This window comes from Polyodon spathula, chromosome 8, assembly GCF_017654505.1.
Source record: "Polyodon spathula isolate WHYD16114869_AA chromosome 8, ASM1765450v1, whole genome shotgun sequence".
Lineage (NCBI taxonomy): Eukaryota > Metazoa > Chordata > Actinopteri > Acipenseriformes > Polyodontidae > Polyodon > Polyodon spathula.
Window position 1 is genome coordinate 22,691,750 of NC_054541.1, and position 72,089 is coordinate 22,763,838.

General features: G+C 37.1%; 1 protein-coding gene across 2 annotated transcripts; it reads right to left on the reverse strand.

The window, feature by feature from the left end:
- Positions 1–41,301: 41,301 nt before the first annotated feature.
- On the reverse strand, positions 41,302–59,498 carry LOC121319604 (kit ligand-like). Of its 2 annotated transcripts, XM_041257201.1 has the most exons (11): positions 59,266–59,498; positions 54,869–54,927; positions 53,920–54,033; positions 52,803–52,865; positions 52,443–52,595; positions 51,781–51,958; positions 50,320–50,394; positions 47,471–47,592; positions 46,747–46,844; positions 42,769–42,834; positions 41,302–42,557 (listed from the first exon to the last, which is right to left on the reverse strand). In XM_041257201.1, exons 2-10 carry the CDS (start codon positions 54,884–54,886, stop codon positions 42,804–42,806), a joined length of 852 nt encoding a protein of 283 aa, XP_041113135.1. In that variant the 5' UTR covers positions 54,887–54,927; positions 59,266–59,498; the 3' UTR covers positions 41,302–42,557; positions 42,769–42,803. The 2 variants fall into 2 exon arrangements, with proteins under 2 accessions (XP_041113135.1, XP_041113136.1); XM_041257202.1 differs by lacking the exon at positions 54,869–54,927.
- Between the last annotated feature and the right edge of the window lie 12,591 nt (positions 59,499–72,089).

Genomic DNA, 72,089 nt, shown 5'->3' on the forward strand with positions numbered 1-72,089 from the left:
CGCCAATTGCAGGGACACAGCAGCACAATTTTTGCAGCATCTGACAGCCAATATAGCCAGCTTGTTACCTGTCAAGTCAGAACCTGATCAGGCACACAGCTTCCAAGCAGCAGCAGTTTAAAGTTTTGGGAAGAAAAAAAAACAACAACTTTAACAATAACAATAAGCTTCCCAGCCTTGCTTGGAAGCCTAATAATAATTTCAGAAACTTTGCACTGGGTTATTTGGGCAGATAGCATCTTTATTTAAAAGTTCTAGTTTTCGGGTTTTCTACTGGTGGAAAAGCAGCCAAGCCAAGTTTTTCTGACTCATGCAGGCTGTACAGCGTTCCCAAAGAATGTGCAGCATCAGGTGCTGTAGCCTGGTGACCCCAAGATGAATACAACTCGAAGAGGAAATCTGGGTGTACCGGAGAAGACACCTGAGAAGGAACTTAACAAAGCACTTCTGGACATCGGGTGTCCTTTTTATGCCACTGTGAAACTGTACCGCAAATCTGGCATGGATACCTCCTGTCGCTGCTCTCAGATCAAAGGATAATTAAAAAATAATAATAATAATCCTCCCCAACACCGTCACCTGACACTGCCGCAGGTCTTGTAAGAAAGGTTTGTTTTGATGTGCAACTAAACTGGCCAGACGTGGCAAAGAAAGTCTGCGTGATTGTCCTGCTGCACTTCCTCAGACAACAAGGACAGCAATGATAAACACCATGTTGCTCGAAATCGCTTGCTGCAGCTCCACCTACTGTTCAGAATGAACATCTAAAAAAAGGGCCTGTAAATCTTCAAAGCTGCAATTTAAATGGCAGTGCTGCTTGTTAATCAGTTCAGTGTTTATTATAAAAACAAATATATATTTGTAAATAATGCACTTTTGATTTTATTTTTTTTATTTAAGTTTTAATGGACTATTTTTGGGGTCAGAGGCAGAAGGATATTTAATAAAAATTACTTTGTTAATTAACACATGTTTTGACTTTTTATTATTATTATTAACACATGTTTTGACTTATTATTATTATTATTATTATTATTATTATTATTATTATTATTATTATTAGTTAGTTGACCCATTTTATAAGCGCAATAAGGCACTTCAGGGTGTGGGATTGTGACAGAAATATGAGTTCTGGTGATAAATCTTCCTCCCGACCTGTGAGGGCGCTATAGAACGAGAGGAGATGTATCTGGAAGGGCTGGCCTGACAGTTCGTTTCCGGGACCGGGAAGTGGGTCAGCCTGGAAAGAAGCGAGACTCTGTTGTAAGACCGTATTGATTTGAAAGGTAAACGAGAGGCAGCTGCAAGTAATAAGGCAGCTGCAACCGTTTACCTAGATATCATGCGGAATTACATATAGGGGCCAGGGTAACGCTGATCTTTTCCATCGTTTGGGTAACGTGAGGAGAGAAGGACTGAGAGAGGAGCTCTCAGAGTGAAATGTGTGTTGTCTTTGTTTATAATTGTCTGTCTTTTTCGCACCACTAGTTAAAGCACACCTCCAGAGCTGTCGCGACGTAAAGCACTATCCGGAGCACCACTGCACAGAGCACCTGCACGTTTGGATTCACCCAGGACTGGTGACCGTGCCTTTGTTTCTGTTCGAGACTGTACTGTGTTATTCGCCATCCCCGCGCTTTACACATTGTTGTGTACTGCCGGGGATTTATTATTTGACAGTCGCCAGACCTGGAAACAGCACAAATAAACACTTGTTCATTGAATTACCGTTGTCTGTTCATCACTCCTGCACCGCATCACCGCTGCACCTGTTCCCCTTACCAACCACTTTGCCACAGGGATATACTCTAATATTCACACGCCCCATGTGTGTTATTAGTCACGGTAATGGTAATACAATGCTTAAAAGACATATTCTAGATTTCATATTCATACTTAGGTAGTTAAAAAAATCCATTACTTTAAAGTGTAGCTAACAAAATAATTCCATAAATCTTACCCTTTTTGCAATCACAATGTTTTCTGGGCTGAGAGGATATCAGTCAACAGGGGAAGCTGCTGATTGGCTACTGACAGGAAAGAAGCCATTGAAGGTGTGCAAAATGTACTGCTTCAATATGGTTGTGCTCAATAAACATTTAAAAATCCATTACTTTAAAGTGTAGCTAACAAAATAATTCCATAAATCTTACCCTTTTTGCAATCACAATGTTTTCTGGGCTGAGAGGATATCAGTCAACAGGGGAAGCTGCTGATTGGCTACTGACAGGAAAGAAGCCATTGAAGGTGTGCAAAATGCACTGCTTCAATATGGTTGTGCTCAATAAACATTTAAAAATCCATTACTTTAAAGTGTAGCTAACAAAATAATTCCATAAATCTTACCCTTTTTGCAATCACAATGTTTTCTGGGCTGAGAGGATATCAGTCAACAGGGGAAGCTGCTGATTGGCTACTGACAGGAAAGAAACCATTGAAGGTGTGCAAAATACACCGCTTCAATATGGTTGTGCTCAATAAACATTTATCTTGTTTAGAAATGCTAAAATAAGCTAAATACATTCAATAACACATGTTTTGACTATAAGCCTTTTTTAATGCTGTCACTGCTCTATTTTGTGTTGATGCATATGCTTCTATCAATTAGTGCTGTGCAGTTTACCCCTTAGTGGCAAAGTGCAAATGATATCTTTTATGGTCCCATTATAATGAAAATGCTGATAGCAGGTAATTTACCCTATTGAGGGGTGAGCAGTGCAAGTTACTGTGGGTCAAAAAGCAAATGCTAAAACAAAAAAAAAAGATAGAAGAGTTCAACCAGACTGCAAAAGACATTGCTTCAGTATGTTTTTGCTCATTAAGTGTCAGTTCGCCAGGATAATCCATGAGCTATTCCATCATGTCTCTATGCAGTTATTTCTTAAGCATCTTAATTTGTTCTTAAGTTGAAGTTTAAAATCTAGTGGGTTATCCTTAAAAGAGGGACACAATCTGAGTTTTTCTCTTGCTAGCTGCCCTTTTTTTTTGCTGTCTGATAAAACCGGTAAATCAACAACTGTTGCTTTGAGTGCTGTGAATGATAAAAAAATAGCTCAGATTGCTCCAACAAAGCCTATTGCCCCCCTTTCAACTATATTCTAGCAGTTACATTGTATTAAAAGTGTTGCACAATGCTGTAACATTTCCAGATCAAACTGATCTGACTCTACTGGACACACGTCTCCAAATTCTCTTTCAGAGGTATGATTAATGTGAGAACTGGGGAGGAATGTAACATTTCAGATGTTGCGGCACCAATACTTAAAAAGGCAAATTAAAAATAAGAAAATAAAGGAAGTGGAAGAAGCCAGAAGAAAACAATAATAGCATTATGCTGAGGTCACTTTTCTTTTTAGTACCATTACTGCTACAAAGAAGAACATTTATTTATAAATGTTTGCATACTAGTGTTTTTGCTTTATAACGCATCACTGTGAGTGGAGCTTATTCATGATATTCCAATGTCATATATTCAGAGTCATAGAAACCCCTTTACACAACTGCTTCTGGCTCACTATGAAGCCTTATAGCCCAGAAACCATTTAATGCACTGACCTTGTATTTTCTGTGTTATGTAAACACTGTATGCTAAATGTTGGTGATCATAACATTGCCGAACCAGACAGGAACCAGACAAAATGGATTTCAGGCATTTGTAGGGCAGCAAAAACAAATCCACATAACCCAAAGTCAAAGAAGACAGACTGGATGTTCATAAACTATTAGTATTAGCAACATATTGGTAGTTAGTTCTGGTCTTACATAATAATAATAATAATAATTATTATTAAATGTAACATGCTTAATTGTATAACTGATTTTTGTCAAATATTTATATACACTTAAACGAAGATTACACTTAACGGGTTGGCAATTCGCATTCCTTACATAAAATATGGCTTTACTGTTAGCAGAACGCATTATGCTACATTAATTATTTTACTGAACTTCAATATGAAATCATGAAACCATCAGTTTATAACATTTAAAATTTACAATAATGAAAACTGTTCATCTACATGTAATTCTAGGCTACTTGAAAACTGAACAGAAATCTTTATGTACATACCTTAACATATTGTTAATGCTGTGCTCATTTTTGCACAGAATAGTCCTTTAGTACAGTCTCTTAGCTTAACTAGTTAGCTGTCACTGTCTGAAGTTTATTTTACAGAAATTAAAAACCTACAGATTCTTGTTACTGATGCTTCGTAGAACAAAAGATAGGGTTTTTTTTTTTTTTTTTTTTTTTAATTACCATACAAAGTTTACAAAGTTAGGATACTCCAGTCCAGGGGTCGGCAACATATGGAAGAGATTTCATCCGGCTCACCAAGAAAAGAGATTTATTAAAGGCTTAGCCGATCCACTTGTGACAGCTGTCATCACTGTAATATTTCTGTGAAGGAGCCACCCTCCGCCATATCACTGTTGAAGCCATCGAAGAAAAGGAAAGTTGATAGCGAGTGCCAAGTGTTCAGCGATCAGTGGACCAATGATTACTTTTTGGTGCAATGCAGATGTCACAGGTGGGGTGAACAGGGGTAACTGTAGTAAACCTGCTTTTAGAATTTGTAACAACTACGCCACACTGGGTTTGGCAAGGACAAGGACTGAGTAGATAATAATTTCCCTTATGCAGGTTATTTTTATCCCCGGGTTCCAATATACACACACTGGATGCTTGAATAGGTAAAAACAATTTTTATTGTTTCTCAACAGGGTTATAATAGAATATTAAAAAACAACACAAGTTTAAAAAAAAAAAAAAAAGATAGGGAAAGCAACAAAAAAATAAAAACCACACCAGGCAGTCCCGTGTTGATAGTTCTCTAAAAAAAAAAAAAAAGGAAAGGTTACTGACCAAGATTGTGGATAAGCCAAAAAGAAGGAATCCATCTCTGATAGCTCTGGGGAGTCCCAAGAGACCACTCTTCCCGACGTCCAATTCCCTCGCAGCCCGAACTCGCTGCAGACCTCACCACAACCACCGTCGGGACCTCCAACCGCCGACCAGCCAACACCTTCGATGAATCTAGAAAAGGAGTGGAGCCTTCTCCCAGGACCACGACTTTGAATCTACTGGGGAATGGATTGTCCAAGGAGTGCCAACCAGACACAGCAAGGCAGTTACCTAAAATACAAATCGAAACCAAAAAATGTCTTCAGTGTCAATAATTCTCTACACCAACACGTTATCACAAAAAAGTAGCTTGTACACAGTTCAACAATGGCAGGTGATAAAGTAAAATCCCCAAAAAACCACAAAATCCAAAAAAATTAAAATCCATGCAAAAATATCCCAGCCAAGTCCCGCTGCAACAAAGTCCCAAATAGAAAAAAAAACAGAAACTCCAAACCCGTTCCTTTGTTCCTGCAGACTGCAGAGACTGCTCCCAAGAGTGGCCTCCCTGCTGCTGTTCCTTTCCAATACTGCTGACTCCTCACTATTCTTCCAGATGCATTGTGTGCTTTTTCCCAAAACACTCCTCTCCCATCCTGCTCCCTGTTTTTATAGTCAGCCCATGATTATTATTGGCTGAAGTGGCAGGTAAGGCGGGACTTCCTATCGACTGTGGGGAAATTGCTTAACCCAAATGTCAGTCACAGAGCACAAGAGAATTAACAGCAATTTAAAAAATAACAGATTTACTAAAAAAACACAAAACAAAAATACAAGCAGATAAAAACCGTCACTTTTGACACAAAGACAAGGTAATATGACTTATTTGCGAAGAATTTCAGTGTTCAAAGAATACAATATCAGGTGTCACTTTGACACACATCATAAAGACAAGTGTGACTGCCTGGAAGGGCAACTTAGGTGTGACAAAAACTAAGCTCTGAGAAAAGGCTAGTCTAATCAGCAGTATATTTTTAACCCTTTGCAGTCCTATGTCGGACCAGGTCCGACATTACAATTTTCCCTTTCCATTCCGGAGTCGGACCCTGTCCAATATCATCAAAAAGACATCAAGCACAGGCCTCTAGTCAGTTTTCTCCCGAAAAAGCTGAGAAAACCATTCAACGGCCGAGTGAGACCGATAGGAGAAGCCGAACAAAAAATGCCGGTCAGACAAAGAAGATAGCTGCTTCTGCATCCAGAACAAAAAATGTGGCGTATCTGAACAATACACATAGCCCCTGCACCAGAGATAACACAGACACAAGCAAAGAAGATCACTGCTTCTGCATCCAGAGCTCAAACAATATCACAGACATAACATTTTGAGATGTTATATGTATAAAATAATGACTTGGATTGCATTATTGAGGAGTTTGTTGATTAAATGAATGATCAGGAGAGGATTTATCAGTATGCACGACTATGAAGAGGTATGTAAACAATACAGCGAACAAGGGGTGGGGCTTAGCTGGAGATGCAGTACTGAAGTCCTTTTGCGATGCAGTGCCTTTTAAACCTGTTTTACTCTGAAGGAAATCTCTTAAACAGCGCGTGTAAAATAAACAGCATGTGTGAATAATAAAATAAATTAGACCTGATGCGCCTGACAAGCGCTGAATAAATTGACCCCTAAGGGTTAACAGGCTCATTGAGTAAAATCCAGCAACTGTTCGAGCTAGTTATCATGTGGGTAAGTTGATTGCTGATGGTGGAAGATCTTTTAAAGATGGAAAAAAACATGCAAAAAACACATGCAAAACATGACAGGAAGCAAGTCTTGTGTAATAGCATCAACAGTGAAATGCAAAAATTGAATGCTAAGCTTCCCATGCAACTTCGTTGCATACACCAGCAATCTTTGAACAGCAAAGTGTTACGATGGGAATCCATCATGAACGTGGCTTGAACCATTGCCAGTTGCAACAGTTTTGTGACGAAATTGAAGCAGAATATGGAGATATGTATTACACTGAAGTGAGGTGGTTCAGTCGGGTAACGTTCTCAAGCGATTCTTCAAACTGCAGAATGAGATTGATATTTTCCTCACAGAAAAGGAAAAGCAGAAAGTGGAACTCATCGAACCTCCATGGACTTGGGATTTAGCATTTTAGAGGACGTAAAGGAACTTCTGAATGATCTGAATATGATACTTCAGGGGAACAGAAAACTAGGGCCTGAAATGTTTGCTGACGTGAAAGCATTTGAGACAAAACTGAAGATACATCTGCGAAAAGACTTTCTCAAGAATGAAAATAATCAAGTCTAAATTCCGGTCAAGACTAAATGGTGATCACTTGCATCAGGCTTAAAGGGTAGCTGTGAATAACATAAATATCGATGTCAATAATCTTGCGAGCAAGATGCAACCTTGGTGTTCACATTGATTGTAGTAAACATCAGAATGCTTATTGAACAAATATATGTATGTATGTGTGTATTTAGTACTTTTGTCTCTCATCCTCTGTTTACTTAAACTGAGCAATATTTGTAAGTTCATCTGCTGCATTTGTGTCAGATACATGATTATATTTGTAATACTGAAGGGAGTACACAATTATGTTTCATGCCTTTGTTCTTTTCAAAACCTTTTACAACCCAATCCTCCGGGCAGATCAGCACCACAATAAATTATACAGCCATGTTAATTCAGACCGCTATTAGATCACTGCTCTAGTCTATACTCAGAATGTCACAATGTTTTAACTGTGAGTCTATTTAACAAACGATTTTAAACATTTACATACAAATAACATAGAAATACTGTATATAATTAATATTAGTACAGGATTTTTAAACAGACTATGGAAAATGTATATTTTCTTAATTGGTAACATATAAGTAACATTTTCTTAAAAGAAAAAAAGAAATTAGTTTACCGCTGTCTTTCAGGGTAGTAAAAAGAACCGGGGGTGCCCAGTAGGTGTCTCAAATTCCAAGTATCTGCCACTTATCATTACATCTTTCTAATTCTTGTGACTGGAGGTGAGAAATGTTACAGTATAATTTTGCTTCACAGTGTTTACCTGTTCACCATGGGGTGATTTATTGGTGATTTTACAAAACTACAAACAAAAACATGAACAGTTGAACTCCCCGTTTTCCTTTTTTCCTCTCTCTCTCCATTCCCTTCCTCTCCTGTGCAGCTACTCCCCTCCCTCCCAGAACCCCCCACAATGACCTCAGGGACCTAAATTAATTCGGATTTAACAATGGCTTAATAAGGCACCATGGATCCGAGTGGTAGAAAGTTTGAAGTAAATAATATCAAGAAACATTAGGATCCACTGATGACAGGGAAGAGGGCGCAGCAGCTGCCAATGCAGAGCCACCATCTTTTTCACTGCAGTAAGGCCAGCTAACCAAATGCGTATTTGTTGTGCTGTTAAGTCAAGGGATGTATTGTCATTTAATAAGAAAAGTAAGGGATTATCTTCCCAAGTATAGTACAAAAAGTAGATGATACCTGCTCCCAAAATGAAGCTATGACCGAGCACTCCCAAAACACGTGCAAAAAGGTGCCAAAGGCGCCCTGGGGGCAAGCCGTGAAGATAGGGATAGGGGCAAGCTTCATTTCAAAGTGTCTACGAGGGGTTAAGTATGTCCTATACAGAAATTAAAATGAATCAACTGATGGTTAGGGTTCTTAGAAGCGGAGCCTAAATTATTCCAGATAGTTTCCCAGCTAATCTCCATATCTAGGGAAGCTAAGTCGTTATTCCAGATAGTTTAAGCTGCTAAAGGTTTGTATGTGGCTTTTAAAAGATAAACATATATGAGGAAACCAACCCTTTTGTTTTTCCCTGTGTCCAAAATATCATTGAGTTGATGTAATGTATTCCCTCAGTGAATCCCATAAGGATGCATTGCTGATCTGAGTCGAAGACAGAAAAAAAAAGCCTGTGTGTGGGAATGTCATTTTAGTTCATGTTTTATGTGTCTTTCAACAGAACGCCAAATAATAATTAACTATGTGACCATAGGGCCGACGAGTAATCTAAAGTGCTTGAGAGGAATGTTTGAGTGAATCAAGTCTTGTAATCTATGTGGAGAAACAAATTTTTCTTCTAGTAATCGCCACGAGACAGGAGCACCAGGGTCAATCCAGACTGTAAGTGGATGTACTATAAATGACCAACAATATAGTTTAAAGTTTGGCAATGATAAACCTCCCAAAATCTTTTCACTCTGTAGAGTAGAAGATTTAATACGTGGACATTTACCTTTCCATATGAATTTAGATATTAAAGTGTGCAATTTGTCCCAGTATCCGGGAGGGGGAGAGAGCACCAAGCTAAAAGAATTGATGGGAGAGAGTATATTCATTTTGATAATAGAAATGTGGGTTTGAAACGAGTTAGGAAGTTGTGCCCATCTATCTAAATCTGACTTCATCTGAACAAAGATTTTGTTAAAATTAGTTGATACAGCAGACTGTAAGGATGAATGGATATCAATACCCAAATATTTTAAATGTTTGACCAGAAGTATGTTAGAAGGCAGGGTTACCACCTCATTGCAGAGGCGTAAGAGCAGATTTAGACCAATGTTGTAATGTTTTATGGTAAGCATGTTGTAAATATTGCAGCAATGACTGGTTAAATTATATTTTTTATGAAAATATGAATATGAATAAAAGCAACAGACAGCAAAGTCTAGGGCCTTGGACATTCTAAAACCCACAACCTCATATTACAAAGGTATTTGTGCATTTTATCACAGCTAAACACAGTTTTTCAAAAGACTAAATGTGTTACTGAAACCGTTTAGTTTTTACGGACTGCTCTACGTTACTTACATGATCCCCTGGGGACATTATAAAGATGTCTGGGTAGCTGGGTCTCACTGATTTTTCCCTCTGGAAGGCAAAATATTCTCAAAAGTTCCTGGTCTTTGCTGTTTGTATGTGTGCAAAACCATTAATACCTAAAATTTTGGAATCCCCCCTGCTGGCTGCAGCATAGTGGGGAAATCCCCCCAGCACACAAAAATAAAATTCAAGCCCTGTGCTAATAGCAGTAAGAGCTGCCCTTGTGTTTGCAACATAAAACATTAAGGGCCTTTATGCACAGGTCTGCTGGTCCAACATTAGTCTAGTGGCACCCCCACTTTTTTTTCTGTGACAGCACCCCTGTATGGGGTGTTCTACTCTGTTGACCTAGTGGGACAAGACTGTCCCCAGACCAACGTCAGTGTGGAGGATGAATTATTTATCAAAATCTGGTATGATAAGGGTGGGGGCTTTGTTTTTTGCTTAATAGTATTAAACACCCCCTCGCATTCTACTGTCTATTTAATTGAATTTTGTGCACTCTTTTTAGTGAGGTTCACTAGAGGGTTGACCACTGTGGCATACTCAGGGACAAATCGGCAGTAATAACTGGCCAATCGCAAGAGAGACCTCACCTGGGGCTTGGTTTTTGGGATCGTCGTGTCCATCAAAGCCTGGACTTTGGTGGCGACGGGTTTCATCTGTCCATGCCCCATAATAAATCCCAAATACTGAGTCTCTACTTTGGCAAACATTTAGCTGTAAATAACCACATCAGTATACGCTGCCCCACTTACTCACAATGTGGGCATAAGACATTGTCCATTAGTCTCTGAAAGGTAGCGGGCGCACCATGTAGCCCAAACAGCATGGTTGTGAAATGAAATAGATCATCAGGGATAGAAAATGTTCGAGATGAACTTTGCCATTCCCGGTTTATTGAGAAGCTTGTCGACCTGAGGCATGGGGTAGGCATTGAACTTGGCAATATGGAAATCAACGCAGAGGCGGTTTGTGCCGTCCTTTTTGGTGACTATCATAATTGGACTGCACCACACACTTCAGGAAGGCTCAATCACCTCAAGCTCGAGCATCGCCCACACCTCTTTGCTAATGCCACTTTGTTGACTTTCCAGGATCCGGTAACGTCTCTCTCAAACCGTGGTACCTGGGGGAGTGATAATGTCATATTCAACAAGATTAGTTCTGCTGGGCTCATCAGAAAAAACATCCTTGAACTCCCCAATTAACATACACAGGTATTTCTGCTGATCTGGGAGTAACTGTGCCCCCATCGGAATGCTCTGTGCTAGGGGCCTCTATAAAGGGTCCAAAATCTTCCTCTACCTCACCTGGTACAATAAATAAGGCCTTTCTTGCTTGCCAGGGCTTCAATAAATTGACATGGTAAATTATCCTTTCATTACAGCGATCGGGCTGCCGGATTTAATAATTCACTTTCCCTATAGCCCGAATCACCTCATATGGCCACTGCCATTTAGCATACAGTTTGGATTCTGAAGTGGGAAGAAGCAGCATTACCTTGTCTCCTGATCAAAAAGTCAGAATCCGTGCATTTTGGCAGCAATGCTGCTGTTGCCGGTGCTGAGCCGATTTTAGATTGTCCTGGGTGAAAATGACCGACCAAATCCAGGTGATCACAAAGTAGGAGCATATGCTGCACTACATTTTTCGATGAGCCTTTGTGATCCTCCCACCCCTCTCTCAACAGATTGAGTATGCTACTAGTCTGACAGCCATACAAGAGCTTGAAGGGAGGGAACCCTGCTGAACTCTGTGGCAACTCTATCACTGGAAAAAGGAGGTAGGGAAGAAGCATTGCCCAATGTTTCTGCTCTTGTTTCACAAACCAACTTAGCATCTGCTTTAATGTTTGATTAAAACGTTCCACCAAACCTTTAGTCTGTGGATGATAAACAGTTGTCCGGACGGGGCGTATTTTTTATATTTTGTACACCTGCTGTAGTGTTTGAGTGGTCTGTGTCCCGTGCCTGATGTGTACATCAAACTTGTGAGTGCCTGGTCATCTGTTCTGAGGGTGAACACCCAGTCATACAGGTACATGCTAACACCTCTCTCTCTCCCACAGAGAATTTTTGCTCTGTGAGTCTCAAAGCATGAGAAGCAAAAGCTATTTGCTTCTCCACACCATACTGCATCTGGGACAGAATAGCCCTGAATGCCATGGTTGATGCAACACAGGTGACCAAAGTGGCGCTGTTGAGGTCAAAATGAGTCAGGAGGTGCTGTGGTGAGTTGCATTTTAAGTGTGTGCACAGCCGCAATGTACCCAGTACATCAATTTTGGCATGTACGTAGCCATTGAAGGCTGTAAAGGAGTGTTGCAATTGTGTTTTCTATATAATTTCTATAGAATCTCTTGTAATTAGAATTGTAGATCTAATAACAATATCTTTTTAACTTAATTTAAACTTATAATGAATGTTTCATATGTTCCAATCTCATTTTAAAATTGATACAGGGTAACGTGAGAAACTGGAAATGGTATGTCACTTTTTTTTTTTTTTTTTTTTTTTTTTTGCTGTTTTGTTTATATGAGGACACATCTGTGTAGATACACATTAAAGGGCTACCAGAAATCTTTTTGTCCAAACAGACGTGGGTTTGTTGGTTGCTCATTTTAAAGTAGTTATTGTTAGTTGCTAATTGTTCAGAATCCTTAAAGGGGAAGCTGTTAACCACTACCATTTAAAGACACTTTGGCAGCTATTGTATTTCGCACCAGGCTGCAACAGGGGGCTTTATTTCGAATACATTATGAATGCAGTTTTAGTGTGAAGCGCTTCCCCATGTTCTATTCTGCCACAGTGGTTCACATTTGCAGGGTGCAGTTTAAACCCTCACCTCACAAACAATCCCTGTACAAACACACAGTTGTTTTCTGGATTCCTACCAGACAGCAGTTAAGTATGTTGATATTTGATACTGCAAGGATATATTGAAGTAATTGTTGGATTGGTCATGTTTTTTTAAGGACATTCCTCATTTTATTTGACCCATTAATACTGTCAAGAAGCCAACATTTAAAATGCATCAATAGAGGTCAGGTGAAGCAGAACATATTCATCATAAATTAGAACCTGTAATACAACTTGCATGAATTGGAGTTTGAGGATTTACTTAGTTTCTGACCCCAAGAGTATTCTGAGATCTGTTGAAATCACAGCAGGAAGAGTGATTTAAAAAAAAAAAAAAAAAAAAAACATAACAAGTGCTCTGGCTTTTCTGTTCCATACCACATCATGGATCGTTATTCCTGTGTTACCTGTTTGACAATGTGGGCAATAGTAATCCTTACACTATCGGTGCACTAGAGCAGCCATTTTGAAAAGAGCTTTGAAACAGACTTTAAAGTTATAAGTGTAAAAAGTTGTCATGTTAATGATGAAAAGAAAAATTACAGGTATGTTACTTAAACAGTTGTAGCAACACATGGGGATGTACAACGCTATATTTTTTCAGAACCCCGCTACTTACTCTAAGACTACCTATAAGATCATTAATTACATTAATATCTGGTTTGGTAACTTCACTGGGCGTGTTTCTTCTTTCTGAAAAAAAATAGTGCAAATAAAGTTTTGGAGTAAATGGCTTTGAGAATTTAGTCCAATGTATTCTCTTTTAAAGATTTTTTTATTTATTTTTTTTTGCTTTGGCTCTGGATCTGCTCCGGTGCACCTCTGCACTGCTGCTCCAGCTTTGGCTGCTTTTACCTGGCTCTGGGCTCCGAAGCCACAACAAATACTGCAAACTAGGATGGTATCATTATTTATAAAGTTTGTTTTAATTGATGTTGCTTGGCTATAAATATGCCAAGATGATGAAAGGTGTTTTTGAGTAAAAGAGATAATATATATATATATCTGGTATTAAAGTTTTACTGTTTTATTTTCTTGTGCAACTTTTTTAGGTACCTGTTTGACAAAATCAACATAGAAACATCTGTTTAACTGTTCAAACATAACAAAAGTGGAAAACAGTATAATTGTGGCAAAGTGGCTTGTAGTGAGCAGGTGTAGCAGTGCTCTGTGGCGATACCCATTGTTGGGTAGAGCCAGCCTTATTACCGCCAATTCATCCCAGAGTACGCCACCGTGGTCAACACCCTAGTGAATCTCACTAAAAAGAGTGCACCAAATTTAATTAAATGGACAGGAGAGTGTCAGGGGGCCTTTGATACGATTAAGCAACGACTCTACCAAGCCCCCGCCGTAATCACACCAGATTTTGATGAAGAATTCCTCCTCCAAACCGACACTTCAGATGTTGGTATGGGGGCGGTCTTGTCCGAGAGGGTCAACGGAGTAGAACACCCCATCCTATATATAAGCAAAAAAGGCGACAGTTGCCTCTCCCCTTCTGGCTGCAAAGGCGGCAGTGGTTCCTCCCCTTCTGGCCACAAAGGCATCAGTGGTCCCTCCCCTTGTGGCTGCAAAGGCGGCAATGTTCCCTCCCTTTCTGGCTGCGAAGGCGGCAATGGCCCCTCCCCTTCTGGCTGCGGAGGCAGCAGTGGCCCCTCCCCTTCTGGCTGCGGAGGCGGCAGTGGCCCCTCCCCTTCTGGCTGCGAAGGCGGCAGTGGCCCCTCCCCTTCTCTCTGCAGCACTTCTAGTGGCTGCTGAGGTTCATCCACTACTTGCCCTCGTCACCCCCAAAAAAATTTCGTGGGGGTGAGGCCTAAGCTCCTCCAACCAGGGGAACATCCCCCCCTGTAAATTGCCGTGCCGATGGTTCTGGGCATGGCCGTAGCTCTTCTGCCTCGCTCAGGACCTCAAGCTCCTCCCACTCTAGGATTTATACTTAGCACTATAATGAATAACAAAAAGTAAAAACAAAACACAGTTCAAAAACAGCTAAGAAATGGTGGCCAAGCTCGGGCCGTGCGCTACTGCTGCTACACAGGGAGGTCCTGCACCAGGGACCTTCTTAACATAAACTAAATAAACTGTGGTAGGGTTAAAAATCCCCTAAAATAATCACCGTAAAGTCCACATTCCTAATTTTGTTCAGTGTGATTGGAAACCATTTTATTTGACAGTACAACACATATATTGACTTTAGTACTATATAGGAGTTATGAAGTGTGCCAAATAGCATTATACCGGTTGTACATACTTGTGGTGGTCTGTATATAAGACAACCTGCTGGAGTATCGCTAGAAAAATTAAAATTAAGATACAATACGTTGCAACGGAACTCCACTGACGGATGCAGTTAGATGGATGTTGTATTTATAGTTTTAGTTGGGATTGTATTTTATTGTGTAAATTGTTATTCTGAGAGTATTGTGGCCATTCCTTATAATAAAAATTGAAGCTTACTTACCTGTGTTGTGGTCCTTGGACGTTCATCTGGGGGGGTTGCGGTTGGTGTCACAGAATCCCAAAAGAACCTGCAGAGAGAGAGTGGAAAACAGAAGAGTTAACTTTTGTACACATAGTTAACAGTGTTTGGTTTATTGTCACCTGGTCAGCTCTCTATCAGTTTGACGCGTTAAAGCACACAATATTTATTGTACAGAATTCCTAATGTACATTAATGATTTAGATTCTGGTATAGTAAGCACACTTGTTAAATTTGCAGATGACACAAAAATAGGAGGAGTGGCAAACACTGTTGCAGCAGCAAAGGTCATTCAAAATGATCTAGACAAGATTCAAAACTGGGCAGACACATGGCAAATTACATTTAATAGAGAAAAGAGTAAGGTACTGCACACAGGAAATACAAATGTACATTATAAATATCATATGGGAGATACTGAAATTGGAGAAGGAATCTATGAAAAAGACCTTTTTTTGTTGACTCAGAAATGTCTTCATCTAGACAATGTGGAGAAGCTATAAAAAAGGCTAACAAGATGCTCGGATACATTGTGAAAAGTGTTGAATTTAAATCAAGGGAAGTGATGTTAAAACTGTACAATGCACTAGTAAGACCTCATCTTGAATATTGTGTGCAGTTCTGGTCACCTCGCTGTAAAAAAGATATTGCTGCTCTAGAAAGAGTGCAAAGATTATTCCGGGCTTAAAAGGCATGTCATATGCAGACAGGCTAAAAGAATTGAATCTGTTCAGTCTTCAACAAAGAAGACTACGCGGTGACCTAATTCAAGCATTCAAAATTCTAAAAGGTATTGACAATGTCGACCCAAGGGACTTTTTTGACCTGAAAAAAGAAACAAGGACCAGGGGTCACAAATGGAGATTAGACAAAGGGGCATTCAGAACAGGAAATAGGAGGCACTTTTTTACACAGAGAATTGTGAGGGTCTGGAATCAACTCCCCAGTAATGTTGTTGAAGCTGACACCCTGGGATCCTTCAAGAAGCTGCTTGATGAGATTTTGGGATCAATAAGCTACTAACAACCAAACGAGCAAGATGGGCCGAATGGCTTCCTCTCGTTTGTAAACTTTCTTATGTTCTTATGTTCTTAAGTAATACAGACAGTCTGCAGTTAGTTATTTGACACCTAATCACAAGTTACAACCTTTATACCAGTGCACAGACAAGATGATAATCAAAGAAGCAGACTTATTTTGTGTACGTACAAGATAACTATCCAAGGAGTAGAATGATCAAATAAATAGACCTGTTAGCTTGTACTTGCAGTAGATCATTTACTCATGTTCCAAGGGAACCATAAATCACAAGTTTTGTCTCTGTTAAATTTAGAGAGACGGATGTTACCTTATACATAAAACTGACTCACCTATCCTACTTCCACCCTCTGCTAAACGCACATATTAGAGAAATATTTCATTATAATTAGGGCTTCTGTTTGTCGGGTTTTATTAATTGTATTTTTTGGTGCTTATTTTTAGCTATTTTTGAGTTTTATGTAAATCGTTTTTGGGGGGGCTTTTGTTTTTGATATACTGTATGAAATTAGTGTTTTCAGTTACTTTCCGAAATGCTTGAGCGTTATTTGTTTTTTTTCTGTCAAAATATGTATAGTAGTAACTCGACAGTACTTGGACACTTAAGTTTCCTTCTTTCCTTTGCTGTCTTCCACAACGAAATCCCTGTGGTCACAGGCACATTCTTCTGGGATTTATGTGTGTAGGCATACTTGTACATTTTGCCACAATTCTGTTTTAAATCCTCCCTCTCTTCACTGTAATAGAGTTTTAAATCCCACTAATAAGCCTCCATCTTGATTGTAATCAGATTTTAAATCTTGCAAGCAGAGTCTCCAATAGAAATGTAGGAATGTGCTGTCACTCAGTAGTTGAAGCGGGTTTAAAGTATTTAGAACGAATCAATGGTAGATGCAAGTCAAGAAGGCGTTGCATTGCCCAGCAGCACTGGAAAATGTATTTATTATTATTATTGTAGTAGGTTATAGTTTTATTTTTTAATGGGAAATGGGTAAAGTCAATATGAATTGTTAACCATTTCCACAGTTTTTCCAGTGTTTATTGGCTATCCACCAATTTCATGTTTTATCGGTTAAAACTGAAAATCAGAAGCCCTAATTATAATTCATTCAACCCCTTCAGTTGCGACAATTCGCAAAGCGTACATTTTGTCCTATGTACTTAGACAAAATATGTTAATAAAAAGAGCCGCAATATATACTCATTTAAATATTTTCTTTGCGTCTTCTTAGCGAGTTCTCTCGCATACAATGCAACAGTCATGTGACATTGTTCAAATAAATAGTGGAGTTGAATTGTGCGGTTTGCTGCAGCAGAGGGTGCCCGAAGGATAACGTTTATACATGCAAGGGTGCAAGAATCAAAATAACATTATTTTTGTAAGTGTCATCTGTACAGTGCATTCTGTTCCGTCTTCATTTTACCTATTTTATATAATATATATATAATATATAATAATATATATATATAATATATATATTAATACGGTTCTTTCGGTCGGACTCACGAGAAGGGTAGCCGTGTTTCATCAACAGATCCCTTCATTAAAAACTTTTATGTTACTACGGTGACTAACTACGATAAGTAAGATGTCGACCAAAGTGTCTGGGCTATTCGTGTAGAAACTGACGAGGCACATCTTTGACTGATCCAGGATTATATATATATATATATATATATATATATATATATATATATATATATATATATATATATATATATATATATATATATATATATTTGTAGCTGGTATTATCCATTATAATACCAGCCCCCAACAATTTATAAACCTCATTTAACTATATTGTTATTTTATGTAGTACTGTGTTGTAGAGCTATAAATAAGACCTGGGAGAAAATTCCAGATGGAGTTCGTGTTGCAGTATTTAGATCCACCGCTCTTTAAAATTAAACTAGACCCAATGATGTCAGACCATTCTAATGCCATGGTCATAGTTATTCCATATAATAGCGTAATTTTTTTTCATGACCATGGTTTGGTGCTGCTTTCAAGTATTTTTTTTTTTTAAAAAACATGCAAATTACAGTAAATGAACAGATATTTACAGAATACAGAATATAAATAGGGCATTTGTTTGTCGGATCTGTAACTCTCAAGTTGGGGTTGTGAAACGTGTGAATTTGATAAACGTGTTTCTTATTTATTTTAATCAAGCACTTTTTCCTAGATTCTCAAAGCTTTTTTTTTTTCAGAAAGGAAAAACACCCAATATGCCAACTGTCCTTTCTCAAAGTCAGAGTGCAATTCTTCACGCCAGTTCTGCAAGCCAAAATAAAACTCAGCAGGGTCATGTGAATGGTCAAACATTGCTCAATGAGCTACTAAATTATGGATTTAAAATACATAAATATATAAATTTTGGAACTATTGAACTGTCAAGAAAACAAATGAAAGCTACTCCAAAGTTTACTTTTAAAATTGGTCCACCCAGAGGACTGCCCTGATTTAATATCTTGGGAGATATGATTGGATGAACCTCTACAGAACTTGTGGGTATAGTCCATCAGAAGGGGTACTGAGTTTCACGTTTTAGAGGATGTCAATATCTTTATATTTTAGGGGGACTGAAACAATGTAAGTTTTAATGTATAAAATACTGTACATATAAAATGCCCCCATTTTTCCATTCATATTTTATTTTATTTTTTTCTCTGATGCTTTTTTCACTGATTCTTTTGTACCAGTGATTTAGGTTTATTTCGTATTAAGGTAACGGCTGTTTATCAAGTGAATCTTGACAAAAGAACAGCATGTAGCTCTGGGGTTAAGTCACATCGCTTTTCAAGTGACAGACACATACATCTTAACTTCAGTACTGACCTTTAATAAATACTTTCTGTCCATAGATTTGGATTTTGGTTGTGAAATGCATACATTTTATAGGGTTATAGGACAGTGAATGTCTGTGTATAGTGGAACATCTACACGAGAAGACAGACCAAGGATTTACGCACTATGAGTGGTGATGTAGCCCATACCAGATACTTGTATAACAGAGAAAGGGGGGTATGATTTGATTGACCAGCCACGACATCTCAACAAAGAGCACTACAATTTAAAGTAGTCTATTTGTATCTAAATATCACCAACGCAGATTATTTTATTTTGTACACTTGAACCAAGACCAGTGCAAAGCATCAAGAATAGACAGGGTAACAATTTAAAAGCAATCAGAATATTTATTTTTAAACAAGGTAACAACCAATTCACAGTACTCGTTAAACCCTTCAACAGTATGCGATTTCAGGCATCGAAAGGGGTCCACATAGCCCCATGGTTCAGTACAGCACTAGTTGCCTACATGAGCACCACCTGTCTCCCCAAGCTAACACAAACAGACGCCTACTAAACTATGCTTTTAACCTGAAGATATTTCTGCCAAAGCGGGGTTGTGCTACCTTTTTACAAGAGACAAATTAATCTCATTGCAATCTAAACATAAAACAAAAACAGTAACAGCTGTTTTATGCAATGTAAATTAATATAATTAAATGTATTTAACAAATTAGTTAAAAGAATAGACAGCTGTACAATACGCAGTTTAAAAGAAAATTAAAAGCTACACAATACAGAGTTTAAACAAATTGGTTGTCTTCAAATAAACCTTGCCTTTACAATAAAAACCCCATTGAAACATTACATATTATCTTTGCTGTATCGCTAATCACACAAGTCTTTGTCTGGGCAACTCAGTTAAAAGACCTTCAAGGATTCAAGGGAAATCCCCATGTGGAATTCTAGCTAATTGTCTAATAGGTGCATCTGCCATATCCCCATTTAAAGCATGCAAAACATGTAAACAAACTAAATGAAAGTGCTGAAAGAAACATGCTATGAATATTCATACAAATAATTCAAACAAACTCAGAATCAAATAGTGAAACAACTCCACATCAAACAAACAAGTGAATACAAAATCAAATAAATAATAAAATCAATGAAAATATGAAAATATACAAAAACACCAGTGTTACACTTGCAACCCTATAAATCTATTATATACTGCTTTATTATTAATATACAAGTTGTCATTATTTGTATTATTATTAGTATTTGTTTATTTAGTAGATGCCTTCATCTTATCCAAGGTGACTCACAGAGTCTAGGGTGTGTGAACTATCCATCAGCTGCAGAGTCACTTACAACTATGTCTCCCAATAGACGGAGCACAAGGAGGTTAAGTGACTTGCTCAGGGTCACACAGTGAGTCAGTGGCTGAGCTGGAATTTAAACTGGGGACCTCCTGGTTACAAACAAATTTCGTTATCTACTGACCCACACAGCCAGCGTATTCGTCAATTCATCAATTAATTAATTGATTTGTGCATAAATCAATAGATTTCCTCCTGGTCACTGGTAATTATATGTGAAATGTAGGAAATGTGGCAAATTAATCTATTTCCCACATTTCCTACGTTTCACATATGTAACTGAGATGGAAGGAGGATAATGGGAAATGTAGTTCTGAGGGAAGGCAGGGAATGCAATGTAAAAATTTTTAAAAAGTGGTCAAAATGTAAAAAAAATAATAATTGAAACAATACACACACCTTACATAAACAGTTGTAGAAACACATGGGAAAATTTAACACAATAAAATAAAATGATCCTTAGGTACCCTTTAAACTAGAACCGCCCCGTTTATACTCCTACCTAAAACCGCCGTCGGCAGTCATTATGACGGTTACATTAAACAACATCAATATTAAAATGAAAGACAAACTATCACATACAACTCAAAAGTTTTATTGAAGCACGTCATATCAAACATCTGCACGGCCTAAACACTTAATTTAAATGAACAATTAAACATAAAAGGGTTTATTTTCTAACTTACCACATATGAAGCACCACTTCAAAAAAATGAAAAACTATAATAAAATAAACATTTCAAACAAAACTAGTGTATAAACGGGTATATTTAAATACAAAACTATAAAAACTATAATTTTTTTTTTAAATAAAAACAAAAGTAACATATGTTTTATCTTGCGTGTGTCACTCGGTGTAGCACTGAATCCAGGTTGAGCTGCAGCAGTCTGCTGCTTTGCAGTTTTCTGATCAAAATGTTTCTGCCGAAGAGCTGCAGCTAGCTTCAAGATAACATCTCTCCTACTGATATTTTCCCCGGTGCATTCCTTGTACAAGACGAAGGAATTGATGGCTGCCAGGTCCAGTAGAGATAACAGCAGGCTTGCATATATAAAAAAATTTAATATTGCATGTTATATGAAAAATAAAAACATGTATTGTAAAAGTCAATCAAAATGACCACTTTGGAGGTTTAAGGTGGGCGAAATTTAAACTTCCTTATTTTTTGTGATCCTGCCTTTCAATTGGCATCAGGGTATTTAATACATGTTTTTAAGAAATGTCATAAATGGACAACCATATAACTTTCTGGCACGTAGAGTACTTTAAATTTGAAAAACTCAAACTGTCAAAATAACTTCCATGGCAGTTTTAGTGTTAAACAACCCAAAATTGTGCCCCTTTGTCATCTCTTTTATTATCCTTAAAAGAGATGACAAAGTTAACCCTTGTCAATATTTAAAGTACAGAGAGCAGAATCAGATGACACTGCTGGAAATTGAGTCAAACACTTTTTTTTTTCACAGATAGCGATGAGTGTATGAAATTGGTTAATAAGCCAAGTTGTTGCTGTTCATTCATTGCGGCCTTTAAAGAACTGACTAGATGAAGTGTTGCGATCAGTCAGCTAATGTGAACTGGATGAGCATTGATTCGCAGTGTTTTTTGGTATTAATATACAATATTCAGTGCCTATAGAAAGTCTACACCCTTACACATTCTAACCCACAACTTCAAGTGAAAAAACAATATTCTAGAAATTTGTAGAAAATTAATTAAAAATAAAAATTGAAATGGCTTGTAATAGCAATCCTAAATTAGCTCAGGTGTAACCAATTGCCTTCAAAAAATCACACACTAAGTGACTGCCAACTGTGTTAAATTGTAGTGATTCACATGATTTCAGGATAAATTCAGCAGTTCCTTTAGGTTCCCTCTTCTGGGTAGTGCATGTCAAATCAAAGACTCAACCATGAGCACCAAGGTGCTTTCAAAAGCTCTGGCACAAAGTTGTTGAAAGGCACAGATCAGGGGATGGGTATAAAAAAAATATCAAACCACAAAGACCCTGCCTAGATCAGGCCGTCCCTCCAAACTGGATGACTAAGCAAGAAGGAGACTGATCAAAGAGGCTACCAAGAGGCCAATGGCAACTTTACAAGAGCTACAGGCTTTTATGGCCAAGATAATCAAAGTGTGCATGTGACAACACTATCCCAAGCACTCCACAAATCTGGCCTGTATGGTAGGGTGGCAAGAAGGAAGCCATTACTCAAGAAAGCCCACCTTGAATCTCATTTGAAATATGCAAAAAAAAAAACACTCAGGAGATTCTGTAGCCATGTGGCAAAAAGTTTTGTGGTCTGATGAAACTAAAATGGAATTTTTTGGCCTAAATGCAAAGTGTTATGTTTAGCGCAAACCTAACACAGCACATCACCCAAAGAACACCATCCCTACTGTGAAGCATGGTGATGGCAGCATCACGTTATGAGGATGTTTCTCATCAGCAGGGATTGGGGCACTTGTCAGGATAGAAGGGAAAATGAATGGAGCAAAGTACAGAGAAGTCCTTGAGGAAAACCTGTTGCCCTCTTCAAGAAAGCTGAAACTGTGACTAAAGTTCACCTTTAGGCATGACAACGACCCAAAGCACATAGCCAAAGCTACACTGGAGTGGCTAAGGAACAAAAAGGTAAATGTCCTTGAGTGGCCCAGTTAGAGCCACGACCTAAATCTAATCAAAAATTTGTGGCATGACTTGAAGATTGCTGTCCATCAGCGCTTCCCAAGGAACTTGACAGTTCTGGAACAGTTTTGGAAAGAAGAATGGACCAAATATTGCCAAATCTAGGTGTGCAAAGTTGGTAGAGACCTATCCCAACAGACTCACAGCTGTAATTGCTGCCAAAGGTGCTTCCACCAAGTATTATATTAACTCAGGGGGGTGGAGACTTATCCAATTATGATCTTTCAGTTTTGTATTTTTAGTATATAATTTTTTTAATCAATAAAAACTTTTTCCCCTTAACAGTGTGGAGTATCACAAATTGTGAAAAAAAGTTCAAGGGGTTGTAGACTTTCTATAGGCACTGTATGTTGCCTTATAGTGTATCTTATAAGTTATTGCTGAGTGTTTTTTAAGTTACATGCAACAAGCTTGGCAAATATTTTACTATGCTATAATTAATTTCTACTTTGTAACGTATAGATCTTAATCAGATGCCTGCCCCTTTCCAGTTTGAAACTTTTGAGTCACTTATAATTTTATAAAGGTTCATAACCCTGATAACTTACTGCTTAAATGCAGCTCTGTCATGTTAGGGCAATGTTATCAATTAAATCAGTCCTTAGAGATTTAAAAAATATTGGCTCCATATGTGCTGACCAAGGAGTGCAAACAAAGCAGTAATGAAATGTCCCTCAGCTAGATCCGTACCAATCATGTCAGTTTGCTGTAAAGAGTTTGGTGTTCTGGACCTCCAGTTTATTTTCAAGGCCTTTAGTTAAGTATATTCCATCTGCAGTGTTGGAATAAAAAATATATATTTTTGTGTTTATTTGCTTCACAGCCATATTGTTTGTGGTCAATAAAGCAAATAAGAATAATTGTTGTTTTTGTTTTTCTTGTAAGACCACATTTTTGTACAGTAGTTCAAAATAACATTATAGTTAAAATGTAAGGCTGTAGTTAATGCATACCACATATCTTAGCATTAATGTAGGGACCGTATTTATTGAAACTAGTGTCTAAAGTGGAGAGTAAATACAAATTTAAGTAAACCAGTGACAACTCTTGATTCTAAAGTGAAATAAAGGAATAAAATCAATGAATCATTCATATACTAGTGCAAATATAGCCACCCCAAGTACAATGTAAAACTAAGTTTTTTGGGGTTTTTTGGGGGGTGATTTGCACAATTATAATGAATTATGTGTACTGGCTCCATAATATGTATTTACATTTTACAGTGTTCCAATATACTTCATATTTTAAATTCACGTTTCATAAGATATTAAATTTTTTAATACAATGCATTATATTTAAGGATTTCAAATTCTACTATTCTAATTCTAATTTCTAATTCAACAAGTGCTGCATGGAATAACCTACTTTGAAAAACACCACAATCGGGACACTTTTAAAACCCAAATGAAATGCTATCATGCAAGAGCCCTTACCCAATCAAATGGTGTGTTGTTCATACCAGAATCATAAAAGCATGTGTCCTTGCTGCCATCTTCTAAAAGTAAAATACTGCGTTTTCCCATCCTGTTATATTAGGAGATGTTCCTGCAATCCAACTTCTGATTTCAGCATCTCTGCAGCAGACCATTGTCCTAATAATACTAATGAAGACTAGCCCTAGTGACATTATCGAACCCTGAGAACCTGTTTCTTAATGGGGTACTTCAGTCCTGAAGCCACATTAGTTTAAAGATTCACTTACTTAATGGGGAAGTATGCAGCTGCTCCCTGTAGCTCCAGCTTGCTGAGAAGCAAACTATTAGCTTGAAAAAGAAAAGGATCATCAAATCAGGTAAGACCATTTGAGAATTTCAAACAAATAAGGATGCAAGGGCCCTGAAGAATCATGCCAGGGAATCATGATTACAGTTAATATTTAACAGAGTTGACAAGCTATCTAGCCACCCACCCAGGAATACTACTAAAGGAGTAAATAAGTTAAGAATTGTTTACACAGATTCCATGCTGGACATTACATATGTAGTTTTCTAATTAAATTTAGTTTTACATAATTTCCTGTTCATGACCAACTACAGTACAGCTTTACTTCGCTGTTACATTGCTATGGTGAATTATCATTTCTTAGGACACATTGGGGTCTATTCTATTAATCTAAATACCATCACTGTTCAAATAGTGAATAAAGGGTCCAAGAATAAGAAAATTAAACTTCCAACAGTACATGTCGGCTCCTTTAGTTTATTTATGTAGGTAGGAAATATGACATTTTTTAATGATTTACGTGAGTGATGTATATAGATCTACTTCAGTTTTGATCAACTAATTAGACACCATTGGGAGAGATTCATCAAGTATAATAAAATTTACTTCCATAAAATGTGGTGCAGTTTGGCCGTGATAAATGGGGTCAGTTGTTTAGAATTTGTGCTTAAGTTGGCAGACCATTCATTAAAATGAATAAAGCAAAACAGAAGACCAACCGCTGCTTGTTTGATTTAAGTATTCATGTCTTTACAAATGATGAAAATTAAGGAACAGAAAATCTGTACTACTAAAAAACACTAATCAATTTATCCAGTTTTAAGAAGCTTTTCATGTGATCTAGGGAATTCAATAGAAAACATACTGAACTGTATTAAAATAAAATAATCATCACTGATTTATTCGCCAACTCCAGGGACAGTTGTTGGAATAGTAATAATAATTATTATTATTTCAGTGGCTTATGTTTTATTTTTTGTTGCCTTCTATCGTTTTGGCTGCAGGAACATATATAACACAGGGTTAATTATTCTTATTGCATTCAGCAGCTTATTTTTTTTTACCTCCCTATGAACTTGTACATAGTTCAATATACACCACTACAAAATGTACTGCAACTTTACAACACTATTTATTGCTGTAAATTGGAGATAGTATAAATGTAGTATAAATTACAATTTACTTCAGTACATAATTCAATACCAACAAAACATGACATTTGGGCCTTTATCGCATCCACGATTTCACTTTGTAGTGTACAAACGGTACACATTACAGAATGATTATTAGAAGCAGTGGAGCAAATTAATTGGTTGTGAAAGGAACATTGCTTGTGAAATGACTGGCTCTGTAATCAACTGCCATGCATTATAATGACTCGCTATCTAATGACGTGCCATTGCATTTTCACAAGTTAAACATTGTAATTATGTTTGGCTGTTTATCTGCTTGACACAGTAGCTGGCAACGTAATGTTACTTTGCTACAGCAACAGCTAAGGAAGATGAATTTGTGGGACTGCAAGGAGTTATTTAAAGGCAGCAATACACTTATGGATTCTCAACAAAAAATAGCTGAGAATGTAACAAACACCAGTCATAGGCTGATGTGCTTGATTTAAATTTTAAAAAACTAGATATTGGGTCAGTATACTACCCAAGCTTTGATGCATACAATAGCAAGTATTTTTCTTTTAATCGAGCATGTGGTACAAAATAAACGTCAATAATTTTTAAAGGGCTTCCAGTACATTTTGTTTCTTATGCAGCTAAATAGCTCTTTTTACCTCATTGAATCTACAAGCATATTTGCTCTTAATATACTGACTTTTAACTTTTTGGAATTTTGGAACAAAAGGCAGATGAATTCCAAAAGATACATTTAATTTTAATTTTCTGAGAGCTATAAAAAACAAACAAACAAACAAAAAAAACTGTTTAGATTTTTTAACAATAAAACTTAAAGGAAACAGCTTAATGAGTTGCAACTTATACAGTATATACAGTATGTATATTCATACATAATAATAAAAAAAAAAGTTTAAACCATTTAAAAGCAGTTTGGCCTATATAGAACTCCCCAAATTTACACAGTTTTAAAGACATTTGGATTAAATGTCCTGGATAACATATCTTTAGAACCACCTGTTAACTCAACAAAGTGGCAGCACCCCAGTTTACTGCAAACTCCAACAAAAAACCTAACACAATCATATACATGACCTTCTAACAACTGTCTAAACACTGTGTCAGTCGTGCCCCCCCCCCACACACACACACACACACACACACACACACACACACGCACACACACACACACACACACACGCACGCACACACCCCACACACACAGTAATAGGTATAAGCAAGTATATATTATAGCCATTTGTTACTGACACTACCACTGTTGGCAAAAATAAACATTAATTCACATACACTGATTAGAACTAATCTTGGATTACCTTACCTAAAATAACATTAGGAGGTTCAGGATTACTGCTAATCAGTGTATGTAAAACCAGTCATAGAACTCTGAAAATTGCCAAAATGACTCAGATACCTTAAAGCACTATTCAATCACCACGGAGTGCCAGAAATTAGTTTTTTTAAAGATAATTTTGTCAAATTACATAAATTCACAATATGAACACTTTGTTGCATAGCACATAGGATCATGGGCAACCTGTAACTGAGAAGAACAAGGTAATTAAACGCTGGGGGGGGGGGGGGGGGGGGGGGGCTGTTATGAATGTGGGGAGAGACCAGAGGGATATTTTGCTTGTGTAAATATGGGGGGACACTGGGTGGCATTGGTTTGGGTGACAAAAGCCAGTGGTCACCAGAGGGGAGCTGCTCCTCTGTTGTGACCCTCCATGCTTTTACAGTGTTTACACAGTCACTCTTTGGGCTCTGCAATAATAAACTGCCTGAGCATTAATTGAATGTATCTTCTTTCTCTGCTGCCAACCACATCAATGTAATTGCTTCTGGGCAATCCTTGTAAGGGCTATCCAGTGCTCCAAACCATATTCACTTCAAGACGTCCCTCCAGTCTCAGGCTAGATGACAAATAAACCCACAAGCTAGGTGTTACATTCCTGGAGCCCATTATGCACTTTTAACACTTTTTCTAAGATCCTCTTCCATGGTCTTATCCATAACTATTAAATACTCAATAGCAGGGTTCATTTCACGTACTAACATGCACCAGGGGCTCACTCTTTTCTCTTATGTATGAGAATGGTAGATCTGCACTGCCTGCAATAATGTCGCAAATCAACTATTTTGACCAATTAGCATTGCCATGTGGCATTTAGAGTTTCAAACAATCAGGACTAAGCATTGCCACGCAAGCACAGGTGTTTGTTTCAACCTTTCTGCACCAAGCATTGTCTTGCAAGAGTGTTTACTTATTTGTGCTCAACAATGTCTGCTGAGTAAACATGAAAAACATTCTCTGTAGCATCCAGCATAACAGAGGCTCCTTAGCCCCTGAGGGAAGAACTATAGTTATCGACAGGGGATTATAATGCTTGAAGTCACAGGCCTCTGTTTTAAATCTATATCTGTTTTAAAACACAATGCTAGCAATGGCAGATGATGTAGTCTGATCCCTGGTTTCAATTGGAGGAGCAACTCAAACACTCCCATTTCCTGCTGAAGCACTGCTTTACACCATATGAGTGAAGTGGAAGATTTTAAAACGTGACCAGAAAAAAAAAAAAAAACGGTAGGACATTTAAAAAAAAACACCTGGGATTATAGACAAAAAATAAACTGGGAATCCAGCGTTGTTGACATGCATGGATGATTGGAGTTGTAGTTTTCCTCTGCATTTCTGCTGATTGCAAACACCTTTCAGCGTGTACCAGATAAACTAATATTCCCAGAAGACACTGTGCCCAAGGCATTGTGCCACTGGTAGTGTCAGTAAAGTAAGATATATTTTTAAAGTTTCATATTATGATACCAGTTTGTTTCTCTGGGAACAGATCTAGTTTCTGATGTTGTTTTTTTGCTCTGTTCATGTTTGTTGGAAGTCATATTCTCTCTCTTCACCTCACGTCATTCTTGCAGCTCTTATATCCTAGCCTGCCCCCTCTCGCTTCTCTGATTGGAGAAGACATCTTGGCAGCCTTGGCAGCCTTTGCTCTTTGCCCTCTGCCCAAACAGGGCCTCTCCACCTGTCCATCACGGAGGTCCTCCAAGTTTCCCGCCACCTCTCAAGGTCGTTTCAATATTATAATAGATTATGATGGCAACTGCTTTCTTTTTTTGTCTGTTGGCTAGTGGAGCAAATGTGTTTAACAGACAAACTGGGATAAAACCTATTTAGACTGCACTTGTAGATCTCTTGATCTACCCCTCCTACTATGTACTGGACTTGCCTGACCTACACAACATGTTATTAGATACTCAGCTGATGCTCTGTCCTTGCACTATTGCACTACTAATATGTCATTTTAAATATAACTCTGCCCTTTTTCCACCTGCCCATTTATTTTGGCCACCAGACACCACTGATCCAGCACCACATTTAAAACAATCATGAGTAAAGAATATTGTAACATTTGTCAATCTATCAATCAATAAACCATATTATAAGAGTGCAGTGTTTCACTTTTAAATACCAATCCAAGAGGGAGTTTAAAAGCCTCAACATGCTGATTGACATGAAAAGAAGATGCACGCTTAGGGACAAAGGCCGGGTTAGTTCTCAGTGTTGCCCTGCACCTAGACTACCCTAAAAAGAGACATTGTAATGATGCCAACAATGCCTGTATCTCCTGGCTGATGTCAAGGCCAGAATAAGAGCAGTCTTCACTAAAATATACCCATGCGAGTTTAGCCATAGGAGCAAAAGGAATCTTAGGGTCCTTCCTCAGGGAGCACGACCTCATTGCATCCTTGAGAAACGCAGTGAAAAGCTGGTGCGCTCCTACACCAAACCACTCAACATTATATGGAAGGCTGAAAGGACAGCCATGTAGACTTTAATGGTAGCAGGGGCTTCACCCTGCTCAAAAATATCCTGTAAAAACTCCAAGATTATGAGAAGAGGACAGGAAACAGGGTCCTCGCTTCAACCACTGCAGCACTTGTCAAAAATACTGGGAAGTCTGTATGCTTCTTGAAAAAGATATAAAGACCTTGTGTCACTCCTGAAACACTATCTGGTTTCAGTAGGACTGCCTTCCTTCACAGAGGCTGAAGGAAAAGTCTCAGTGTAGGATGTACCCCATGCAGGTCCAAAATATTTATGTGAAGCGTGGTCATTTTATATATATATATATATATATATATATATATATATATAATATATTATCGATATAGATATATATATATATATATATATAGTGATAAACCTTAGGGCATGGTCCTGAAGGGAATATATGTGAGAGCAGAGATTTTGTTAGCAGCTCAAAGGGTGTCTGCGCCACAGCTCGTGGCAACTGAACTGCCATGCTACACAGAGGGGTGCTTTGTTTATATACAGGAGGAGATTGTCCACTCTGCAGGATTAGTACTACGGAACTCTTCAACTGCAACAGCATAGAGAGGGTTGTAGTAGGCTCCTGGAGTGGGGCGTCTCTTTTAGTGAAACTAGCGCTCGCCTTGTGTGGCAAACTTGTATTTTGAGTTTTGTTTTGTTTTCTTTATTAAATCGGACACTAGGGCTACCCCTGTTGGTACCCTAGTGGCTGCACTTCTGTTGCATAAATTCTGCGCCCCTGTGCAGCGTGTCAACACCCAATGCTCTGTGTCTGTCTCATTATTATTCAGTGACAACCCACACACGTAACACTTATCACAAATAAAATGGTGCTAATTTTCTTACTTTTATAATGAGGTAAAGCAGTTACATAATTGCTTAATTAAAATATATGTTATAACATTGTATTTATTTATTTATTTATTTACAATATATTCTTTACATTTTCACACAGCATAGAAAACATTTGTTTATTGTCTGATTCTTAGAATGACGTTGTATGCTAAACATACTGTCTTTTGCTTTAAGACTGGTTTAAATATTGTGTTCCATTAAAACTGTCTATGTTTAAAAGGTCAATGCTTTTCAAAACTAAACACATATCTACACAAAAAATGCTATTTACTTATAATGGAATACCATCTGCTAATGCAGGTAAATACATTATATACCATAAAGAGAAAATATGAAGAATAACGCAAAAAATATGTTCATTCAATTCAAAATAATCTCTAAAATTTAAAAAGTATTATGTCATGTTTTCTTTCTTTGTATAATCAATTAAAATGCACACCAGTTTCCGGTTCAATATAGTTAACTGTTTGTGTAAGGCCGTGGGTGTTTCACATTGTCTAGTAGTGGCGGGTTGAATAATGGAGACCAACACAGAAGTACAGAATCTGGTTTATCTTTTGTTCTTTCACTTACGAATGTTACAGAATATGCTTCTTACAATACAGGTCAAAAATAAAATATCAACAATATAAATAGTTTAGAGACTGCTATTTGACTGAGCAACCTCTGGCCATGTGAATTCTCCATCTCTACGGTTATGTCCTTCTCTAATATGGAAATGAATAACTTGAATAAGCAATATAAATCAACTAAATTCAACCTTATGTTTTCTTAAACATTAACTGCATACATAGTTATAGTAAGTAGGTGTTATCTATTAGTATTTTAACTTTATCAGTACTATGGTTGAAGAGATACAAATCAGGTATTGTTGTTTTTATGTTTTTTTTTTCCTTTGTCATTACTGTCCCAGATTTACTCAAAATACTTGACTTTAATTTCATTTGAGAAACAAATAACTTTTTAAAGTCACAAATACAAAATTTTAATTGAATTTTAAAGAACAAGCTTTTGATTTCAAACGCAGACAGGTATTTTTAGTTACATTTACATGAGATAATTGCCTGTAAACTCATGTTATTATGTTATTTGAAGATACCTTCAAATGATTTAAAGATATCTCTAAATATTACAAGATATCTTAAAATGCAATTTTAGATACCTCTAAATGATAATTTGACTTGCCATATGCCTTAAAGATACAGCATGTACACGACACAGCGACTGCTAATAATAATAATAATAATAATAATAATAATATAATAATAATAATAATGTGCACTATGATTAATTTCATCATCTTTTCCTAAGGCTTGGGTGGAGACACTAAGGCAATGCTTACAGATGCAACTATTTTATTAGGACTACATCAGTAGCAAATAACAAGTGAAACATGTTTTATTTGTTTAAGGCTTCAATTTGTGTGGCTTGTTAAAGGAGAAGTGAATATATTCACCATTCATAAATATGGTTTACAGTGGTACAAGTAGCTTTCTTTTTCAAGTTTGTTTTCTAAGTAAATGAATACAACTGATTAACCTGACAATAACAATAGTAGCAAGATGTGAAAAGTTAGCTCATGCGTGGCTATTTCTGCTTGTTAAGAAAAAAAAAAAAAAAAAAAAAAAAAGTTACATTCTAATCATATATTTACCTTGCATTGAAAATGCTTAGGGTCAATTGAAGTCATCACAATTCTTCATTAAGTTATTGTCAAGTTATTGTCAAATTACAAGATTTATAAATGCCAAAGGTGAAAATAGGTGAGTTCAATGTGCAGTTCAATAATAAATTTCAGAGCTACTTTTTTCACCTAATATATTTGCGGTTCTGCAGGATTTTGCTGCAACTGTAAGATCCCTATACAAATATATCCCTAAACAGCTAGCATGGCAAAGGGAAACTGTATACATTGTCTGAATCTTTATGAAGCATTATCATTTTCCAAGACAAGGCTTTCATAAAATATTTGAGCCTGAATGGTCTCCTTAATGCAAAAGTGGTCTTAAACGATATTCAGTTCATGGAATGACAAATACTTGATGATATAATCTCTGTGCAACCAAAAAAAAAAAAAAAAAGCACCCCACCAAAGTTTCCATATTGAAGTCCACCTTTGAATTTATCATCAGTGCAATTTCTTTCTTGTGAATCAAACAAGCATGTGTCTTTTTTTGTAGATAAATACATATAAGCTTTACTGTTCTCTCTGAAAGCAGGACACTGTGTCTGCTAAACAGTAGTCATGCTTCAGTAAACATTCAGAGCACTACAGTGATTCTAGACTAAAATGTTTCTTAGGGGTTGTTACAGGTTTAGGGGAGAGATCGTGACTTTATTGCCCAGGCTAAACAACAAAACCTAGCTGTTGTATTGGCTGCTGTCTTTCTCAACAGCAAAACTTATTTAGAGTGGATAAAAAGCAGGACTGATCTCTGCTCTTCGGGATCAATAGCCCACCCACTCTGCTCTGGATTGCTCTGTGTAAAAGCAAGTCTCTTTTTGGCTTGTGAGATCAGAGGATGCTCACGCAACCTCAGAATGTCTGTGCTGTTTGGGGATTTGCTGCAATGAGAAGAAAAGCCATTATTGGACATTCCAAATTGGAGGAAAAATCAATACAAATAATAACTGGTTACTCTAAATTTATAAAAAGAAATAAATAAAAGTTTTTTTTTCTAGCAGTGCAAGATTTATGTATTGTTTTTAACATGGAAACTATCAGATTCACTTTTAATCCGTCTTCTTTTTGATTCTGAAAATTGGGTCTTGAGAATGCTTTAAACAATCATGTATAGCACACGAAAATAAAAATAGTGACAAAACCGAGCTTCTGCTACTACAGGGTTCTTTAAAACACAGTACAGTACATTCCCACAAACACCCAGTGACCTGATTATGCAACACAAGAACTTCAAAATTTTACCTGGTTAGGAAAAAACACAGAAAAGCTTGGCTGTTGGCCTGGGCCAGCCATGGCCCAGACCTGTAGTTGAAATGAGGCATTAAGCGGTTCAGGCAGAAATAATTAGCTGAAGGTTTTATTCACAGAATTTCGAAAGTATTGAAGCATCTACAGTAACTGAATAATTAAATATTAATTTAACAATATGTATCAGGCTATGCAGATCCAAATCCGTGTCAAAGATGGAGGAGTCCTGCAAATTACCTTGTTGAGTACAGATGGGAACCAGATGGCTTGGCAAATAATTGCTGCTTTACTGTTCCTGTCAACATTGTGCTTGAGAGATAGAAGCTACTGCCAGCCCAAAAGTAAACTGCTGAAATATTTAAAATAAATGCATTAAATTCAATTGAGACACAAGCCTTGTCTTACAAAAAAAAATATGCATATGGATTTACCATAAACAACATAAAAAATAAACACTTGTAACTTTTATTTGTTTTTGTTTTAGACTCAGTGTGGTCCAGGAAGCATTTCAAGAGCTCCTGCCAGCTACTTCACATGGAAAACTATTTATATTCAGTCTGAGAATTCATATTTTGGCTGTGTTTATTGCTACTTCCATTCTCCCCCTAACACTCCTAAAACAATATGTCCCATGAAGCTTGCCTCGCCTTGGAGGTCTGGCTGTCGGTACAGATGTGGACTCAAATATACTCCAGACCCCCGTCTAGTGACTGTTTATATAAAATAAAATCAAAATAAAGGTAGTTTGGTTACAAAAACCTTTCTATGATTTGCATGGAATTTGACATTTTGACCATGACTGCCTTAGGTATGACCATGTGAAGGAATCACAGGAGAACACAGTGTGCAGTGATTCCAAAAGTGATCTTTAATATGCAGTAGGGCAGGATTATTAAAGATTGGCATCCTTACAGCTTCAAAATACATGCTGTCCATTAGTTTATTCTTTGGTATTTGTAACGTTGCACAGTGCTTGAGTTTGAACATGCATATTAGCTGATTATCACTAGCACGGTACTGCATAGGAACTGTTCCAAGAATGGTACAATTAGTGTCTCCTTTGATTTACAAACCACACTAAGATGTTGTGGCAAAGTGGTTTGCAGTGCGCAGGTGTAGTGATGATGTGATTGTGAAACAGAAGACAGACAACAAAGTTCATGATCCAAACAGGTTTTATTTTTATAATCCTGGTCTATTGACCACAAAGACTAATCTGTTCCTAAACAACGGGTGGCAGTCCCAAAATAATAATCAGTTAGTACACACACAAAGACACATGTTTACAAGTCCAGAGTGATTGTTATTGTGCTCATGGTGAATTGCAATTTATTCGTGATTAAAGGTGCAGTGTTGTGCGGGTTATTCGTGATTAAAGGTGCAGTGCTGTGCGGGTTATTCGTGATTAAAGGTGCAGTGCTGTGCGGGTTATTCGTGATTAAAGGTGCAGTGCTGTGCGGGTTATTCGTGATTAAAGGTGCAGTGCTGTGCGGGTTATTCGTGATTAAAGGTGCAGTGTTGTGCGGGTTATTCGTGATTAAAGGTGCAGTGCTGTGCGGGTTATTCGTGATTAAAGGTGCAGTGCTGTGCGGGTTATTCGTGATTAAAGGTGCAGTGTTGTGCGGGTTATTCGTGATTAAAGGTGCAGTGTTGTGCGGGTTATTCGTGATTAAAGGTGCAGTGTTGTGCGGGTTATTCGTGATTAAAGGTGCAGTGTTGTGCGGGTTATTCGTGATTAAAGGTGCAGTGTTGTGCGGGTTATTCGTGATTAAAGGTGCAGTGTTGTGCGGGTTATTCGTGATTAAAGGTGCAGTGTTGTGCGGGTTATTCGTGATTAAAGGTGCAGTGTTGTGCGGGTTATTCGTGATTAAAGGTGCAGTGTTGTGCGGGTTATTCGTGATTAAAGGTGCAGTGTTGTGCGGGTTATTCGTGATTAAAGGTGCAGTGTTGTGCGGGTTATTCGTGATTAAAGGTGCAGTGCTGTGCGGGTTATTCGTGATTAAAGGTGCAGTGTTGTGCGGGTTATTCGTGATTAAAGGTGCAGTGTTGTGCGGGTTATTCGTGATTAAAGGTGCAGTGCTGTGCGGGTTATTCGTGATTAAAGGTGCAGTGTTGTGCGGGTTATTCGTGATTAAAGGTGCAGTGTTGTGCGGGTTATTCGTGATTAAAGGTGCAGTGCTGTGCGGGTTATTCGTGATTAAAGGTGCAGTGTTGTGCGGGTTATTCGTGATTAAAGGTGCAGTGTTGTGCTGGCCTGTAGCAACGGCTCTGGATTGTGTTAGCTGTCTTAATAATAACAAACAAGTAGATTTTTAGACACGACAAAACAAACTCACAATCACAATAAGTTCACAGTACTCCTTCCAGTTCAGCTTAACCATAACAATGGAACAGATCACCTCGCTATGTCCCCGTTTGTATCGTCAGTGACGCCCCCTTAGTTAGCGAGTGCAACCGTTTCTCCACCAATCCGCGACTGCCACATCGCTTCCCTTCCACCCACATGCACCACTCAAGCCACCTGATCACAGGCAGAAATAGGTAATGACAGACATCAAACACAGGCATAGGATAATTTTTACTTTCCTCAAAGTAAGAGAGATCAGATATGGATACAATTTTGTACAACTATAGTATATACTGTCAGGTAGGAAGATTTATTTTCGTTTTCAAATAAATTTGTTAAATGGAAGTACCACTACGGCCACAAGTTTTGCATCACCTAGAATTTTTGGATTGACAAAATAAATTAACATAATTTAGACATTTTATTTAACATCATGTAATCAAAGAAACTACAAAATTATATTGCAAAAGTGTACCGGAAGCCATAATAGTAGTACTGTACAATATTTCATGTTAGATTTCAAAATGTCACATTTTTCAATTTTTATGTAGTCCAATACGTTAACATAATATTATTTGGCAGGTTTCATTCGACTTTATGAAGCAAAATTAGTTAATTCTATAGGGTGATGCAAATCTTCTGGCCATAGCAGATGCAAAGATAATAGCTACAGATACTAGAATACAGAAAATAATGAGGATTACCATGGCTCTGAATGTGATTTAACCTCAAGGGAGATTTCCACTGAGTCACAGATCCAGGTTTATCCTGCAGGAACATGCTGTCTCAGGAGGTATGTATCGTGGTGGAGATTTACACTCATACATAATACAGCTGTCAACATCTTGAGAGTGCTAACTTAGACAAAGTGGGAGTGTCCCTACCATGAATTCTAGAATTTGGTGCCATTCCTTTCAAACATTGAAACACAACTTCAATACAGGCACATTCTCAACTCTGTAGCTATACTGTAGCTATAATGTACATTTGTTTTATTTTTTAACACATGATCCTAGCTCAGATTATAAGAGGATAACTTGTTGTACCATTAGCCTCACAATAACAAATTTACAAGCTAATATAGTACAGTACGTGATGTACAGGCAGTAGTAAAAACTACTAAGCTCAATGAGCCCACTTTAATGACTATAATGTAACGATCTGTGCATTTGTGTTTAAGTACTGTATTCCCTGCTGTCTGTTTGTGTTTGCATGCTGTGTGTGATATTCCCATTGTATTCTGCCATTGCTTTTGTGTGTGTATTCCCGTACCATGTAACCGGTTGTTTGCTTGCCTGTCCTGGTCTGTTCCCGTTGGTTGTTGTTTGTCTGCGCCCATTGGCCCTGATGTGTGGCTGATGGCCAATGGAATGTGTCCTGGTACCCTATTTGCATGAAGGGGCTGGCTAAGCCTATAAGAAAGCTCTGCAGAGCCGTTCAGAAATGTTGTCCCGGGAAAGCAGTGAAGCAAACAGAGCAGTAGTCTGAGTGGGTGCTGGAAATAGCGTCCAGAATAATAAAAAGAATTGGAACTGAAACAGGCATGTCTTCTCCATTTTCTGCCTCCAGCAAAATGCTATAATATTTAAAAAATATATAGGTGCTGACTACTATTGGGATAAGAAAAATAAACCATAGCAAGTTAGTATTGGAGGACTGTCAATCAAAACGCAAATTGGCAACACATCTGACAGATTGTTTATCTGGCAATAGGTCAGTGTTATGGTCATGTGATAGCTCTGCTGGGAGATGTGATTCTAAAGGCGTATTTTCATGACCGAACAGAACTGGACAACCTGATTTGGCGAAACCGTTCCACCTTCCTGCCATGTACCGTGTTCTGCTTGTTCGGTTGAACAGCCCAGTCTGCTAGCGGAGCAGTAACACACATTGAAACATGGTGGATCCCCACAGGTACAGCTATGGACAAAAATTTTGCATCACCTACATTTTTTGGGAGGATTGAGACATAATAAAAAAATGATTAACATAATTTAAATGTCTTATTTAACATCATGTAATCATAGCAATTACAGAACGATATCGCAAAAGTCTACCAGAAGCAATAATAGTTGTACAGTAGTATTTCATGCTGGATTTCGAAATATAATATTTTTAAATTGTTGTTCATTAAGTACTACAAAGCTTTATGTAATTCAATATGCTAACGTAACATTATTCAGCAGGCTTCATTGGACTCTAGAAGCAATTTTTTTAAATTATATAGGGAGATGCAAAACTTTTGGCCAACTGTATATAATACTGGCAAAACGGAGCCTTGATTGACAATTGTCTGCACTGTATAGCAAGATTTATTTTATATATTTGACCCATAATATTAATGTTATCGTTTATTACGTATGATGTAACTACTGCTTGGAACTTTCAGTCTGAAAAAAAATCATCGCAACTGTATAGAATAATAATAATAATAATAATAATAATAATAATAATAATAATAATAATAATAATAATAATCGTTATTTTTATATAGCACCTTTCATAGTGCACCACCATCACAAAGCGCTTTATAGAGGTAGGCTGTGAACTATATTATACGCAGAGTCACTTACAATAGATTTAACATCCCATCTGCAGGATGGAGCACAAGGTGGTTAAGTGACTTGCTCAGGGTCACACAGTGCGTCAGTCAGGGCAGAGGTCTGCTGTAACAAAAGAGCTAGAAGGCCTGTGACAGAGAGTGAATGAGAGCGAAAGAATCCTAGTCAACAATCTCCCTCCCGACCTGTGAGGGCGCTGTATAACAGGAACAGTGTGTCTCGTCGTCAATACCAATTACTGTTGCAGTAGCAACGGTCATTCAAAATGATCTAGACAAGATTCAGAACTGGGCAGACACATGGGAAATTACATTTAATAGAGAAAAATGTAAGGTACTGCATGCAGAAAATAAAAAAAAATCTGCATTATAAATATCATATAGGAGATACTGAAATTGAAGAAGGAATCTGTGAAAAAGACCTAGGAGTTTTTGTTGACTCAGAAATGTCTTCATCTAGACAATGTGGGGAAGCTATAAAAAAGGCCAACAAGATGCTTGGATATATTGTAAAAAGTGTTGAATTTAAATCAAGGGAAGTAATGTTAAAACTGTACAATGCATTAGTAAGACCTTGTGTTCAGTTCTGGTCACCTCACTACAAAAAGGATATTGCTGCTCTAGAAAAAATGCAAAGAAGAGCGACTAGAATTATTCCAGGTATAAAAGGCCCAAAGTACACCATCCCTACTGTGAAGCTTGGTGGTGGGAGCACCATGTTATGGGGTCGTTTCTCATCGGCAGGGACTGGGGCACTTGTTAGGTTAGAAGAGAAAATGAATTGAGGAAAGTACATAGAAAGTCCTTGAGGAAAACCTGCTGCCCTCTGCAAGAACGGTGAAACTGGGACGGAAGTTCACCTTTCAGCATGACAACAACCTAAAGCACACAGCCAAAGCTACACTGTAGTGGCTAAGGAACAAAAAGGTAAATGTCCTTGAGTGGCCCGGTCAGAGCCCCTAAATCCAATCGAAAATTTGTGGCATGACTTGAAGATTGCTGTCCATCAATGCTCCCCAAGGCACATGACAAAGCTTGAACAGTTTTGTAAATTAGAATGGTCAAATACTGTCAAATCTAGGTGTGCAAGGTGGTAGAGACCTGTAAAGGAAACTGTGTAAAATGAAACTGTGAGTGTTTGTATTTGTTTTGTTAACCACTGTTTATTCGTATTTAGTAGGCGGCTAACAGCCTGGAACTGTCATTGTTCCATCCAGCATTAAACCCGGATTCCAAGTACTGCACTAGTCACCAATAATTGTTTCTTCACCACCAGCACTGGAGCACTGCAAGAAAGGACGTGGAGCCGTGCTTGTATTATTGTGTTGTTATTTCGGGACTGAAACCCTCCGCCTCCAGCACCTCCACCGGCAGGAGCTGAGCAGCAGGAGATGCCTCTGCCTCTGCCACCTCCACCGGCAGCAGCAGAGCAGCAGCGGGGAAGAACCGCCCCTGCCGCAGGGGCCAAGAAAAGGGCCAACACCCGCACCCCAGCTTGTCCTGACTCCCTGCCTCGCTTCGCCCAAGGATGCCTGCCTCGCTTCGCCCAAGGATGCCTGTCTCACTTCGCCCAAGGATGCCTGCCTCGCTTTGCCCAAGGATGCCTGCCTCGCTTCGCCCAAGGATTCCTCGCCTCGCTTTGGCCATTGATCTGTGCTTTACTTTATACTTGACTTGCTTTGAAAGCTCCTTGGTCTTCATGGTTGAGAGAATAAAATAAAAAAAATGGATAAATGGACTAGATACCATGATGCCTGAAGGTTTAAATAGAAAGAAACAGTAGATTATTACATCATTAGCTACATAGTGAATGACATCACATTATATTTAAAGAGAAATAAATGTGTGGTTACCATGGCATCAAAAGCCTATAAATACCTCCAATGTTTGTTTTAACATTCCCTTGACAAAGGTATTTTAAACATACTGAAACGTTGGGAAGTTGGAAACAACATTATATATATATATATATATATATATATATATATATATATATATATATATATATATATATATATATAAACATGTTGTATGTTTATGCTTTTTAAGTCTAATGTAGTATGTAATAGTTACTGAAGTTAGTGAAAACATGTTTAACAAATGTGAGCCTGATAAATCATAAAGTAGCTTGGTAAAATGAGGTTACGTGTGCCACGTTATTACCGCAGTAGTAAACTTTAATGGCTGGTTTCACAGATCCCAATTTTCACTAATATTGGAATAAATAATGTTATTTTAGGTAAATTAGTCCCAATACTAGTGCTAATTAGGGTCTGTGAAACCAGCCCTTAACGCCATTGTAGATCATTGGTCTCTAATCATGTCTAGTGCTAAAATGCTGCAGAGGTGAATTTACAATAGGAATAATTAAGCCTTACATCCTCAAGCCCAGAAAGGAAAAGAAGTAGGAAGTATTGTAGCATCCTGTTGCAGTTCTGCAATATTAAGGAAGGAGCTTCAAAGATACACAAGGTTTCTATTGTAAAAGATGTCATTTGAATTGGCAGTGCACATAGCAGATTATTGATTCACATAGAGCTAAAATAACATCCATACTTTGAAGAGCAGCAATTGTATAATGAAATAATTTCAATCGAGCATCTGGGGGGGCTGAATTGCAATTTAGTTATGTTGAGGTTAAGATAAATGAAAGGTTTGGGGTAAAATTATGATTTAAGGATTGGATTATGTGTAGATGCTCCCAGATGTGGATATTCTTGGTGTATTTGGCATTATGTTAATAATGTTTCCACTACTTTCCATGAAAGACTATTAAGATATCCAAACATGTTTCTCATACTGCTAGAAATCTCTTTTTAAAAGCCCTTCTTGACATGTAATTCTTTAACAGTGTATTACTGTATTTAAAAATATGCATTCCCTTGTTCAGATTTAAACTTGAATATAAATATAAAGCTTTATTTATTACAAGAACAATTTTAGACAGTAAAAACATTTAGAAACTGTTTAGATGTGTTGCCTTCAGGTAATAAAATATACTTGTTAGAAATGTAATGCCATTTTTACATTCAAGCAAATAATTTGTAGCATTTAATAGTTAAAGAATGGCTATCTATGTTTTTTTAACAGTATATCCAGAAAGTTTCTGTGCTTATCTATTATTTTAGGGTTTGATATAATTTACACACCACAGTGAAATGAGATAGGAAGTTACACCCTCTGTACTTGCAGATCATAAAACAATAGTGGCTGCAAGTCTTTGCTAATGGGGGTGGTATAAGTCAAATGCACAGTCAAGTCCAATGTTTACTGGATGAGTGGAGCCACAACCTTTTTTAATATTTGACTTCCACATCTCACATTGCCAGTAGAAGTGACATTTAAGTAAATGGCCCTCAGTTCAATAACTTGCATACTACTTGAGAAGAAAAACATCACTATAGACAACCACATGCAACAGAGGATGTGCAATCTTGGTATCAGAATGTATGCATAATATTCTCAGGTTAATGAAATTTGCACTGTGAGAGGTGAGAAATTAAGAGTCAATGGAGGTAATGATCAACCATCATACTGATGATACTGGTATAACCAGACACCAAAGCAAAACGACTAGTTTCTATAATGTTGGCAGAAGTGAGGCTCCATGTTCAGCGGAACACTAAAAAGGCAACTCAAGAATGTTGTTAAAATATATATATATATATTTTTTTTTTTTTAAAAGTGCATATACAACATTAGTGATGCAGAATGTGCCAACCAGCAGCTTTTGCTGTTTTTTTTTAACATACATTTGAAACCGTTATCTAACACTCAGAGGTACTTCACCCACTCTTCACCAGTACAAAAATCAATATTTACACATTCTCTCTGATAAAACTCTAAAACCTTCACCAATTATAATTTAAAAGTCTTTGTTTTCACAATAGTCCTTGTTGCGATGTCTCCTCTTGAACCAGTGTGTAGATATCTTTTGCTTGAATCATAGCTTAAAGCATTTGGAACTTGTAGTTTGCTTGCATTTAGAAAATTGTTTCAGCAAGTTTGCTGGTAACTATGGCTAACTTCCATTTTGCTCAGAATATATCATTCACTCAGAGGTGCTAGTCTTACAGACTCTTGTTTCTAAAAGCAGTTCAACAGAGCAAGAATCTAACTATAGTCCTTTGCTCCAGATAAAAGTGGATTTATATAAAACAGCTTCATCAGGAAGCAACATGTATAATGTCACCTGAAAAGTGAAAAGAAAAAAAGAAGTTAACCACAGTGCTTGCTTGTCAACCCAAACCACATTCCACATGCACTAAGCTACAGTACGTACATAGCACTTAAACTCTAATAGGGAAAACACATTTGGTGTAAATGTTAACCTGGTTATTATAGACTACAATTAACTTAAACAAATATAAATCAAACAGTGTCAACGTGCATAATTGACTTACCCAAGTATTATTAGCAACATCTACACCCTGTAGAACTATAGTTCTACAACAGCTTGTAATGTGACCCTGTAAGCAAAGAGATGACAAATAAAATTATCTGGAAGACAAATGAGTGTAATCGAATCAGTGTGAAAAAACTTATAGGTCATGGGCCCAGCATTAAAAGTTATTTGATAACACCAGCAATTCGAGGCCAATGAAACAAAGGAAATGTATTCGATGTGTTATATAAAGAGAAATATAAACATAAATGTAAATATGATGTCTTTGTGCAGTAGGTGATGACAAGAATTGTTATTATATATATATATGTGACTCGCCACACAGGCTCACTCGGGTTCTTTTCCCTTCCAAATCACAACCCAAGACACAGAAATTGAAAGAAACAGCTCTGACACGAACGTTTAACTATAAAAATAAACAAACACAAAACAAACACCTAACTCCTTCGGAGCTCTTACTGAACATTTATGCAGGTCCCTGACAGGCTCGCAGGAGGGCTAAGCCGTTTACAGAGCAACCTTTCTGCTTCCTTCTACTCAGCAGCCCCATGCAGACTAACTGCACCTCTTTTATAACCTGTACCTGGTTTTTATTTACAACGTGACTCTTGGGTGATAATTAACTATGAAACAATTAAATACTTAAACCAAAATGTGCATTTGCATGTGTTTTTGGCAGGGAGGATATTAACCCCCTCCCTGCCATGTTACACTAATATATATATATATATATATATATATATATATATATATATATATATATATATATATATATATATATATATATATATATATATATATACAGCTCTGGAAAAAATTAAGAGACCACTGCAAAATTATCAGTTTCTCTGGTTTTACTATTTATAGGTATGTGTTTGGGTAAAATGAACATTTTTGTTTTATTCTATAAACTACTGACAACATTTCTCCAAAATTCCAAATTAAAATATTGTCATTGAGAGCATTTATTTGCAGAAAATGACAACTGGTCAAAATAACAAAAAAGATGCAGTGTTGTCAGACCTCGAATAATGCAAAGAAAATAAGTTCATATTCATTTTTAAACAACACAATACTAGAGTTCAGAAATCAATATTTGGTGGAATAAACCTGATTTTAAAGCACAGCTTTCATGCTTCTTGGCATATTCTCCACCAGTCTTTCACATTGATGTTGGGTGACTTTATGCCACTCCTAGCGCAAAAATTCAAGCAGCTCGGCTTTGTTTGATGGCTTGTGACCATCCATCTTCCTCTTGATCACATTCCATAGGTTTTCAATGGGGTTCAGGTCTGGAGATTGGGCTGGCCATGACAGGGTCTTGATCTGGTGGTCCTCCATCCACATCTTGATTGACCTGGCTGTGTGGCATGGAGCATTGAACTGCTGGAAAAACCAATCCTCAGAGTTGGGGAACATTGTCAGAGCAGAAGGAAGCAAGTTTTCTTCCAGGACAACCTTGTACTTGGCTTGATTCATGCTTCCTTCACAAAGACAAATCTGTCCGATTCCAGCCTTGCTGAAGCACCCCCACATCATCACCGATCCTCTACCACATTTCACAGTGGGTGTGAGACACTGTGGCTTGTAGGCCTCTCCAGGTCTCCGTCTAACCATTAGACGACCAGGTGTTGGGCAAAGCTGAAAATTGGACTCATCAGAGAAGATGACCTTACTCCAGTCCTCTACGGTCCAATCCTTATGGTCTTTTGCAAACCTCAGCCTGGCTCTTCTTTGCTTCTCATTGATGAAGGGCTTTTTTCTAGCTTTGCACAACTTCAGCCCTGCCCCTAGGAGCCTGTTTCGAACCGTCCTCGCCGTGCACTTCACCCCAGCTGCCATTTGCCATTCTTTTTGTAGGTCACTTGATGTCATCCTACGGTTGCTGAGTGACATTCGAATGAGTTGGCGGTCATCCTGGTCAGTGGAGAGTTGTTTTCGCCCTCTGCCGGTCTGTAGCTTTGTTGTCCCCAATGTGCGCTGCTTGACCTTGTTCTTATGAACCGCCGTCTTTGAAATTTTAAGGATGGAAGCAACCCGACGCTCAATGTATCCCTCTGCCAGTAAAGCCAGAATTGAACCCTTCTTTTCCTCACTCAAAACTTTCCTTTTCAACTCTTTGGGCATGGCCAATAGTTATTTTTGGATTCCAATTACTTTTCTGGTACTACTAACACTGTTTTGCTATCCAGCTGGTCCTATTGCAAGAGGATAGTGATGACCACAGGAGTGGTTTTTATACTTTTCCTGGTTAAATAAGATTTGGTTCAGGTGATCCCCTAATCAGTACCTCATTCAGTAGAATGAGGTGTGTCTGTGTTGGAATTCAACAGACACTGGAACGGAATGGCTGCCATACATGTAGAGATGCTGATTTAAGAAAAATTTGCAGTGGTCTCTTAAGAGCCTTATGATACAAAAATTTACAGTACAATTGTAAATCTCGAAAAACTACTCACTTCTAAATCTTTTGTAGTCATTTTTGTATTACTTTAGTATAAATACATGTTAATTTGGATTCATATGTTGTTTTTTTCTGACTTTATGTGAACGAAGAGACACAAAAGCGCCCGTTTTCTCATTGGAAGTAGTGATATTTTGAAATGTACCTGTCCTGGTCACAAAAGCAAAGTTTGTGGGGAATAATAGCCATTTTCTATACTTTTGAGACATAAGCAATTAGGAAATAACACTTACTACCCAGGAACAAAAAAAAAAAAAAAAAAAAAAAAATTGTTACACGGTGTTATAAGATGCAACATTTAGCAAAATATTTAACTAAATCTCCTAACAAGATTTAACATTTAGCTAAATGTTTAACTGGCCAGCTAAATCTGGAGTTTGTATGCAAATGAGCTCTGCCCACTTTGTGTAAAATCGCTTTCCACGCAATTTCATTGGCTCTTGTAATTCTGAAATTTGCATATTCCCCGATTAGCATTAAAAGAGCCAATCAAATAGCATGAAAGCACAAAGCAGGCAGAGCTCATTTGCATATAAACTCCAGATTTAGCTGGCCAGTTAAATATTTAGCTAAATGTTAAATCTTGTTAAGAGATTTAACTATTTTATTCAGCTTGTCAGACGCATCAGGTTCAATTTGTTTTCACACGCGCAGTTTATTTCACACATGCAGTTTAAAATATATTTTTTCAGAGTAAAACAGGTTTAAAAGGCTTTGAATCGCAAAGGCACTTAGTACAGTATCTAAAGCCAAGCCCCACCCCTTGTTCTTTGTATTTTTCACATCTCTTCATAGTTGTGCATACTGATAAATGCTCCCTTATCACTCGTTTTATCACCAAACTCAATAACGCGATCCAAGTCATTATTTTATTACTATAACATCTCAAAAAGCTCTGCAAATGTGTGTGATACTCTTTGAGCGCTGGATGCAGAAGCAGCTACCTCCTTTGTTATGTCTGTGTTATCTCTATAATGCATGGAGCTATGAGATATGCCTTTTTTCAGTTTCATTCGGCTCCTATCGATCTAACTCAGCCATTGAAAATTTTTTTCAGCTTTTGCCCGAGAAAAAACAACTGCAGACCTGTGCTTTATGTCTTTTTGATGATGTCAGACAAGGTCCGACATCGGACTGGAAAGAGAAAATTGTATTGTCGGACCTGGTCTAGGGTTAAGATTTAGTTAAATATTTAGTTAAGTGTTAAATCTTGTTAAGAGATTTAAGATTTAGTTAAACATTTAGCTAAATGTTATTCTTGTAACTAGATTTATAAATTATAACTGAATGTATACATTTAAACAAAAATATGTATATACTTTCACAACATTTATAAATCTGGAGAACAACTTAAATCTTGTATTTTGAGGTGGGGAGGTTGGAGGAGCAAGAAAACAGGCAAGAATGACAACTTCCCGTTCAGACCAGTACTGTTTTAATATCATTGCGTGACCAGTAACCCCAGAGTGAAACAAAATCTTTAGGTAATAATAGGAGTTTAAAGAGATTTACTTTTCTGCTGCAGGATCTTCTTGATTTACATTGTCTTGAGCATTCAATGTTTCATTATCTTGTATTGTTTGTGTATTCATTCTTCTCTTTTGTGTATGCTGTTGGAGACAAAAAAGTACATAAATTTAAAAAATCCAATTTTTTATATTTTGTTTGCATGTTTTTACTATAAAATCTACTTTGCCTTTTTAATGTCTATACACTCTAAAGGGTGTCCTATTCAAAATCCATGTACCGTGTAAGAAATGTTAATAAACTGCTTCCACCATAACGACTGTTTACCCTAAAGAAACATTTGTGTAGTACATACATATGTATGTTTTTTATTGCATTTCCAGCATTTAACTTTTCTTTTTATCATGTGTCCTATGACACCACCAATCTGTCACAGAATAGCTTTATATTGTATAATGATGTACACCTTTCACGCAGTGTAATGAATAAACATTTTATTTCCCCAAAATCTTCATATCTTAATATGCATTAATTTAGTGTTTCTGCACCTGTATAAGCCTTGTAACTTATTTTTTAATGTACCTTAAATCTCCATTTAATGAGGCATGTTAGTAAGGTTTGGAATACCACATACCTATGCTGCAAAAGTAAGGTTCTCACGTATTTATTTATTTATTTATTTATCTTGTTTGAGTTCATACTGCTTTTCAGGAAATAAAGATAACTTTTTTTTTTTTTTTTTTTTTTTTTTTACAATAAGCTTGCTTACCTTCCATGTCAAAAACAACAAAATGCCCACAACTGGTATTATAAGTAACATGTAGAGTGGTATGTGTAGTTTTTCAGCCCCTTTGGTTTTAACCTCAGTGTTTTTACCATGTCTTGTTTCCTCTGTGTAACAAAAAAAGAAACAAACTGTAAATGCAATGTTCTACTACAGAGATGTCAGATGATTTCATGCTTATCCTTAGCTGAATCTGGCTGCTGAACCTGAATCCTTTGTGAAACACATGCATCTAGTAAGACTTCTCTGCTTTAATTTGCATCTCTATTCTCGGCAATTTCCTTTCTCTCAAATACCAAACTTTTCTCATATTTGGATGGCTCAATCAATCAGTCTCCTCAACAAAACAGCATTCACTCTGTTTTAGGAAACACACTTTATTCAAACAGAAAAAGGCAGTGCATGTGGATTTAACAAGTTCATTAAGACAAACCTAATCTAACACTTAAGCATCAGTAAAACTTTAGTGTAGGAAGGAATTCTTTCAATTCCTCTACTATATGCAGATTAACCGTTCTGACCACCTTCCAAAATATGATCCTCCCAAGAATAAAAGAAAACATCATAATGTGTGCATACTGTAATTACCATAAGGTTGCATTCACCTAAGATAAATAAACCTCAAAATACAAACTAAGGATACATTGGTGGAGTTTCAATGCATGTTTTTTTTTTTTAGCACGAGACATTTGCTTGAGAAAAATGTCTTGTGTAAAATGCTTTTTTGGGGTTTCCAGTCGCTCAGTCTATCTTACTCAAGTAAACAGAAAGGTATGTAAATTAGCTATGCGTAAAGTATTTGTGCAGTTTTTGAAGATTACTAGTGAAATTTTGTGAAAATATGGTTTCCATGCGCAGGGAACTGGTACAAGAACTGAATCTAAGCTGCTGTAATAAAGCACAATACCCCGTGCCTGGTTGGATAATATTGTGTTTTACTGCTCTTGCCCAAATTGTTTTTCAAATGTCATTAGTGGGGCGTCATGTCGTTAGTAGTGAATACTGTTTCAACTAATTTGTCTTACGACTCATTAATTAAAAATGAACTCTGAGGTATAGAATGAAACTGACCAACAGGTATTGCAGATCACCACTGCAGAAAACCGGCAGAGACGTTATATATATATATATATATATATATATATATATATATATATATATATATATATATATATATATATATATATATATATATTTCCCTTTCATTCAGGCAATACAGCATATAGGGGATAATGTGATGGTGCATATTGTTACAGGTAGCCTTTGAGTGTCCCTTTTGTGCTATAAATCTTTAGAAACCTTGTATTAGGTTTTGGGTCTACCTAACTTGACTCTAGTATCCAATTAGCTTAAATGCTATTTTTCTTTTCATTTTCTGTATAATATTTAATGACTTTTCCTAAGCTGTGGTCATGAACTTATACACAGAAAACAGAACCTTTGAGATGTTTATTTTTTTTTAGAATAGGTCATGTGTACAAATAAGATGTTTCGGGTCACTGTGACTCTAGGCATTTATCTATGTAGATTTGTGTGCATGAATAAAACAAACTAATATATATATATATATATATATATATATATATATATATATATATATATATATATATATATATATATATACACATAATATATACATATACATATATATATATATATATATATATATATATATATATATATATATACACACAGTGCCTTGCAAAAGTATTCAGACCCCTGACCAATTCTCTCATATTACTGAATTACAAATGGTATGATGGTACATTGAAATTTCGTTCTGTTTGAGATTTTATTTTTAAACACTGAAACTCAGAATCATTTATTGTAAGGGAAATTTGGTTTTATATTGGGAAATATTTAAGAAAAATAAAAAAAAAGAGTTTCATTTTATTAAAACACTAGCCTTGGCAAGTAAGTAGGTTGTCTTAAAATCTGCTTCAACTGGATTGAGAAAGAGATCAGACTTAGTTTAGTCACTGTAAGACATTCTAATATGTTAACAATAGCCTGAATTTAGCTGAAATTAAATGAACCTTCCACTGAAAGCTTAACCCTTTGCGGTCCTATGTCAGACCAGGTCTGACATTACAATTTTCCATTTTTAGTCCGATGACAGGCCCAGTCCGACATCATCAAAAAAATGTAAAGCCGAGAAAAACTTTCAATTGCCGAGTGAGACTGATAGGAGCCGAACTAAGCTGAAAAAAAGCCGTATCTGATAGCCCCAAAACGAGTGATCAGGAGAGGTATGTGAAAAATACAGCAAACAAGGGGTGGGGCTTGGCTGGAGATGTAGTACTGAGTGTACTTTTGTGATTCAGTGCCTTTTAAACCTGTTTTACTCTGAAAAAAACCTTTAAACAGAGTGTGTAAAATGAACAGCATGTGTGAAAATAAATTGGACCTGACGTGTCTGACAAGCGCTGAATAAATGGACTACTAAGGGTTAAATGACTTCATAGCAAAATCTTATGGCAAAACCCTGTACAATTCCTATTAAATAGCCTTGTGTAACACATATTTGTAGGTATCCTGTTAACACATTTGTATATGAAGTTAAACTGGCCCATTGACAACACACTGAAAAGGTAACATAATATGCCGCTCAGAGGGAATATATCTTAGACCCAGGTTAATATAATCAAACAAAGTAGTAGATATTTCATATATATACATATATATATCTCGATTAATATATTATATATATATATTATATATATATTATATTATATAATAATAAACGTTCTCTTTTAATACACATGTAAACTTCTATTGTATTGTAGTTAGTAGCAAGGAGCCTGTGAACATGAAACATAACCCAATGTACTTACGTGTATTGCAGTCACTTGCAGACACACAAGTTGTTGTATTCATTATCAACAGCTCAGTGGAGATGGTAATGGAGCCTGTATAGAAAAGGGTGGGGTATTAGTGTGTTGTGCTAAACACAGTAATTATGTTAGATGCAAACAGATGTTGATCTTAAGCTTCTTTTTCTTCCCTTTTCACAAAGGACAGATTTGTGGTCCTTTAAAATTATTTACAATTTGGGAGATCTGAAAGCTGCAGCTGTAAGCTACACATTAAAAAGAAAGTTGTGCATTTTATTTCCTTTCACAAATCAGAGGATCTTTCATTACTATTTCCAAGAAAGAATGCTCATTTAACTAGACAATTTTCTTTCTTTCATTATTTCTTCTTTACATTGGGTGAGGACAAAAATCACAAAAGAAGTCCTCCCTTGCAAAGTTTTTTAGAATACTACAAAGAGCCATCTGACCTAAAGTGGTGTACTGTAATTACAAGGGGAAAAAAAATCTGAGCTTCTGCTGTACACGGATATGCAGGCTTATGAGCAGACATTCTGGAGATAAGCAGATGACAAATTTCAGGACTGCTGATATTCCAAACTTAGGTTGCTGGAATCTATATGCTGCCATGTACCATTGTGATGCACTTTCTTGTGGGGCGACACAACACTGCAAAATGATCTTGCGCACCAGATGTGACTCTGGTGAAATCTCAAAGTGTAACTAGGCTATTTTCCATAAACGGTTTTTGTTTGTTTGTTTTATGTACAGCCATTGACATGTCCCCTCTGTATTAAAATCATTGTATAATCTGTGTAGATTATGAACATGATTTATGTCTATATATTTTAAATATTTAAGCAATAAGATAAAGAAACAAGCTATATAGTAAAAAAGATGCAAAAATCGACTGGATTTGTAAGCAGGCTTCCATGTGTGGGAAAGTGAATTTGAAGTGTTAAAAGTTATGAGTTAATATTGTTGCACATATTTTCTTTGTTCTCACAATAAGCTTGAGATAGCAATGCCTAGTAAACAACTCCCTAATGAGGAATTTACAACAGCTAGAGGGGGGTATGAAATAAGTGCACCATTTTCCAGGGAAATAGATTGTTAATCATTTGTAAAGTGGTTAACCATGTAAATTAATGGTTGTAAAGTGGACAGTAAAGTGGGCTGTACAAATAAGCTGTTCATGAGTTGTAAGCTAAAAACATGTTTCGTTAGTGATAGGGTATATAAAGAAGTAATTAGGAATATATTAGTGAGTAATGGTAGAAGAGGAGCAGCGGTAGAAGACTATCTGTTTTTGGGGGGGGGGGGGGGGGGGTTTGCATTCACGTGTCACCAATAGTGTCACCTGGGTAGTGAAAGGTATGACAAACTGAACTACCTATACACATTTTAAAAGATAAGTCTAGCATTTAAAGCTTAGCCTAACTTTGGAGAAGAAAATCTAAACCAAAAGTGTGATATTCATACCTGCCACTAATCTTGTCGTTTCACTCGCAGGACAAGGGGGAGACACACAGTCAGAAGAGATGAACTGCCTCTCATGTAATTCATATGTTTCAATCATTTTTTTTAAATAGTCAAAATAGACACTGGTATTGAAGTTTCCGTCTTGATAATGACAGTGGTAATCATCAATTACCTCTTCCTACAATGAGAATCAAAGATGGAGACATTCAAATTAAGATAATGTCACAAATATCAAATTGTAGTTTTGTAATTCTTAGAGAACCTAAATGTTAGTAAACAGTTTTGGCAAAACTGCCTTATTCAGTATTCCTCAAAACATTTGCTTACATAAATATAGACTTTGTTAATGTTACTGCATAGTATACTTCCAAAAACTATATTCCAAAAAATGAAAAAACGATGTGGTACAATAACTCCATAACCCTCATATTTTTTTTTCTTCAGAATTTTCTATTTGGTTGGTAATATAAAGCACACTTAATCAATTTGGCTGGAAATATGGGGTTATCTAAAGAAAGCTAAAAATACACCCCTAAACTATGCAATTTGAGCAAAATTTAAGGAGAGTCCTAGTCAGTAATATTCAGTCAATTTTCCTTTTGTAATTTATATTTCATACTAGCCATAAACAGCACTTTGGGGCCGAGAAGTTGATTCCTTACCTCATATTGAAAGGGCCTCCGCATTTTCGTCACCATGTCTATAAGAACTGTAATATTGTCTCTGTTGGAAGAGGTTTCAGCAAACTTAGCAGCAAGACTGTTTAAGCTTAATTGCAGTTCATATATGTTGAGCATCAACCAACATATGTCATTCTGTAAGAAAAAAAAAACAAGTTTGAGAAAAGGGTGTTCACTGGAACAATATAAAATGCATATTTAGCTATAGTATTTGTGTTTTACCAGGTGAAGATGACCCATTGGGACTGTACCCCCTCTTACAAGACAGTTCTCGCCACTAAAGCATTAAACTACTAATTCATTATACTTTAACTACATACTTTTTTTTTTTTATAAACTTACCAATTCTTCTGACTGAGGAACATAGCGCACTTTAATAATGTAGTCATTTGGTATATTCCCTTTCTGTAACACAGAAACAGAGTAACAGTGACACCCACAATAATTATCCCTCTATAAAATACTCATGAAGCAGGAGTTAAGCCAGGTTAGAATGTGGCAAAGAAACTTCAGACATGGATTTTGAGTACAAGGGCAGAGCACGTTTATTATGGTCGACCATTTCTTCAACTTATACAGAGCCATAGTTCAACCGCTCCATCCTACGAATTAGACAGTGCTGCTTAAAGAAGAAATAATTGTGATCACGCCCTCTAGTTAAGCCTTGGTACTAGGGATATGCAGAAACTTGTTTCTCGTAGTCAGAATTGTCTTTAAGAAGTATTTATCGGCAAGTATTCAATAAATCCATTCATTAACATGTTTATTTAAAAACAAGAAAAGCTGCCATGTTTACCATTGAGTACTACTCAATGGCAATTAACTTCTGCTTTGAGTGTTTTAAAAGCCAGTTTATGGCCTTGGTACACCAGTACAGCAGTAAAAATACAATGTCCTGGATGAGAGGAAAATATTCTTCCAATAAGCTTTTAAAAAACTCAGCGTGGAAGTTAATTGCCATTGACTGATACTCAATTGCAAACATTAGGGAGGGCTTATTTTCTTGTTTTCACCACTATGTGTTACATTATATCCCTAATAAAAGTCTGGAAGTTATGGATAAACTCTAGTTTACACGTAAAACCACACAGAGAATACATAATATTCTAATAACTTAATAATCAATAATGTAAATGTGTGTCATGAGTGATGTTATGGAAAAGCCTACTTTCAAATTCACCACATGTTGCATAGTATTATTCCATCAAATATTTTAGTAGAATGTGGTAGAAACGATGTGGTAGAAAAACTGCATGACCCTGAAGAACTGTCAATGTTATTTAAAAGTTACAGTAATGAGTTAGTCAGGGATCATTAATCAGTTCAGCCTTGAATGTGGCATGCATGCTGAGATAAGGAACTACTTCATTTTAAATAGTAAAAAAAAATACTAGCAAGGTAATGGAGTTGCTTAAACGACTGTTGAAGTTTAGTGATTGTACAATTTAATTCAGCTTACCAGAATGGGAATTGTGTTGACATCATCGGTTATAACATTTCCCAATCCACATGAACGTTCCACAAAAGTGAAGCAAAAGAATAAACAAGGGTAGATAAAAGCAGTTATCCAAATCTGGGGAAATAAATACATACGAAAGTCAGTAAAATAGGTCTGGGGATGCCCTTCTTTGCCTGGAAGAATAAGATACTACTGTATAATCTGAGCTCAGGAGTAGTTAGTGAATGTGGAGCAGCAGGTTTTGCAATTTGATAATTACCAGATGACTGGGATTGATATATTTGCTAATAGATACTGTGGGAGCTGTCCTGCAAGTTACTTACCTTGCACCATATGAGTTCCAGAGAAACAAGTACTGTTACCTAGTTTCATAAATCTCTTTATAACCACTGGACTTAATGACCAAGAAACAGATTACAATATTGTGCATCCTACTACCAATCAGTGCTGAAGACAGAAAATTGTTCAGCTTGACCTGCAATGCACCAAAAGATCATGTATCATTTTACAATTAATTTCTCGTCTTGCTTGGAAATGCCTTGAGGTTTTTAATACCATTGTGCAATCAGCACAAACAGTCTGATTGTGAGCACATTGTCTTAGTCAATGCAAGTTTAAAGTGGCAAAACTTCTGTGTCAAGAATACTTCACTTTTATAAGATCTGGATTTTTGGTTACTATGCCAGGACACTTTAGTTAGTTAATGTATGTACTTGGGTTTTAAGAGATTCTGTATTATGAGCTTGTGCAGCATACAGTACTTGTAACCCATCATAGATCATTAAATCCCAGAAAGAAAAACATATAACAATATATTTTTATGAACATTGTGAATATTTTTTTTTTTATTAAAATTACATTAAAATGCCTTTTTACAGTAAGGTTTTATAAATTAATACAATTTGAGCATTTGCTTAAACCTACACAAAACTAAGCACATGTTCAGTACCTGAAATACTGTACACATTATACCATCTTTCACGCACAGTTTCTGCTGGTCTGTGCATACTGCAAAAAAAAAAAAAAAAAAAAGTATGCATTACCCACGGATTTACATAAAACAGGATTTTTAGAGAACTCAATGAAGTACTGTAATAAGTGGCTAAAACATTCTGTTTCAGACTTCCAGACTTTTTAAAGCTGTGTGCAAGTACCTAGAAGAATTGATTCTGTTTTGAAGGCAAAGGGTGGTCACATCAAATATGGATTTGATTTAGATTTTTCTTCTGTTCACTCACTTTGCATTTAGTTAATTGATAAATACAATCTATTAACATGTCTATTTTTGAAAGCATTCTTACTTTACAGCATCTTTTCACATCTGCCTAAAACTTTTGCACAATACTGTACCTGTCCACCTGTTGTCCAAAACTCAGAGTTTTACTAAATAACCTAAAAGATCCAAGCCCAATTATTCAGCCTTTATTGTGCTAACTGCCAAAAATCTTTGGAGTGGATTTACTTAAAGCCTGTTATTAAAGGAAAGTAATTAATGGAAAGTTTAAGGAGAAAGGGTAATGCATTTATATTACAACATTCTCTCCCAGATGAGTCATTTTATAACCCACAACCTAAAAGTATTTTTTTTTTTAATTATATTTGCGTCACAAGACTTTCTTCTTAAGATTTAAGCAGTTAGCATGTTGTCTTATCCTTCTCCCTCATCCAGCAATGCATGTACAGCTATAATACAAGATATGCCTCTTTACCCACCAATGTTTAGCAGCATGTTGCAAAAGAACAAATAAATATTAACACAAGTGATGCATTGAGTTATTATTGCCATTTCAGGTGTTCTGGGCTGGATGTGATGCTTTTCCATGGTGTTATTAAAATTAGTTATTCATAAATGGGAGTAAAAAAAAAAGTCACAAACATGGGTGCATAACAAATGTGCTAAGAAAAACAAATGACATTTTATAAAATCTACAAACATCGGCAGAACAATCTGCTAAATAAAAGTCATGCAACAGCATTACATTTTGTGGTGAAACATCAACAACCACTTGTCATTTCACATTGAACTTAGATTAAGATACAAGGTCATCAATAAAAGAACAGAATTGTTTAGTGGTAAGAATTATATTCAACTATATTCTTCAGTGTTTCATGGTACATGTACTGTACCTGCCACAGCCAAAATAAGGCTACACCTACACATTTATATCTGCAAACTATTTTGTTATCCAAAACTGTATAATTAGCAGTAACTATGCCAAATATCCAGTCTATCATTTTTAAGTTTTAAAAATTAAAGGAAATCTTCCCTAAAGTTTGTCTAAAATGTTTTTATTAAATGTTTTTAAAGTTCTGCACAAAACACAAAAAATTCAGGCATGTAAACCATGAACATAAATATCTATATCTGAAGTGTACTGTACAGTAAACAGTACCAGTTGCTTGGGACAGTAATTTTGCTGTGTGGAAATATAAAGATGATTTGCTGATCTGTTTTTCTGACTGTGGCTGTGTGTTATTAAGAAAAAAAAAACAAAAAAACAGAACAACAACAAGAAATGCAATAGACAAACTATCTGCCAACTGTCACTCAAAGCACTTATCCCAGAAACTGGTGCAATTCATCAAGATCTGTTAAAGACAACGAAAGAAAGCAATAATACCAAGGCAGCATATCGTGCCAAAAGGGTGTAACTAAATGTTATTTTTGGCACACAATGTTAGCTACGATAAAAATCGTTTTATAGGTCGCATTGGGATTTTAGGAAAACACAGTTTTGTGTTTAAAATGCTCAACACCGATAAATAAAGCTACACAAGTTTGGTTTTGAAATAACTCTTGTTTGAAACATTTTATTCTTTTAAACATTTTACAGTTTTATTTTTCGGTTTTAGTTAAACTGCTAAAAAAAAAAAAATACATTGCAAGTCACATCTGTATTAAACTACCAGCATTTTATTTTAGCTTATCAAGTACCCAACAAGATCAAGAACGTATTTTCTTTGCTTTACAGAACATTTATTTTCAAAACCATACTTAGACAATAGTTCCAGCTGCATTGGCTTTTACAAATGTGTATTAAACAGTGCTGCTTGTATCAATGAGGGAAAAAAAAAGCTAAATAAATAAATAAATAAACACACTGTGCACCACCTAATAACCAGTAAACAAAACATTTTAATGTTGCATATGGTGCAGTACAATTGCATTCAATTTCCAGCTGTACAATTGTTAATCAGAACCATAACCATACACATACTTTACAAGTGTTCCCCTTTGTTGCACTGACCTGTAGAACAAGTTACAATATGTATTAAAGTCATTCAAAGCACTCAATTCAAACACAATGTCTTCTACATTGGGTCATAAACACTTTCCTCCTGTCAGCTAATTTTTCTTTAATATTCAAAATGATTAAGGGCATTGAGAGTAAGAAATTCATACTTTTAATTAGAACTGTGGTTTTGTGTTTCTACCTAGCAACATGACCTGAATGCTGTAGATACTGAATAAATTAGAGCTGTTAGAGTTTAGAGCTGCCTTGAGTGTAAAAGGAATATTTATGTTACTCTTTCATCACTGCAAACCTGTATGTGGTCTAGGAACACTGAAACAGACTTTTAGGTGAACATTTTTTTAACAGTCCTACAATTTAAAACATTGTCACGGATTTTAAAAATCGTAATAACGATTTGAAGCATATATATATATATATATATATATATATATATATATATATATATATATATATATATATATATATATATATATATATATATAAACTCTACAAACATAAAAACGATGATAATTTGTAAGTTGTTTGTATCAAAAAATAGCAAAACCAGCTCAAATGGTTTCTGACCCGAAATGTTACAACTGTCCCCGGTCTCCCCTAGTGTATTCTTTGTGGGTTTCAAATAAGATATTTTAAGACACTATACTGTACCTGTGGCATAGGTGTCCACACCAACAGCTTGCAATATTCATATTCATATTTTTTAATCATATGCTGCTGCACACATATGCATAATAGCACACTGCTATTATTAAAGCGCTACATTTCCTTTGACGACCCATCCGTGGTGTATATCCAGGTACACTATACACAATGCAGATTTTAAACACACCAGGTGTAGTTACACATTACACTATAGTGTTCATTTTCTGTTTCTGTGTGCGTTTAATGTATACAATTGCAATAAACAAGATGTGTTTAAAATCTGTAACAAAGGATCTGTGTTAAATTCTTAAACATTTGATTTTACTATGTGTGGTGACTTTAAAAAGTGTCAATATCTATGAATATTACATTTTAATATTAACGGTCTAACAGTAGCCGTGTTTTGCTACTATAGGCTGCTTTCTGTGAACTTGTTATTTTTTTTTTTAGAAAGGTTCAGTGTTATCAAGATAGAGAGATACTACAGATACATCTTTTTTTCAAATTGTGACAATACATAAACACAGCATTAACTATGCAAGCGCTTACACCATATAAAAAGTTCATTGGATAGAAATACGATGCAGTGATATACTGTAGCACTTACATATTAGTATTTTGATAATATGTTCACCAAGTACACCACTGCTCTGTCCACATTGAAACTAGCTGAACGAGCGTTTTTTAATATTCTATTTGTAAAATAAAATTGGTGGCGTTTCTATACAAGGCGAAGACAAGATAAAAGCAGATAAACGCTTACGTATTTGTTTTCTTAAGACAAACGGGAATAAAACAAATAAAAAGATACTATTACATCTCCCTGGATTTTAGCCATAACAACAAAGAGTAATAATAGCAAACTTACCAATGTCAGAATTACATCTGCTCTGAAGTATTTCTTCCGCAGATTAAGATCTGTATAACACACTAGTTTGCATTGACAAAATAATAATGGCTCCATACATAAACATCATAAGAAGCCATCACAGCCTTGCATTTTTAAAAGCAATTTTCCCGGTTTTTCCCGTTTCCCATGTTTATGCCACGATTTGCCATGTGTGCTTTACCTTTACCGTACAGTGCTTGCATATGTTTTACCATGTTTTACTATGCTTTGTCACACTCTGACATTTGTATACTATATAGTAACCTTTTATAAGGGTACTAGCATAACACAACAAAATGTTTTTTACTAGTATTCTTTGCTTATAAACGAGAAATATATTTACTCCGTGCCTACGTGTGTATTGCAATCTACACCAACTAACCTACATTTACGTGGTAAATCAGTTGCAATGTTTTGTTTGTTTGTTTGTTTGTTTGTTTTTCTTAGTATCTTGTTATGTTTAGGAACAACGCACTCTCGTTCAAATACATAAAAATTAATACATAACCCCCCCCCCCCCCCCCCCTCCATAAATGTGCAAGATGTATCTTTACTTACTTTTGTCTTCTTCATAAGGAAATAGGGCAGTAAATCCCAATGTTAAGTATAACCCTGTTAGTGGACTTCAGACAGAAGAAAAATGGTTCGCATATTGTCCCTGCACATATCCAATGTTTCTCAAAACTAGCGTCCAAGCTGGAGAAATACACTTTGTACACAACTAACCATGCATAAGTTGCACATATCCACGGTTTATCGAAATAGGCAGGACACCAGCAACTGTAACAATACAAGCACCAGCAGAGTGAGTCACTTTAACCGCAACGCCCTTGCTTTATAGAAAGATTTTAGAAACGCCCACTGCCATGTCACATTGTCTTTTTTTTTTTTTTTTTTTTTTTTTTACTTTGTCCCAAGTCGCAGTGATTGGAACGTCACTTATGTGGGCTAATGTACACAGTATATACACAGAATTTATATTTTTGAAATATATATAGCCTAGCAGTCGTAGTAGTAGTAGTCGTAGTAGTATTGAGGTAATTTCCCAATCCAGTTTTGAAAATGTAATAGTACAGACCGTTATTAAATTCATACAGTTTATATTGTACAAAATATCATCTCATCTCATTTAAACAACCATTATAAATAAACTAAATCTAACAGACAGCATTTGAGCAGTTAATTTATAAATGAGTATCTGAAGATCTTAATAGCATTCATAAACAATACTACTACAAGATCATAGAATGATACAGTGGGAAGCAGTTCGATATCTTAGAGAATACAAACAAACCAGACCGTGAAAAGTGTGCTTGCTGATGAAGGTATGCCTTATACTTTTGTTTTTTTAAAGCATCACAACCAAGTATCACAACTTCAACATCTTCTTCATCTGTAACATTACATTTGGTTTCTGTAATCAGCAATCCTGTCCGTATGGGCAGCAACATAATAGCTATTCATAATCATGAAGTCTGGACAGAGGATGTGGGTTTTGCAATTAAGCATGAATGAAATAAAGATCAAAAGCCTTTACCACTAGTAATATAGCTCAAGAAATACATATTCTCTATACTGCATATGCCTTGCAGAGAATAAGCCATCTTGAGAAGTGTGTATTTGGGGTTTAAGAGGATATCTGATAATGAGGGAATGCCACTTTTATTTTATTTTTTTACACCACATCACATCGAATCACATACAGAGCACCATAAATGAACAGGGAGAGCACTGCTTTCAGAAAATGAATGAATAACACCGTGTAACAATTATTATTATTATTTTTTATTTTTTTGGTTCCTGGGTAGTAAGTGTTATTTCCTAATTGCTTATGCCTCAAAAGTATAGAAAATGGCTATTATTCCCCACAAACTTTGCTTTTTTGACCAGGACAGTGATATTTTGAAATTTACCTATTTTCCAGAACATTCCAGATAGATTCAGTGCTGAGTAAACTTGGAGTAACTTCTAGAACTTTCTAGAACTTTCCAGTAATATAAATAGTAGTATAAATACAGGGACCTTAAGCCCACCAGTTCAGTTTAGTTCCAGCTGCCTAAGTGGATACATATCTGAATTTTTCTGAGATGGCATCAAGAGGCTGCAATGGTGGCATTCCTGATGGGTCTCCAAGGCGGTTTTACCAAGTTTCCCTGCTATCTTTGCCTTTGGGACAGCGGGGACACTAAGGCGCACTACCACAGGCGGGACTAGCCACAGCGGACCGAGTTCTCTGTGGGGAGGAACAACGTCAAGTGGGAGCCACTGGTGGACCCCCGGAAGGTGCTGATGTCACCACTGCACATCAAATTGGGCCTTATGAAACAATTTGTCAGAGCACTAGGTAAGGAGTCGGCAGCCTTCAAGTACCTTCAAGACTTCTTCCCTAAGCTGTCTGAGGCAAAGGTCAAAGCCGGTGTCTTCGTCGGACCAAAGATAAAGAAAATCCTGGAGTGCAATAAATTCCCCAAGAAGCTCACTAGTAAGGAGAAAATGGCTTGGAACAGCTCTGTCGCAGTGGTTGGAGGCTTCCTGGGCAATCACAAGGCCAAAAACTATGTGGAGCTGGTTGAGACTCTGGTGAGGAACTACAGCACAATGGGCTGTAGGATGTCCCTCAAAGTCCATATCCTTGATGCTCATCTTGATAAATTCAAGAAGAACATGGGAGTGTACTCAGAGGAGCAAGGCGAGCGCTTCCACCAGGACATACTGGACTTTGAACGTCGCTACCAAGGACAGTATAATGAGAACATGATGGGAGACTACATCTGGGGGCTGATTCGTGAAAGTGATTTACAGTATAATCATAAATCCCGAAAAACTACTCACTTCTAATCTTTTGTAGTCATTTTTGTAGTACTTTAGTATAAATACATGTTAATTTGGATTCATATGTTGTTTTTTTCTGACTTTATGTGAACGAAAAGACCGTTTTCTCATTGGAAATAGGTACATTTCAAAATATCACTCTCCTGGTCACAAAAACAAAGTTTGTGGGGAAAGTCAAACTGTGCTCACTTGGAAACAAGTAGAACAGTGATACATGTCAGGTAGGACAAGTAGACCACAGGGAAGAGGAGGGCACAGTTGGCACCTTGAGCAATAGCCAGTCTATAGGTATTCAATGGGACCACCATTTGCTTTCCCCACAATAACTTCCATCCTTGGGGTGACATTACACACAGCCGAACAAGGAACATTCATGGGAAGAGCAACAACTCCATAGCTAGTGATAACATACAGAACAACATGCAGGCTCTTTTGTAGTCTGTTTTATGGTAGCCAGGTCAGTCTGTTATGCTAATGATGCACCGACAGAGCCCCATGATGTTGGTCCTCCACTGTTGCTAAAAGTTAGTTGTTTTTTTTGCTTAGCTGTTCACACTGTTCAACAGCTATGAATTGCTTTTATTTTCTTTTTACTTTTAAAGCTGTAAGCAATAATAATAATAATAATAATAATAATAATAATAATAATAATAATAATAATCTTACCTCCATCGGACCTCTGTAACCCTTGATCTCGAATCAAATCCTAAAAAAAAACAAGCACAACAATAAATAGATTTAATGCAAACCCAAATTATATCCACAGTTTCATTTTGTTGGGGAATTCTAGCCAGGAACTGCAGCATCATTGTTTGGGGCTAGACATTAACTGTGCTATTCAGAGCACAAACATCAATTAAACTTGTATACAGTGGACTTGGAATACTATTGTACATACATACATATATACACACGCGTGTGTGTGTGTGTCTATATATCAGCACTGTGCAAAAGTTTTAGGCAGGTGTGAAAAAATGCTGTAAAGTAAGAATGCTTTCAAAAACAGACATGTTAATAGATTACACCGTGTAACAATGTTTTTGTTTTTTTTTTTTTTTGTTCCTGGGTAGTAAGTGTTATTTTCTAATTGCTTATGCCTCAAAAGTATAGAGAATAGCTATTATTCCCCACAAACTTTGCTTTTGTGACCAGGACAGTGATATTTCAAAATATCACTATTTCCAATGGGAAAACGGGCAAATGTGTGTCTTTTCGTTCACATTAAGTCAGAAAAAAACAACATATGAATCCAAATGAACATAGATTTATACTAAAGTAATACAAAAATGACTACAAAAGATTTAGAAGTGAGTAGTTTTTCGAGATTTATGATTATACTGTATTTACAGTGGTCACAAAAGCAAAGTTTGTGGGGAATAATAGCCATTTTCTATACTTTTGAGGCATAAGCAATTAGGAAATAACACTTACTACCCAGGAACAAAAATTGTGTTACGTAGTTTAATGAGTCTTTTAAAGTGTCTTCATTAAATGTTTGTAGACTGATGTTTTTGTTTGAATGCTTCTAAGATTGTGTGAGGAAACATACTTAGTAAAAACTTGAATAAGGTAAGCCAGACAATGTAGGTTAAATCTGGGAGGATCAAATTACAATTCACTACTATATCATCTTCAATGTTGCCTTTCATGTATCTGAAGTTGCTTTAGAGACAGGATTACTGCATAGCAAAATTATTTCCATTAAGCAAGAGTAGATGTTAAAACTTCATGCTGACTTGAACTCCGCTCTCGCCAAGATAAGCACCAACTTGGACGTAGCTTTACAGTAAACTAATGTGATCCATATGTGTCTCCCTCCATTTGAATTGATGTAGATATTCTTCTGTCTGGTGTTAATGGATGAAGTGTAAATCCACATACTTCAACATTCAGGTTGAAGCAGATCTTTAAAGAGGCTGCATGTGTAACAACATAAAAGCAAAGCAAAAAGGTGCATCGAATAAAAAACATGAAGGAGATGGTCTGGAGCAATGCAGTTCATGTGATTGTGCACAATAATGTATCTCACTCAAACAATTTAATTTTTCCACTTATTTCACAATTTAACCTAAAGTTGTGTCACGTCTCACAGATTAAACCACAAATAATCTTGTCAGACAGGTTTAGCAGTAATTGAATTGTGAGAAGGATTGTCGGTTATTGAGGATAATGTATTCAAGGCTAAAGCTTTCAAGAAGCCTAGCATTTCAAAATAATTTCTGGTTATAAATATGCTACTGTTGAGGCAGGAAATTATTTAAGAGAAAAAATAACTGCCTTTAAAAATGAATGCGTGTTGACCAAAATGTGCAGCACATGTCACAATGTTTGTTGTGCTCATGAGGTTCCCAGTCTTCTGGATTGGTTATGCCACTGAGAGAGGTATATACAATATAAAGCTTAAATAGGAACTTGCTGAAAGGACAGCATTACCCATAACCTAGCATAAAATACCTTTGGGATATCATTATCATATATATGGAAGGAACCACAGCATGACCAGCAAAGGCAACATAAAGAATTCAGAACAAATATTGCACAATGTTCCTGATAGCACACTGGCATGTGTAGGGTGCTCGAATGGATTACCGATGTGATCTTGTTCTAAATATTGTTACCAGTGTCAAAATACAAACATATCACCACCGGCAGATGTCCCCTTTTCTACCAGTTGTCTTTTGTTGTGCCACTGAAGATACAGAGTTTTCCATGGTGTGAGCAGTTTTCTGCCACTAAAGGAAAGGATCTGTACACAGCAAATGCAAAAATAATACCTCTATTTACAACAATATGTGTAATAATATAGTAGTTTACATTGTGAAAAAATTATATTTCACACAGCTTGATGTGATTGCTAAGTCTGGAATAAAAGAAAAGTGGCACTGTAGATAACATGTTTTGCAGAATATGGAGGGCATGCTACTACTGCACTAAATAACTTGTGTGTGAGTTTATTTATAATTAGAAAATGGATCAGAGATTTCCTTTAACCTGATTGGTCAAAACGAGGGCTTTAATCTATGGCAAAGGACCTTGAATGTTGTCTTTCAAGCTATGATTAATCACTGTTCCAAATCACTCAATTCTAATAAAAAAAAATGAAAAAGTATATTCTTTCTGTTCTACTTTCATTCCAGAACTGTGTAAAAAGAGTGAACTAAAGTTTTAATGTAAAGAGCTAATGTAAAGTAAGAGGCAGGAACATGCCACAATCTGAAATGTTTTTCTTGTTTCTCAGTAGATAATACCCTGTCAGTACTGGAGAACCACTCCACTCCTCTCCTTTAAGCTCCTCCAAAATTCCAACTATGATAACAGGCTCACAGTTTACAAGAAAACAGCTGGTATTCAAGCTTGTTTAGTTGGAGGTTAATAAAAAATTCAATACATTTAAACTGTATGAAAGTGAAAACATGTATACACTTTATGATTACAGCTCCTCAGTTTTAGAGACAGCTGGGGTGTAGAGCATGGCAGGGCAATATAAAATGGAAAGTTTTATCCAGTGAGTTTGGACAATCTACACAAAATAATGGGAGGATTGAGATAGAGACTTGCTTGCTATGCCTTAGAAAATAAAGCAAACTTCCCTGCCTGGGGAGATGTTTAAAAATAAACGTACCTCTCTGGTGTCTTCACTTAATCCGACACTTGCACGAGTCAGTGGATTAAAACGTATTTAATAACATAAGAACATAAGAACATAAGAAAGTTTACAAACGAGAGGAGGCCATTCAAGCCCATCTTGCTCGTTGGCTGTTAGTAGCTTATTGATCCCAGAATCTCATCAAGCAGCTTCCTGAAGGATCCCAGGGTGTCAGCTTCAACAACATTACTGGGGAGTTGATTCCAGACCCTCACAATTCTCTGTGTAAAAAAGTGCCTCCTATTTTTCTGTTCTGAATGCCCCTTTGTCTAATCTCCATTTGTGACCCCTGGTCCTTGTTTCTTTTTTCAGGCTGAAAAAGTCCCTTGGGTCGACACTGTCAATACCTTTTAGAATTTTGAATGATTGAGTTAGGTCGCCACGTAGTCTTCTTTGTTGAAGACTGAACAGATTCAATTCTTTTAGCCTGTCTGCATATGACATGCCTTTTAAGCCCGGAATAATTCTGGTCGCTCTTCTTTGCACTCTTTCTAGGGCAGCAATATCTTTTTTATAGCGAGGTGACCAGAACTGAACACAATATTCAAGATGAGGTCTTACTAGTGCATTGTACAGTTTTAACATTACTTCTCTTGATTTAAATTTGACACTTTTCACAATGTATCCGAGCACCTTCTTAGCCTTTTTTATAGCTTCCCCACATTGTCTAGATGAAGACATTTCTGAGTCAACAAAAACTCCTAGGTCTTTTTCATAGATTCCTTCTCCAATTTCAGTATCTCCCATATGATATTTATAATGTACATTTTTATTTCCTGTGTGCAGTACCTTACACTTTTCTTTATTAAATGTCATTTGCCATGTGTCTGCCCAGTTCTGAATCTTGTCTAGATCATTTTGAATGACCTTTGCTGCTGCAACAGTGTTTGCCACTCCTCCTACTTTTGTGTCGTCTGCAAATTTAACAAGTTTGCTTACTATACCAGAATCTAAATCATTAATGTAGATTAGGAATAGCAGAGGATCTAATATTGATCCCTGTGGTACACCACTGGTTACCACTCTCCATTCTGAAGTTTTTCCTCTAATCAGTACTTTCTGTTTTCTACATGTTAACCACTCCCTAATCCATGTGCATGTGTTTCCTTGAATCCCAACTGCGTTCAGTTTGAGAATTAATCTTTTGTGCGAGACTTTGTCAAAAGCTTTCTGGAAATCTAAATAAACCATGTCATATGCTTTGCAATTATCCATTATCGATGTTGCATCCTCAAAAAAATCAAGCAAGTTAGTTAGACACGATCTCCCTTTCCTAAAACCATGTTGACTGTCTCCCAGGACCCTGTTACCATATAGGTAATTTTCCATTTTGGATCTTATTATAGTTTCCATAAGTTTGCATATAATAGAAGTCAGGCTTACTGGTCTGTAGTTACCTGGTTCAGTTTTGTTTCCCTTTTTGTGCATCGATATTACGTTTGCAATTTTCCAGTCTGTCGGTACCACCCCTGTGTCAAGAGACTGCTGCACGATCTTGGTTAGCGGTTTGTAAATTACTTCTTTCATGTCTTTGACTACTACTGGGAGGATCTCATCCGGCCCAGGGGATTTGTTTATTTTAAGAGCTCCTAGTCCCTTTAACACTTCTGCCTCAGTTATGCTAAAGTTATTTAAAACTGGATAGGAACTGGATGGCATGTGGGGCATGTTGTCAGTATCTTCCTTTGTAAAAACTTGTGAAAAGTAATCATTTAATATATGTGCTATTTTTTTTTCTTCATCTACGATTTTGCCATTTGTATCTCTTAAACATTTAATCTCCTCTTTGAATGTTCTCTTGCTGTTCTCTAGCAATGTTCATTTCTATTTCTGTCTTGGCCTTTCTAACTTCCTTTTTGACTTGCGTTTGCAGTTCCGTGTACTCTTTCTGCGTACTTTCTTTTTGGTCCTTTTTTAATGCTCTGTAAAGTGCCTTTTTTCACTGAATATTGTTTTTAATTGATCTATTAAACCATTTTGGCAATTTAGTTTTACATTTAGATTTGTCTACTTTAGGGATGTAATTGTTTTGCGCCTCTAGTACTACATTTTTGAAGAATAACCATCCTTCTTCTGTGGGTGTTTTCTCTATTTTACTCCAATCTACTTCTGTTAGTCTCTGTTTCATACCTTCATAGTTTGCTTTTCTAAAATTGTAAACCTTAGCTTTAGTCATTACTTTTGAGGTTTTAAAAAACACTTCAAATGAGACCATGTTGTGGTATGAGTTTGCCAGTGGTTCTCTGACCTCTGTTTTAGTTATTCTGTCTTCGTTATTTGAAAAGACTAAATCAAGGCATGCCTCCCCTCTAGTCGGTGCCTTGACAAATTGTGTTAGGAAGCAGTCATTTGTCATTTCCACCATTTCAATTTCATCCTTCGCGCTACCCACCGGGTTTTCCCATTTTACATGGGGGAAGTTGAAATCCCCCATTAGTATGGTTTCTCCTTTGCTACACGCATTTCTAATGTCACTGTATAACAGATTATTTTGCTCACCGTCTGAATCTGGCGGTCTATAGCATGCTCCTATTATTATGCCCTTTGAATTTTTGTCCGTTATTCTGACCCATATTGATTCGGCTTTATTTTCTTTGTCCAGGTTTAACACCTGGGTTTCAAGACTGTTTCTTATGTATAGTGCTACCCCTCCTCCTCTTCTGTCCTGCCTGTCTTTCCTATACAGTGTATACCCACAAATATTATATTCGTCCCCATCACTCTCAGACAACCAAGTTTCTGTAACACCTATCACATCATAGTTACTTGTTAGTGCAGTAGCTTCAAGTTCTAGAATTTAGTTTCAGATACTTCTAGCATTTAGATAAATACATTTAATGGTTGTCTTACCTGAGTTGTTGTTCTTGTTTTGATGTGGTCTCCCTTCAGTTTTTTTGTTGATTTCTCCCCCCTTCCTTTCTAAGTTTAAACATGTATAACATCCTCGTGCCTCCTAGAGATGCTTTTTATATACTTATTTATTTATATGTAGTTGTGGCAAAGCGTAAGCCTTGCATAATGAAATATGTAGTTTATTGTATGTTTTTGTGTTAATTGTTAATATTGATTTAATTGTTTAGCTGCTGTGGCACTCCGCCGGGGACAATCACCCGTCTGCGTGGAGCACCAGCTTAAAGCAATCAGCTGTTCCAACGGGCGGGTGGGCGTGTCTCAGCGGAGCGTCAGTATAAAAGCATGGCGATCGCTGTGATCGGGGCAGCTGCAAGGCCTGCCGTTTTCACAGCACGCTTTGAGTTATAGTTTGGGGGGTATTGTGTTTTATTGCACTTTTTTTCTACAGTTTGCTGTATTTGTCCTCTGTGCGTTACCATCGCTGGTAATGTCACATGACCACCTTTATTTTACTTTCGTTTTTTGTTTGTTTGTTAATAAATCCTGCGCGCCTGCCCCGGCGTTTTAACATCAACACCACCTCTGTCTCTCTGTATGCTTGAACAGCGGCTACCCACACGTGTGACACAAGGAAGACCCTGTCACAGTAGTATATACATTTTTTTCAGTTTCTCAGGTGAGAATTACTACTGTGCTGTTGTGGATGCCCAGTTCCTTGTTTATGTGACTGTTTTGACAATTCAAACTGATTTATTTTTGTCATTCAACAAAATGAATGCTACCACACTTAAGACTGCCTTTGATTTCTCTATCTGATGTCAAATTGTCTAAAATATTATTTTATGTGGTTTATTGCCAATTTACAATATCATTAATTTAATAATAATATACAATGTATAACCTGAACACATATACCCAAGAATATGCTAAGATCAAGCCATACAAATAGTAAATAGGTGATTAGTTTTTCTATATTATTTCCTTTGAGTTTTTTTTTTTTTCAGTTTTGCCTTATCTATAGACAGGACAATGATGTTTAACATCCCATGTGAATCCTGCCTTTTATTTCCTCCGTTAGGGAATTATGCTTTCAATACTGAACAAGAGCTTCTGGGAGTGGAGGAATGGATAGGATTCAGGATAGCATTACATTCCTGACTTAGACACATGGAAATGAAAGAAACAATGTACAAAAAGGTAAAATGACACCACAATACTAACAATTGTATACTTACAGTAAAGCTAAGGTATTTGATAAAAAAAAAATCCTTTATAAAAAAAGTTGCAATAGCGAAATTACTCACTTTTTACACTGCATTAATGTCATTTTGTGGTTCTGTGTTTCATCTGACAGGTTAGTCAATGTGCATAGTCGCTCCCAAGTTTCAAGTTAGTTACTGTGATTGTAAGAAGAAAACAGAATGAGGAAGATCATTTTTCTGATATGAATCCTTAGTCATTCACAACCTTGTGTTGAACTAAATCAAGTCCATCCAGTAGGGCCCTACTCAAAGACATGCATACTGCTGTCTTTTATGCAAATTCTGATTTAGCATTAACTTTTTCAGCTTTATTTGGGGGAATTTCACAGACTCTCAGAAACCAGGAAATTGAATAAATGTATTTATACTCCAAGTCGAATGTTTTTAAAACAGTACTTTAGTAACACTTTAATCTACCTTGTTCAAGAGCTCCTATTCTACAGCCTGTTCAGTGTCTTCAATCCTCTGCACCCAGATTCGAATAATCATAGCCCTTCAATCAAAACCTGACTCTCATGGTCCGTGCTAGGGATTCTCTCCAACTCCCTCCAGTCTCTCCATATTAGCATTCCGCCTGACCTCTGTGGGATTCTTGAGAGCTTTCCCCCTGCCTCACCTTCCTTTCTGTCTATATCAACATATATTCTCCATTTGCTAATTAGCACTCTTCTGAAAAGCCACTTTTCCCCCTGCAATGATTTACCCATGGAGATCAGCTGCCTGTCGGCCACCTTCCATGCTTACTCCATCACTTGGCTGCATACCTCAACAGATCAATTCAGCGTGGTCGGTCCACTCACACGTCAAGTATCAAGTTCCCTATCTCCCTTTTATAGGTATGTCCACAGCAGGAACCCCCCCCCCCCCCCCCACTCCCCTCCTCAGACCATCTGTTCATTGATTCCTCTCACTCCTATTATCACTCGCCTTGAGCAGACCTCCTTCTATTCCTCCACCCTTGCCTCCTGAGTAGGCCTCCCTCCTCAACTCCACCCTCGCCTCCGAGCAGGCCTCCCTCCTCTCCACCCTCTCCTCCAGAGCATGGCTCCCTCCTCTCCACTCTTGCCTCCGAGCAGGCCTCACTCCTCGACTCCACCCTCGCCTCCGAGCAGACCTCCCTCCTCTCCACCCTCGCCTCCGAGCTGGCCTCCTTCCTCGACTCACCCCTTCCCCCAGCCTGATCACGAATGTGGGGGAACTGGTCTTCCTCTGCAGTGGATTTCTACATTCATTCATCCTTCCCTGATATAATTGCTGCTCCTTCTAAAAATCCTAGAATCATCTCTACTCTTCGGAAAGGCTGCTTCTCCCCCTACGAGGATCTACTCATGGAGACCATCTGCCTCATAGCTTTCTTTGGCTTTCTCAGAAGCTCCGAATTCACAGTTCCCTCGGCTTCTTGCTTCGCCTCCGTGGGTATTCGTTTATATGACCTCTTCTATTTCCAACTCCTATTTCCTTATTCGGCTGCGCACTTCAAAGACACTTCAAAGATAGACCAGCTTCGGCGCGGTCAGTTCATTCAGCTTTCAAGGACAAGTCTGCTATCGGACCCTCTATTTATCGATTCTTCCCGATCTATCATCACTCGTCTTTGGTTCTCAACCCATCTTTCCACCCTCCTCTCCAGGACAGGCCTCCCTCCTCAGCTATTTACCCCATTCCTTCCGTATTGGTGCAGCCACCTGCGCTGCAAGGGCCAGCATCAATCAGAGCCTGATCAAGACCATGGGGCACGGTCCTGTTCTGCAGTAAATTCTTATGTTCATTTATCTCCCTCTGACATAGTTGCAGCCCATTCCATTGCTAGTATGCCCGAAGTGGGGGCTACCTGTCTGCCGGAGCCACTAGAGGTTTTCCCCTAATTAGCTTCAAGGATTTTTTTTCCTCTCCACTGAGCAGCAAGTATACACATAGTCATACCCTACTAAATTTACTAACCATCCTCCTGTTTGTCCCGTTTGTCCTTCTAGTCTTTTTTTTATCTTATGCGGTGGCAAGTGCTCTCTTTTGTTAAGATTTGGTGAGGAGCCGGGGGTCCATCCTTTTGGGGGGCAAGTGATCTCACTTCCCGACCTCAGGGCAGGGTTCAGCCTCCCTTGACCTTCAGGGAGGTTCTCACCATGTGAGTCAGAGCGGACCCCCGGCCACACTCTGTTCTTTCACAGCTCCTGCACTTATTTTGCCTCACTCAAGGCTGTTCTATACTCTGTCTCAGTTCGGGCCATGGCTACTCATGCTCGAGTCCCATACTAACCTCTATGCCTTGTTCTTATCTCAGGTCCCAGGCAGCATGAAGTCTCGGCTAATTAGGGGTCTAACGAGCGCCCCTTTACAGAAGTCTTAGACGCTGGGTACCTCTCCCTCTCTATCTCCTTTCGTGTCCCGGTCTTCCGGGACCGCCCTCCTCTGAGGGGCGGCTCCCCGAGTCATAACCCTCATATATGTTTTTGGTTGCTAGGTCCTTCAGCCCTGGGCTCTTGTCGGCATTGCTGCCCTCAGTTAGTGACCACTTTCTGTATCCCGTCTTCAGTTGCTGGGTCCTTCGCCCCTGGGCTCATGTCGGCATCGCCGCCCTCAGTCAGTGACCACCTTCTATCCTAGCTTCCATGTCCAGCTTCGCTGGTCTGCTACTAGAGTGGGCCTCGCCTGCTCTTCTATCCTGGGTCTGGTCCTTTCTAGCCGGCACTCTGTCCTACTTACCGCTCCCTTCTGCTTCTTCTGCCCTTTCTCTACCCCCCAGCTCATGCCTCGTGAATTAAAAAAAAACATTAATTAAACAAGCACTA

Bases quoted from the DNA above. Each gene is read 5' to 3' on its own strand.
- LOC121319604 (XM_041257201.1), bottom strand. The intron at 52,596-52,802 runs GTAAGTTTATAA...TTTTTCTTACAG, and splicing joins TTCCTCAGTCAGAAGAATTG to AATGACATATGTTGGTTGAT. The intron at 47,593-50,319 runs GTAAGTACATTG...TTTGTTACACAG, and splicing joins TGCAAGTGACTGCAATACAC to AGGAAACAAGACATGGTAAA.